Source organism: Nycticebus coucang, chromosome 19 (assembly GCF_027406575.1).
Source record: "Nycticebus coucang isolate mNycCou1 chromosome 19, mNycCou1.pri, whole genome shotgun sequence".
NCBI lineage: Eukaryota > Metazoa > Chordata > Mammalia > Primates > Lorisidae > Nycticebus > Nycticebus coucang.
The window spans coordinates 61,849,048-61,921,136 of record NC_069798.1 but is presented as its reverse complement, the minus strand read 5'-3'; positions in this window follow the sequence as shown (position 1 = coordinate 61,921,136).

Genomic DNA, 72,089 nt, shown 5'->3' with positions numbered 1-72,089 from the left:
TGTGTGTGTATGCCAATGATCCCGAATTCTAGGAGAAAGTATGGTTCATATAGTAAAGTGTTGGATTTTTTTTTTAGCTAAAGGTATTTACTATGTACCACAACATGTAGCTTCAGAGTTGAGCAATGCACATCTCAGCCACATGAACCAAGATCCAGCTGCATTCTGCTCATTTGGGCATCTGCTCTCAGCACATGTGGAAGCCGATGTCACTAGACCGCTGCCAGGACTCAGGCATCGCCAACCATGCACCGACATCCAGACTCAATTCCTTAGACGATTTTGTTATAGGGTTTTGGACCACTTGACACTTATCGTGTGCAACTAAGGAGGGGCCAACCTTCCCCAAGACACAGGAGTCCGTGGACGAGCACGCGGTCATGGCCCTGCTGCCCCTGTGTCGGGGGAAGGAGGATGGCCACAGCTTTCACAAGATGGCTGACAGTGCCTTGGAACAGCTGGAAACAACATCACAGTGTGCTTTGTCCCAGAATGTTATTTTATAATGATTTCCCCAGATAGTTGGTGTGTGTCTATGTTTTAAGAGTTCACTTTCATAACACTTTCTAAGTTTCACTGGACCTAATTAATTATTGGGATTATATGATTTGCACAGTAGAGTGCTTTTCTCAACAAAAAGCTTATTTTGCAAAGGAGCAATATGGAAACTGTGGCATATTGATTTTAGTATTTGTACATTAGGTTTATATTCTTCAAAACAAATGGACTCTGGACTAAACTTTGCAATTACTTGGACACTGGCCTGACTAAGGCTGTATCCTCTCGTATGAATATAGATGTGTGTTCAGTGTATATAAACATCACACACACCCCTAAGTGTATATGTGCACATACATTGCATATATACTTCATGTATACAAACACCGCCGAAGGATTCAGGAACACAAAAACAAAACTTCCAAAGATCCTCACTCAATCATTTCTTACGTAACCTATCCTATCGAATATATTTATAGAAAATTAGCTGTAATACAACTTTCAATACGAGGCCCTGGAAGCACTTTAAAACTGAGCACAGTTATTAGATTACCTATAGTATTAGAGGGTGGAGCAGGCTCAGAATAGACAGGGCAGAATGAACACAGGCCCCCTTCGTGTGAAATTTCTGAAATTTAGGCCTAAAGAAGCGCCCTCACGCAGTCTACCGCTTTTACGTACACTACACTATGGAAGTGGAATCATACATAATCAGAAATATGTTGGTTTAATTAAAAGATATTAAATGTAAACAAAAGTTATGAATTGAAAGTTCATGTTAATTAAATTCTCAAAAAAATGATTTTAATGTAAATAAAGCAGCATGTTGTTGTAAATCTTTTACACATTCTCTCATTTAATTCTCTAGACCATTCTGTGAAGTGTTTACCCTGGAGGAGTCTGAAGTTTTACATAAACTGTCTAAAACCCCCTTTTAGGATTTAAATTTGATGCACATAACATCCCATGAACATCAAAGCCCATTCCCATGAACATCATTTTTTTCCCCGGTTTCCCGGCTTCTCCTCAGAACACCTTTGCCTTCCTATCTGGGATGCTTGAGTCCGCACCTCTGTATGTAAATATAACTCTGAGCTACTACTGCCTTTTGAGAAAAAATAAGCAAATAAATAAAAAGCTGGCAAACTATGTCTTCTACAATGTGGAAGTCATGGGACGGTTTAGGGGAAGGACTGCTGTCAGAAGAATTAACAACAAAAAGTTTAAGGTCAGTGTTTTAAAAGTATGGTTTAGGTAGTGTCTGCTTCAGAATTACCAAGGATACTAACTAAAAACCCTGAACCTACTAAATTTACATTGTAATCTGCGTTTTTCTTTTTCTCATAGATTTTTTAGCAGATTCAAATCCACCCAACATCTGAGAATCACTTCTATATTAACTTCACTGGTTTGCCTATGGCTGGTTCTATGGACACCTTCCACAGAATGTAGGATTCCCACAATTTCACCTGAGAGTTGTATGAATTAAAACAAAATTAATTCCATCAATGTGTGGGAAAAAAGAAATAGTCAATGCCGTTGCTACCCCAAATTTCTACTGTTACTAGTTATTTTTTCCACCCAAAGGTCACTATGCCAATACATGATGCCCATTCTTTTTATAGTCAGAGATGGACACAGACTATTGGAAATAATGAAAGGCTGGGCCATAAGATGAGACCTACAGACAGGCATTACAGTAGGACCTCTGTGATTTAACCATGCAAGGGACTGTAACAGACTGGCCAACATACAGAGGTGGTCAAAATCAGGAAATAGACCCATTATATGGACAATGAGGTGCGTGTCTAGTCTACGAAAATTAGGTCAACGTAAGGAGGTGGGCAGTGTAGGGAGGAGTATTTATTTATACTAGATATATCTTCACATATAGGAGGAGGGATGAAGAAATTTGAGAAACTTAAATAGGACATGCGCTTAGGAAATGCTGAAAAGAATGTAATTTTGAATTACGATCTCTTTTCTTCTAAACAATATGGTTTAATTTTGTTCCATATCCAATATCCATTTACAAGGTAATTAAACATGTTGCAATTTATTTTTTAAATTTTTTTATGGATTTGGTTATAACCTGTACATAGTTAAATGAGGGATTTTGTTTTGCTTTGTTTTTGTTTTCATTTTTTAGGAGATAGTGTCTCACTGGGCTGCCTAGGCTGGAGTCACTGATTTATCTGCCTTCACAGGCATGATTATAGCATGCGACAGCTTGGGATGCCAAGGACTCAGTAATCTTCTCATATCCATCTCCTCAATAGTTGGGACTACAAGAACATGCTACTCTACCTGAATAATTGGGTTTATTTTAGGTATCATTAAAGTACATAGATTGACTTGAGCCTTTCTCTTACATGGACATGCATTAGATCATCTACTGGCTTCACATTAGAATTGAGTACATTGGATTCTTGCTTCTCCATTTTGCAATACCTTTCTAAACAAGGTGTTCCAACTCTATCCAGGTTAGAAAAGCTCAAGTCAATTCAGAATTGGGGTAGAGGCAGATAAAAGAGGAAGCGTGGAGAGTAGAGGAGGGAGGGGAACAGGAGATTACAGTGTATGGCACAACTCTTGGAGGAAGGATACAATTATAAGAGGAACTTTATCTAACAAGTGCAAACAATGTCATTAAATTCTTTCTACCCTCAATGAACCTGAACCAATACATAAATAAATAAATAAATATAGAGAGAGATCATCTATATCCCCAAGAAATTACATTACAAAACATTTCCACAATAATTTATAGGTCAAATACATCAAAATTCAAATATTTGAGTGGTAGTTATTGATTTTCAAGTAGTGATAAGCACCAACACAGAACTACGCTTCCTTCTAAAATATGGAATATCTTTGACTAAAAAAGCATACATTTGAAAAACTTGCCGAGTCTTTTTAATGTGCAAGCTTAACACCATACAAACTTAGGAGTGGAGTTGTTTAATAATCCAATAATCCCTATAATTTCCTGGATACTATATACAACAGCATAATGTAAAAAAAAAAAAAAAAAGGAATTTGTGCACATTTGTTTTGCTTTGTTTTTGTTTTCATTTCTTGGGAGATACTGTCTCACTATTATATTTCACAATTATTATGAAATATAACAGTTTGGCAAAGATGCCCCAGTCAGAAGGTAAGCAACCTCCTGACATTTATAGAAGATAAAAAGAGTTACACCTGGAAAAGGATAAAGACAAAACAATGAAGATACCCAATACTGCTCAACTTCATAGTGTTGATGTGAGTTTATCCTCTGAGGTCTTTATTTTATTCTTGTGTTCAACTACATTAGGTTTAATGCACAATCATCCAGGATTCATGCTCACTGTGCTGAAAAAAGAATAAAAGAAGTTATATAGTAATTTAAGTACACAGAATATATTTATTATTCAATCACTAGATGGCAGTAAATGTGCAACTCTGAGGTGTGTCAACTTCGTTCTGCAAACTCAAGAAGAGGTTGCAAAACGCACGGAGCTATCATGGGCAGCCTCCTCTCAAAGGCTAGCTGGAAGTCGGATATAGCCCATCCTAAGAAGTCACTGCAGAGTGTAAGGGAAATAAGATGTCGTTGCTCAGTATTGGAGCAAGAAATATCTCCAAACAGTAAATTAAAATACTTTATCTGAGGTAAACAGAGTCGGTACCTTTCCATTTATTATTGCAAGGAAGAAATAAATAACACAGATCTGAATTTGTAAAAAGAAATGACAGACATGTATCTTGCTCACTCGCATCATATATTTCTGCCTTCCACGCAGTAACATTTCTTAAGTATGTAGCAGAAACTAGGGATGATGCTAAATCCATTTACCAAGTAAAATTGAATTAACACATAGAGAGTAATGGTACAAGGAATCCCATTTCATTACTTTTAATGTGACTGTGTCTGTATATATTCCATAGCAAGATGCGCTTCAGAAATAGAACAAGCTTCCCATCGTATCTATAGAATGAATGAGAAAAGGAAATGCGAGTCCTGTTAAGTCAATATCTAATCCCATTTCCTATAAATTCAGCTTGTCAGCAGTCACCACTTTACAGAAGCCATGGCAATATAATCATGGTAATTCTGTCCTCTGTCCATCCAAAGTATATCTGGTGGAGATGTGATAATTAGTCATTATTTGCAGATTTCCAAAGTAGAATAAATTTAAAAATCAATTGAAGTATATACACACATATATATATAGATATATACCACCTATATATACCCCAAAATAAATACACATATAGTGTACCATTTATAGATCCAGGGTTCATGAATATGCTGGTTGATTAATTTTGGCGGCGCCTGTGGCTCAGTCGGTAAGGTACCAGCCCCATATACGGAGGGTGGCGGGTTCAAACCTGGCCCTGGCTGAATTGCAACCAAAAAAATAGCCGGGCGTTATGGCAGGCGCCTGTAGTCCCAGCTACTCGGGAGACTGAGGCAAGAGAATCACTTAAACCCAGGAGTTGGAGGTTGCTGTGAGCTGTGTGAGGCCACGGCACTCTACCCAGGGCCATAAAGTGAGACTCTGTCTCTACAAAAAAAAAAAAAAGAATTATTAATTCATTCCTTACAGGAATTGTATATTTTCTGGAATGTATGGCAAGCAAACGTTGGGTAGGGCAGATGTCACAGTAACATAGAGTCCATTAAAGAGATTTGGCTTAAAGGTACTGGTTGGCCATCACTGTGCCATCTTAGTTTTAGCATTACTAGAAGACCAGATTTGCTAATTCTTACTTGACTATTATTGTTTGTGTTATTGATGATTGTTTACATAGGGAGGAGAAAAAATTGAAGGCCTCACTCCTGAAAATTCAAAATGATTATTATTTTTTTCTTTTCCTTTATCTCTTTTTTTTTTTGGTCGGGGCAGGGTTTGAACCTGCCACCTCTGGCATATGGAGCCAGCGCCCTACTCCTTTGAGCCACAGGTGCCGCCCATTTTTTTCTTTTCCAAATCGGAAATGATCTTTCCTTTCACATTGCTTACTGTGGTCTCAGAGGATTAGAAGGACATTTTTCAGGCACTATTTCAACTACTCAGTGAGCTTTTTTTTAAATGTGGTGTTCACGTTCCCTTAAATATTTTCAGAATGTACTGGATAGGAAAATAGGAAATAAAAATGAAGGGAATAATTAAATGTGTGGTGAATATACTGGGGTTTAGCATACAGACTATGTTTAAATAAGTACTCTGTTTATAAAAATCACTTTTCTCTCTGAGCTGGAATTCCTTTTACTTTTTTGTGTATATATACGTATCAAAACGATGATTGTGATAACTGAGTGAATGTTTGTAGAGTGTAAGTGTAGTTCTTTAAATATAGAAATGATAATACCTGAGTCAAGTTATCCAACCGTTTCTAAATGATCATTTTCAGAAGGGACTAATGAAAGAGTTTTTTTTGTTTGTTTGTTTATTTGTTTTGTGTGTGTGTGCGTGCACACACATTACATTGACCGTCACCGGGAAGAGGTAGAGAGATAATTTGGGAATACTGTTTTGAGATTCAGACTGTGCCCAAGAAGAAGCAGATTAATTCAGACCTTGCCCAAGAAGAAGGGCAGAAACTCAGATTTCTTGAGGACCAGGAACGATGTAGGTAAGAATTTAGTCCACTGATGATGAGAGGCCTACCTGACTCACTCAGAATATATTCTTTCTCCCTATATTCATCCTAAAGTATTTATAATGTAGCCTTAATATAAGCCACACTTTTTGGCAAGTTCTACATATATTAGCTCATTTAACCCTCACAATCATCATATCTATTTTTAGTTATTATTCTTAACATGTCCATTTGTAAGAAGTGAATTAGAGACTTACAACATTTAAGTTATTTGAACCAGGCCATTCTAAATTAATTCAGCGACAAGGAAAGTTCTGTCAATTTCTTTTTTTATTATTTTTTCTTTTTTTGCAGTTTTTGGCCTGGGCTGGGTTTGAACCCGCCACCTCTGGCATAAGGGGCTAGCGCCCTACCCCTTTGAGCCACAGGCGCCACCCTGTCAATTTCGATAATAACAGAACAGTGAGGTGAACACAAGGGAAGAGATACACCTAGATACGTGAGGAGAGGAGTGTTGCCCCCCAGGGGTATTGGCAGAGTAAGGCAAAGTTTTCTAGAAGAGGTGATTTATGGTGTAAGACAGGAAAGCTGAGTAGCCGAAATCTAGGTGAGGAAGACACTGGGAACATGAGATAGTGTGAAGGGAGCTTCTGAAAAAAACATCAGGGAAAACCCTGAAAAACAAACAAACACGCAAATCTCAATGATCACTGTTGTTGGCATGCAAAGCAGGAACTCACGAGGGATAAGGAGCTGAGAAATGAAGGGGCCAGAAAAGGGAGTGTCCTTCAATCATTTTCTGCAGCAGTCACGGAGAAGTTAGGCCTGTGGCTCAGTCGGTGGGGCGCCGGCCCCATATACCGAGGGTGGCGGGTTCAAGCCCGGCCTTGGACAAACTGCAGCCAAGAATAGCCAGGCGTTGTGGCGGGCGCCTGTGGTCCCAGCTGCTCGGGAGGCTGAGGCAAGAGAATCGCTTAAGCCCAGGAGTTGGAGGTTGCTGTGAGCTGTGTGAGGCCACGGCACTCTACCAAGGGCCATAAAGTGAGACTCTGTCTCTACAAAAAAATAAAAAGAGTTTTAAGTTATTAAAGAGTTTTACACAGCGGAGTGACAAAGATACAAGTCTTAGAGGATACATTTGAAACGGAAATACTGTTACAGGGAGAAAAAAAAATTTGGAATGTTACTAAAATTAGAATAAGAGATTATAAAGTTATAAACTATGGCAGAAAGTAGAAATGACATAGAAGCTGTGAAATTGGAGGTGTAGGTGTTAAAGAAGATGTAGTACCAGATCTGATGTCGGTAGTTTGAAGCTGTACACAACCATCAAGCAAGACCAGAGGTTAGGTTATATTTCAGACACGATGTATGAAATATATTTAGCTTGTACATTAGAATTTGAATAAATATGTATGAAACCTAAAACCCTAGAAAGAAATCTGAGTTGAAAATACACAATTAGAAATCAACAATCCTCAAATGGTATCAGGAATTTACATTTCTTGAATTACTGACTGAGAAAATAATGGATGTCTGAAGGACAAAAATCATTAGGGTTCAATCTCCTTCAATCTCATTTCAATTTTCCTTTTACCAAAGTAGAGATGAAGGCAGTTTAGGTTTTCACGAGGTGGTTTCTACGGTACAAAAAAGAAAATGTTTTTTAGAATAGCCTAAGAAGAAATAGAGAGAGCAAGAGCTTGCATAGGAGTCTAGAAATATAAATAATGCAAAATAAATAAAAAAACTTTCTTGTCATGAAAGTTCAAATTTTTCTGCCAATTGTAGAAAATAATTGCATGAGTAAGGTGAGGTCTACTCAGCATTATTGAAAATACTATCCATTAAGAATATCTGGAAGATATCCATATAAGAATATCTGGAAAAACCTGAATTAAATGTTTTCCATTAACTTGTAACATGTACAAATTTGAAATATTAATTCTGATCAACACACTCCCCAATATCACATTCCTTTGTGAAACTGCTGCACGACCAGTTTGTAAGGTCAGTGTGAAGTGAGCCTGAAACATCCTTAGCAAAACAAATTTCTCTTCTCTGACTTTACTAGATGCCATATGTGACTTGCTCTTTACCTACCACTATCCGTACATCTAACTATCTTGTCTCAAAACAACATTTCACCTTTCTATTTTCCCCAAAACGACATTCTTCCCTAGTGGTTATGAATAAGTCTTCCTTAACTTGATATATTAACCCTAATTAATATTTTGGGATATCCATTTTATCATAAAAAAAGAAAAAAGTGTTACATTGCAGGTGTTTAATAAATATGGTTGAAGTTTTATTATGTGCCATCAACTATGATATTTATATTAATATCATGTCAATAAGGTACTAATTATTAAGCATTAATATACAAACCACTAATAGTGAATGTCATTTACACAGTACATAGTAGTTGCTTCAAGAATATTATTGTTTAGTCGTTAAAACAATCCAATAAGGGGCATCGCCTGTGGCTCAGTGGGTAGGGTGCTGGCCCCATATACCGAGGGTGGCGGGTTCAAACCTGGCCCTAGCTAAACTGCAACAAAAAAATAGCCGGGCGTTATGGCAGGCACCTATAGTCCCAGCTACTCAGAAGGCTGAGGCAAGAGAATCACCTGTGAGCTGTGATGCCACAGCACTCTACCAGGGGTGATAAAGTGAAACTCTGTCTCTACAAAAAGAAAACAAACAAACAAACAAACAAAACCAATCCAGTAAGGCTAATATTATTTTCATGTTTCCAGTGAAGATACTTAGATCCAGAGATATTAAATTACATGCTCGTGGTTACAGGTTGTGAGGTACAACAGGTGCTGGGATTTGCCAAAGTCTGACTTGCACTCTCCCGAGTCATTGTTACTTCAGGCATGCTACCTTGGATTATCTCCAGCAGAATCCCTGGGATAATTATTATAATAAAGACGTGAGGATTTAGAAGTTTGACAAGCCCAGGTTTTCTTACTTACCAAGTGACAGGCTCATAAAGGAGGGCCAGTCCCATCAATGGACGAGCTAAATCCAAGAACTCCCCAAGCTTTGTCTGCTTTATGATTGTTCCTGAAGAACTTAGTGTCTGTTTTGACGCTTCCTTTATTCAGCAAATCTTACTTGATAGATCTCTATGCACCTGGTAGAATTCCACAAAATCAATGCGATTTTCTGGTCAAAAGGGGTGACTATCTCAAAATGGGGAATATTTTATGGGAATTTTGGTAAATGAAGAGCATACGCTAATTTCACATGATGCTAACCAAACAGAAAATATCCTTTATTGTGTAATGAATAATGATGTGCACGTATTCATTCCTTGTATGACCTTGTTTGAAGTAAAGAAAGGCTTACCACTATATGTTTTCTGTTATTTAATCTATTTGAACTTGTTGCATATTTTAAAATTTTTCTTTTATTTTATAGGAGAAAGGAGGCAAACAACTTTGACAGAGCATTTATATTTTCTTAAAATTTAGATCTTATTTCTTAAAATAAGATTATCCTACTTGTTTCACAAAATTGAGTGGTCATCTCTTTGAATTAGGGCACCCCATATAAAACATTTAGGACAGTCATTTCCTCTAGTTAGAATTTGATAGGGGTATTTCCCCTTGGTTGGCTGTCCATTTTACATCTAATAGTGCTCTACAATAGGCTTATTTTTTGCAACAGTCATTATAAAATCAGTAATCAAAATGGCCTTTTTATTCTGTAGCATTAACCGGGATTGAGGAGATTGGAAAATGCTACGGTCTGTACCTGAACACGATGATGTAGTTATTTATTCTTTCATGAACTCTTCATTTGGTGGACCTTACAAAGGTAAAGCAAATACAGATTATATGAAAACCACATCTCCTGTGTGTTCAATTAGTTGTTATTTTTTCCTGAGTTGATTAGGCTTTTAGATGGGGTGAAAAACCAATTGCTTTACCAAGGCCACACTTTATTAGGACTGTGGTTTCAAAACTGTCATGTTTGTGAAAACATGTAAGCCTGAACGTCACATCCCTGGAGAGAGAGAGAGAGAGTGCACCCCTTACTGGTAATCATGCAATCCTACAGTATTAGGAGCATTGTATCACAGTCTTTTAAAAATCATTTGTGAAGTTACAATCTCCCAATATTAAGAATTTCTGGTACCCTACAATGGGCTTTATACTATACCTTTTTTATTTGTGCCACTCTTATGGGAAGTTCAAGATTAAACACTTCTTTAATGTTGCTATAAATCCTATTTGAAGACTTTTAGATAATGCTATCCAGTTAAACTAAACTTAAATCACATGAAACTTTTAAAAGTCTTAATATATTATCTAAACCTACTTTTGACTCCTGGTTTTCTTTGTGAAAATAAGATGATCTTAGGAAGCATTTCAAAAAGTATTATCATTTTTTCCTGATATTTTGTACTACCTAATTAGGATTTTTTTCTAATTCATTATGAATAATAACTAGAAATAAGCGAGAATAATTGTTTTCTGATGTTTAAACTCTTTTCTTTTTAATTAAAATAATCAAAAAGGCTTGATCTCTCATTCATTAGTAATAAATACCTAGCACCGTTACATACAATTCTTTCCAAAATTTATTACCATACACATTAGTTAATATGGGGTAAGATCACAGCAATCTCGGGATTTTCTGTAGCTGAATCTTAATTTACAATATTAAAGAAGATGATATTAACATTGAATGACTAAATTTTGCTCACACCTTCCTCAAATAGTCTCACCTATATCACTTTTATCTCTCTTAACCTTGTGAATTAAATGACATTGCTTCTAAAGCACAGGATTGGACTAACATCAATATGCAAAATATTGATCTGTAAATCAGAAGTCCTCCCACCTCTGCCTTGTTAGGTCTGGCAGAGGGTCGACAGGTGGCAAGGAAGTGGCTAAGGGACCCCAGGGGGAACCAAGTTGTCACTAGGAACCAAAGGTTACAGCTAACATCTGTTCCCGGGTGGAAACATACACAGGAAGGAGTTCCTAGTGATCTTGAATGAATTAGTATTACCCGGATAGAGCTGCTGGGGAAGAACCAGCCTCTTATGAAATCTGTTCGGCAATCTTTTGTATGACCCCAACCTGTCAGACGCCTCAAAAGGCAGAAACGCTTGACAACCCTTCCCACAGGGGAAGACGGGACAAGTAGTGAGCATGTTAAAGGTTCCGTGTGCTCAGACTTTGGGGTCGTGCTCTACTGGTGAGACCCACCTGTTCTACTCTCTAGGGAACAAGTTTTCACTTTGTGCTGCTTTCTTCTTCACTTTCACTTTGCATGGCTGCTTTCTTATTCCTGTAATAAACTGTTAGTATGGGCTTGCTGTCTATCTGTGATCACCCCAGCACTGCTTCTGCTCCGAGTATCTGTACTCATTCTTTAAAGAGGGACCAGGGGGACTCGGAACACCTAGATGAACCTGGGCTGTCTGATTCCATCTAATCTGATCACACACATCATGCACATTTAAATACACGGATTTGGTCACATAGATAAATCACAATCATCTAGCACTAACAGTCAAGGTATTTTCATAACGTGGACTATGAGAAGGAGCCCTTGTATCTATAAAATCCACGAGTTTGTGTGCAGCTATAACCACCAGTATGTTAACATAAGTATCAAATGAAATGTTTGTTGGTGCCTGTGGCATTCTGAAATCCTCTCTCTGTAGCTAGTGAAATTTGAAGTGAAAACTACAAGGCCTCAGGCTGAACAGAAAAATAGAATTCAGAATTTACACAAAACATAGTGAAGTTTTTGGATTAGCTGAGAACATCTCAAGCAGTAGCAGTGCATTTGTAAGTAGGTAGTCACCTAGAAACCTACGCAGGGAATTTAAATATCCCCTTGTTTGAGTGAATTGAAGAAACACCTAAATCATCAAGAACAGCTTCTGTGCAGATGGTACTTGCACAGCCCTTAAAAGTGCAACAATTAGAATCCTCATAAGCCAGAAAACCTTAAATTCCAAAAATTACCCAAAGCAGGCAAACTTTGATGAATTGAAGGGTAATAATAATTCAAGTCATAGTATGAAGCTCATGAAGAGAGTATTAGTGGAGATCTACCAGCTAACTAACCTGTCGGGCTCATGGATGGCTTGTCTGAGAGTCTGAGGACCCAAGGCAGGGAGGTATCTGCTTCACCATCCTTGCACCTCTTCCTCTCCAGATGACACCACGTGCTTAGATTTGGTGCCTTTGGATTGGCTGTCTCATTTGCCTGGAACCACTTCCGCCAGATGTCAATTTTAGCACATACCTCCTTACGTCTCTGCTCAATTTTTCTTTCTTTTTTTTTTTTTTGAGGCCTTTCAAATTTTTCTCTATGTAAGTTTGCAAAGATTTACATAGAGGAAGTTTGTACGTATGTGTTTATTTATTAATTCCTTTAACCACTTAGTATTTATCAATGGCAGCTCCAGTCAATACTAAATTTATAAATATCTCCTTTGAAGGAATGTTGAGGCAACATAGAAATGAAAAGATTTACCAGGGCATTTCTTTCTCTGTGGCCAGTCTGTCAGTTTTGTGTACCCACAGTGTGTGGAAAATAATTCCTTCCAGGCAGAGGGGGTGTGGAAACTTTAAGTGCAATCTGTGCATGCTTATTAAAATATTGAATTATAATTAAAATTTATTCAGAACTCAATTTTTGACAAGTGCTTAGATATAAACATTTTATTGAATTCCAAATGGAGATGTCGACATTTCACAAGAGACACAATCCACACGTTATTTTTTTTTCATTTAGTCATTCCTAGTACACTAAGGGATTATTGTATGCCAAAAGGTGCATGCAAAGGTGTATATATATATATATATTTAATTTTTTTCTTAATATTTATTTTTCTTAATACATATGTGTTTGCTGATTTTCAATCATATGTAACATATAATTTGAATAACTCTAACAAGTAATTTCTCTACTTTGTTCAGGCTTTAAATATTTCATATTAATTCCTCACTCTAGATGTAAATTCAAAACACCCTCAGATAGCAAAATAAGAAACCAAAGAAATGCCAGGGTGTATGTGACTGATAGAGCCATGGGGGTGATACATCATTTGTCAATTAGGCTTCTACTCTATCCTTGAAAATAAATTTATAAAAGTCTTTTTTCTGGGTAACGTCCAGAACAAACTGCAATGTTTTCTCCAAGGTTTAATTATGTTAATGTCATCATGATGATTTATTTGGTGACAAAGAGGTTTGATAGTGATTCTGTGAACAATGTAAACTTTGGAAGACCTTTTACAAATTGTAACGGTTAACTATGAGGATCAGGCTCACAGATGTGGTTTTGTACTTGGGATTGTTTGAAAGAACAAATCTATTTGACTTGTAAATTAAGCTACAAACATACTCCTGTGACTCTCAAACATTAGGATACAGAGTGATAATTTAAAGAGCTCAAGAAAAGCACAGATTTCTAGGTGCTATTTTCAGTAATAAGAATTTCAGTAGATGAGAAGAATCTTAATGAATCTTAAAGAATGTCTCCTGTAATTTTGATTTGTCTGTGTATCACTCTTTGAGCAATGGTTGACAATCAATTATACAAAATGTAAGAGGGATTCCATAGATACTATTAGAATTCATGTAAATATGGTGTTATTTCCTCAATCAACAGTGGAAAGAATAAAGCTTAGGATTCTGATAATACTTCAAAATTGAATTGCAATTTAATAATGGTATTATATCAAAATAATGATTTAAGACAGAGAATGGAGCATTCTGTGCATGGTTAAAGCATTTCAGGCAAAACCTTATCAGCTTCATTGCTTAGTGGTCAAGATTTATTATATATTTTTTGTATGATGCATAAGAATATCCCTTTACTGGATAACTACTTCAAGACATGACAATGTCGCTAGGACAATCCAATAAATTCTTCCTACTTGGATATTGTTTTCCCCAGACACTACTTTATAATTAACTTCCATGTAAATGTTTCCATAGAGTGGCTATAAACTTCTATTATTGGTATAGTTTCTATAACAAATTGATAATTTGACATTTTGGTTTTCATATCAGCCTCATGTGAATACCATTAGGTTGAGTTAACCTTGTAAACCAGACAATCAACAGATGCCATTAACAGACTTCATTTTCTAGTCTCGCAAATCTCTGAACCATTCTGTGGATTTTTGTGGCCCTGTAAAGAAACAAAAGCTCAGAAGTTTAGTGGCAGCTACATTGTCCAGCTTATGTTGCTTACGCGATTTTTAGGACCTTAAATCTTTTCTTGTATTATGCCCCAAATGCTTATTTACCTACCATTTGACTGATATCTATACTACCTAATCCAAAAGCCGTGTTCTCTTTTTATCTTCAAGTCAGATTGAATGTTTGAAGGCCATTTCTTTTTTTTTTTTTTAAAAGCACAAACAATAAAGACTTTATATTACAGACTCATTTTTTGTTTTGTAAAATTATACATAAATGATATCCTACTCCTTTTTGTAGCTTGCTTCCCCCCCACTAAACATTGTTTTGAGATTTATCCATGTTGATTTCTGTAGCTTTTCCTTGACCCTGCTGAATGGGTTTCCTACACATAAGTTTATTTTTCCACTGTTTGTTTTTCCATCCCCTACTTGAGGGATAGTTAGGTTGTTTTTGCTTTTTCTGTGCTATAAACAATGTTGCTGATGAACATCCTTGCCCAAGTCTATTTGTGGTAACCTCTCTTTAATGTAGACACTTAAAATAGAATTTTGGGTCACACAATATGCACGCATTCAGGGCAATCACTTAATTACTTAAAGTATTCTGTCTCCATTTCAAATAATTCGATTCATTTAGGGATTGTTTTGCTTACCCCAATCCTAGTAACAATGTGAAATTGTTCTGTTTTCTCTAAAATTGCCCAATATTTTTTGTTCAGTGCACTTTCAATTGCTAAATGGACCCCAAGACGTAGTCTTATAGCTTAAACTAATTCTTAAACAAATGGTAGCGCTCATTATCATGGCAAATAGCGGCCTCCAGTACTGAAATGAAAAGTCAGGGACATTACCTGATCCTTGTGAGTCCCAACATCACCGCGACTTGGTTAGCCCGCAATGCAGGGCACTATCAAGAGGGAAGAATCTGTGATTCCAGACCCTCTCAGGTGTCCACTCACTGCGCCTATGACAGGTTCAAAGTGCATTTCCCACACTTGTCTGGATGTCTAGTCTTGATGTCCATTGGTGCAAGGACAGATGATTCCATGAGGGAGTGGGAAAATCCAGCCACTTTATGATGCTGTTTCAGTGACATGTCAAACTTTACCAGCATTCTGATGTAAAATTTTGTCCTTGGCTGAGTGGGCATTATCAAATACAAGGGACAGGGAAAAAATGCAATTCTACCTGCAGGACTAGGAATTTCAGAGTGTGAGGGAAAAGGAGAGAAGAACTTCACATACAGTGGAAGTGCACTGCTAATCTTTGAGCAACTGAGACATTTCTGGATGACATAACTTTTGAAACATTAGATCCTTGAAAGGATCTGTTCCATTAATTCTTAGACAGTTAACATTTCATATAGAATAAAAAGGTAATTAGCACCACAGTTGTCTTCAATCCCATGAGGAGTTTTGACCTTAATACTGCCAAAAGCTGTGCTACACAAAGGTTACTGTTATTTATTGCCGTGCCTTCCATCCTTAATAGGAGTCGATTCAATAAAAATTACCAAGAAGACTTTGCTGCTGCTTTCTTTAACATCCCCAAATCAATGAATTGAAATAAGTCCATCTGTTAAAGGATTAAATGTCTTCATCACAAATCTACCTTTGCCCAAGGAAAAAATCACCTTTTATTTTTTTAAAGAAAGAATAGTGGTGAATAATGGTTTTCAGGGAAAAGAATTGTTTAGGGACTAGAGAGAGGTTAATTATAATGAGTTAAGTCTATTTGGAGTGAGAGTAATAAATATTAAACAGGAGAAATAGAATCAAAATTCTTAATATGCTGTGGATGTGTGACCAAAAATAATTTAAAAAATTCAATTTTCATTCCTATGTCTAAAGACCATATAACTAGAAGTAAATATTCAAATGTGAAGGATAAAAAGGGTATAAATGACTTCTCTCACTTATGTTGAAATACTTTAAGGTAAAAGCTCATTGGCCATTAAATCATCAGCTCTATTATGGAATGGTTTATTAATTCTAAAATTTATTTGTGCATACCTACATTTGCTACCGTAAGCATATGATGTAGTAAGAAAGTGATAGGTTTTAAATACATATAAGTTTTTAGCAGCAAAAATAGACAAAAGTAAAACAAAAAATAAATGAGAAATAGGTAATACTTCCTGTCGTAACAGAATTTTGGTGGACATTTTAGAAAGCAAGTATATCTAATATTTCCTTAAAAAAATGCCATAATTGGGTGGCGCTTGTGGCTCAGTGAGTAGGGTGCTGGTCCCATATGCCGGAGGTGGCGGGTTCAAACCCAGCCCCGGCCAAAAACCACAAAAAAAAAAAAAAAAAAAAAGCCATAATTTTTACTCAAATATTTTTAAAAGAACACACTGCAAAAGTAATGAGCAAGTTTATTACAAATATTAACTTTTGAATTTTTCATCAATGACTTTATATAATTTTTAGATTTTTTTCTATTGTAATATTTTGATTTTATTTTTGTTCTTTTTTGTTTGTTGGTTTCTGGATAAAACAGAAGCAACAGTAGTTATATTTCTGAAAAATTATTTATTTCTTTTTGTTTAAATTCAAATTATTGGAAACTTTGTATATTTCACTTTTCAGAATCTCCATATTATATCCATTTCTTAAATAAAAAGATAAAGTATATTAAAATAAAAAAGTTGTAAAAGATGCTTTTAATGTATAAAAGGTGATTTTTGTTGTTTCTTAGCATATTTAAGTCGGTTTTTATATTACATAAAAATCTCGTTCATATGCCTCTATTAAATCAGATTTACAATCGTAATGCCCTGCTTTTCAGTTTTGTTTTTTTTTTGTCAGCTATATTGTGGAATACATAGATAATTGTTTAATTCTCGTTATTAATGATATTCATTAAGCTTTTTTCTACAATTATAAGAGAAATCATCACACTATAATGACATGCATAAGCCCTAAATATTAGTTTCCACTTTTATCTTCTGAAGACATTCAACTTGTCTGTGTTCTCATTTTTTTCTAACCCAAAAGAAACTCAGCTGTTACATGTTTCTTCTTTATAAAAACCCCTTTTCTGAAATAAAGTTATCTAGAAGCTGCACAGATCTTTCCTCAGACAGATTGTAACTTCTCGCCAATCCCCACTAGCATAGAAAATAGTAACATCTGCATTTAAATGACTTATTTATTCAACTCGTTTATATAAAAGTGCACTAAACCTAAAATTCAGTTCTGGAAGACTGCTTTGAACCTAGAGGACATCCCATTTCATATAGTTTCTCCAACAACCCGTCCCCCGTAACTGTCAAACTAATAATCTATGCAGTGTTGAACTGCAACATCCTTCACACGTGGGATCTTGGAAATCCTAGGGAAATAGGCCATAAAGTAGGCCTTTCCAAAATGGAAAAAAAAAATCCTATTACTATTTGAGTCTGTCTGCCATCCTTTCAAAACGACTTAGCTAAACTAGTTCCCTCTGGCTCCAATGATTGTTTTATACCATCTGTTTATTAAAAAATTACTATTCATTTACATTTACTAACCGCTTTGAAACAGTTTCAAAATTCTGTATATTTCCTACATTTTCAAGTGCATCCTATCACTTATCAATTCAGCTGGGCAGCCTCTGTAATAAACATACCTTTATTTATGAAAATTACATTGCTGATTACCAATTTAGTTATAGTAAGCAAATACCGATAAGCTACTATTTGCACGCAACTCTCTGACAGGAGAGATATTAAAATAAGATTGATATCTTCTGTGAAACAAATCTGTAAGGAATAGATTGTGAATAGAACAGAATTATAATCTGTTCTAGAGAAAAGGTGGCATTGTTACTCAGGGAAGCAAAGAAAACTATATAGCAGAAAGCATCTCAATTAACATGAAATCAGAAGCATTTTAATAGTTGATTATAGGAAATAGATGATTTAAGTTTCAAAATAGCAATGGTGTGAAAATGGGTAAAATTTGTTTAAAATGATATATATATACATATATATTTATATATATACACAGAATATTTTGGAGAACAATGTTCTGAAAAAGCCTAACCTATTTACCTGTATGCCCTTTAACAGATAAAAGTCAGTATTTTCACAATTGTATTCTCTCTCTTTTATTTCAATTATACCGAGAGCTTTGACTCTCTTAATCATCATTTGCTCGTTCTTTCCCACTCATTTACTTTTTTCTAATTTATTGGAAAATGTGTTAGTTTTTTCTCTTTTGTTATTGTGGTTTAGGGGTTTTGTTGTAAAGATGCATGATTTTTATTTGACTGTCAGTCATAGCAGATTTTATGGCAAAAAATACCTCTGATTTTCAACTGTAAATCAACAAAAATTTGTGCTTTATATTAAGAAAACTATTTCATTTCTGTGATTTAAGAAGTGTTGTGGGGCAAGGACTCCTGTTTAGAGCCTTCTGGGCACCACTCCCCTCACCCCAGCATGGAATGCACAGCCAACTGACCTCAGCAGGGCCAAACACGCACAGTGCAGAAAGAATATTCCCTTCAGCAAATGGAGTTGCAAAAACCAGTTATCTACATGCAAAAGAACGAAATGGGACACTTACCTTCCAAAAAACAGAGTTATTCTTCAAAATTTTTTTTCAAATATGGATTTCTTCTCTTACTTGTGTTATTCATTCTAGAGAAAGCATCCTAATTCCTATCCTCCATAATTTTATATTTTTCTATCTTTTTTTTTACATCTACATCTACTTATATTGTAACTCTGAGTAAAATATGACAGAGAGATAAAGAGAGTCTTCAAAAGGGGAAAGTGTGTGCTGTTGGAGAGAGCAACCTAGCTCCAAGTTCAACTTCTGCAGGACTGATTTAGTTAATTGATCCCTCTTACCTTAGTTTCCTCTTTGTAAGCAGGGAGATGATCATTTACCTTTGCATCAGTCGCCTGTGCCATTAAGACGATGAGGATACATTAAAAATGATACTAGCAGTTACATACCTCGTAGTGTTACACACATGCCTTCAGTATAACATTTCAGCTATGCCGGACAAGTAGTGCCTGAAAACTGCACCTTCCCTCCAGGCCTGCACACGTGTCCTTTTTGTATTAGTTTTCTATTGCAGGCATAACAAACACAGTGGCTTAAAACATGAAAATATCTTACACCATTCCCTAAGTTAGAAGCCTTGTAACTCATCTTCCTGGATCAAAATCAAGATGTTGGTAAACTGCATGTTCTCTTTAGGGGGAAATATGTTTTCTGATCATTCAGATGGTTGGCAGAATTCTTTGAAGTTATAGGAAATTTGATTTTCTTCCTGGTTATCAACCATCGGCTATATCAGATCTAACAGCAATAAAGAGAAATAATACCATCCCCATGGAGGTACAAAGCAACAGAGGAGGTACCTTCTAATCAGAGGCACCTTCTATATATATATAATTTTTTTGAATTTTCAGTATGTTAATCAATATTTGGGACTTGATATTTTAACTGTATCATAGTTGGCACTTGATTAGTTACATGAGGTATTACTTAGGGATCCCCCAGAGATACACAACCAGTAGGATATGTAATATATATGTGAAATATATGTGTTTATGTATGTATGTATAAAATATGCACATGTATATACGTATGTGTGTGTGGAGAAAGAGAGGGAGAGAAAGCGAGAGAAAGACAGAGAGAGAAAAGCAGAGAGACTTGTGAGAAAAGTCTCACAAGAGACTTGTGAGAAATTTTAAGGAATTGGCTTCTGTGATCATGGTTGCTGGTAAGTTTAACATCTGCAGATTTGGCAGGCAGACTGGGAATCCAGAGAAAAGTTGGTATCGCAGCTGAGTCTGAAGACCCCATGGAAGCAGAATTCTCTCCGTCTCAGAATGCAATCTTTTTTTTTTTCCCCTCGTAAGGCCTTCAATTAATTAGATGAGGCCCACAAACTTTAAGAAAGGCAGGCTCGTTTCCTGAAATCTACCACCTCAAATGTTAATCCTATGTAAAAAAGTACTTTCACCACATTTTATACCAATATTTGACCAAAAGTGTGGAAACCACGGCCTAGCCAACATGACATATAAAATTAACCGCCACATTTGCCTCTTTATATTTTTTAATTAAACTTTCAAGAGGAGTTATAACAAATAATATGCAGAAATTCTGTGCAGCCTAAACCTAGTTTCTCCCCATGGTACCGTCTTACAAAACTACTGTACCATGTGATCACTGAGATATTGACATGATACAAGTCCAGTCCGTGATTCAGTCTGAATTAAATTTTGTATGAGACTTGAGTGAATTTTTTAGTTATTTGCCTTTATTTTTTTCCTATGCAAAACAAGTTGCTCATCAAAAAGGCTATCATTTCCTTACTGAATTGATTTGTGTCTTTGTCAAAAATCATCTGGACGTATTTCTTGGATGTATTTTTGTTTTCCACTTATCTATGTTTCTATCTCCCTTCTCATATCACTTGAAACCTTAATTAATGCAACTATATCATGCAATAATATAATACAGAAGATTATATATGAAATTAGGTGAACTAATTTCTTTCAGTTTCCTCTTTTTTTATGATGGCTTTAGCTATTCTAGTTCCTTTGCCATTTTGTATACATTTAAAACAACCCTTTCTATTATCTATAACAAATGTTGGTAGAACCAGTGATAGAAACTTCATGAAACCCACACGTTGATTCTCAAATAGAATGGAAATCTATTCGTAGGGCTTGTCATTGTAGAAATATGTATCACTTCCTAGTAGAGTCTGTTTTCCTCCTCTTCCCATCCATATGCTCTTTTCTTTTCTTTTCTTGCCCTATTGAACTTGTTAAACATCCAGAAAAAATTTTGAATAGCGGCATGAGAGCACATGCCCTTGCTTTTTGGTCACAGTGTTAGCAGGAAAGGATTCAGTCTCTGACCTAAAGTATAATGACAGCTGAACTGTTTTCTCTGATGGTGTTTTTTCAGAGATTTTCTTCATCATGTGGAGGCATGCCTTACATTAAAATTTTTCTTTGAGTTTTATTTTGACAAATGCTTTACCTGCCTCCCTTGACTTTTATTTTTTATCTTTAATATAGCATATCATATCACTTGGTTTTTAAATATTGAACTAGTTTTGCACCCTTGGAATAAACCCCAATTTAATTTAAATTTCACAAGATCAGAAACATTATTTGATATATTCCTGTATTATAAGAATTAAACTTTTGTTTAATATAAAATTGGCTCAATAAGTATTTGTCAAATAAATTAATAGTTTAACATTAAAATAAGCCTTCTTCAATGAAGCTTCTCCTTGCCATCCTCTTCAAACAGACACTTTCTTTTTTTTTTTTTTTTTTTTTTTTTTTTTGTGGCAGTTTTTGGCCAGGGCTGGGTTTGAACCCACCACCTCCAGCATATGGGGCCAGGGTCCTACTCTGTTGAGCCACAGGCGCTGCCCCAAACAGACACTTTCACACTATTCACTCTTTATAGTTTTAATTGCTTGAACACGAGGTTACCATTTTACATCCTTATTTGTAGTTTTTTTTTTTTTTTCCAGCTCCATGAGAGCTTGAGATATACAAATTTTCTATACTGAGTTACTAAAAAAAAAAAAAAAAAATTGATTTGAATTACCTTAATTTGAAGCCACATGCATATTTTGGAAGCACTTGAAGAAAGAAAGACATTAAAATTTGCTGAAAGGCAGTAATATGTCAAACACTGTTTAAAGAAATACCGTCTCTGTCATCTGGTGTAATTTGCATAAACATCCTTCGAAGTCAGTACAATATTTCTCAGCTCTTAGTCCTTAAGAAGTGTCATTTCTTATACCCTCTGTTTATTCCAAAAGCTGGCATATCCTAATGATCATGAAATTTATAGTAAAATTTTCTTATTAGGAAAATAGTCAAAACCCCCAATGAGCTGGGGGGTTTTCTGAGAGATTTTTAAAAATGGTGTGATGATAGAAAAATTTTAGTTATTAAACAAAACTAATTGTGGAATAATTAAAACACGGTACATAAAAGAAGATAAAATTGCCTCCCTATTTTTTCTCTAAGTCCATGCATGCTCATGGAGTGCCAGGTACGATTAGTGCCAGGTGGACTAAATTTAGTGCCAGGTGGACTAAATTCAGGACTCAGAGTCAAACCAAGAAGTAATTTCTCCTCTCAGGGAACTTAAAATCTTTGTAGAGAGATTAGTATCATTAAATGTTATAATAATGGAGATGAAGAAATAGCAATACTAGATATAATATTTCTGGAAATTTGAAAGTTGAATCGATGATATTTAAAAAATAGACATAAAGAGAATCTGTTTGAAGAAAGTAAGCTTCAAAAATTAAGAATTTGATTTTTGACTGATAATAATTTGATAATAATTTTAAACATCTGCCATACCTGATAATGATCAGATTTATGAAGAACCACTTACGCAATATTCAAAATGACATTTTAAGATAAAATACTCTCATCATTAATAAGAATATATAAGTATAAAGTGTAAATTACTTTGTATCTGTAAATGCCATTAAAAAAGCAGAAATTGGACAAATGGCTTAATGAAGTTCTTTTTCAATAAATCTAAAGACACGGTTGTGTATATAGTTGGTATTGTGACATAACATTTATTTCTATGCTGAGACGGTATTTCTTTGTACAGTGTTTAACATATTATTGGCTTTCAGTAAATTTTAATGTCTGTCTTTCTTCAAGTGCTTCCAACATATGTAAGTGGCTTTGAATTTTTTAGGCTTAACCTTGTAGTTTTTGCTTTAAAGTGTTAAGTTTATGTTCTCATTTTGCGTGAACAGCTTTTTCAAAATTAATTTGCATTTCAAGAACTCATTTTTTTCTACTACCTTGTTCCATGATAAAAGTGAAAGAGCCTTGTATTACCACACTCTGCGCTATTTGAAATAGCTCTCCATGAAGAGAGGAGTCAGTGAAGATTCCCTTACCCTCAGATGTACCTAAAAATAAGTGGTAGATGTGGTCATATAATTTAATGTTTGGAAAAATGATACTTCCCACAAAATTTACTTAGAAGATCACCTAATACTTAGAAGATATGTGTGATAACTCTTCGTTATTGATCATTATAAATTCTAACAATTTTATAACAGATATATAAAACTTTGACTTCATAATGCTTTTTCCATCAGTTAACAATGTGTTTGTTATAAAAGAAGCTATAACGCTTTGATGAAAATACTGAAGTGTTCATAAAATCTATGCAGCTTGAATTAGTCTCATAATCTCCTTGAGCTTAGGGAACAAAGTGGTTTATGTTATTGCATGTACTATTACTGATTTTGATCATTTAATTATCAGTTAAGCTTAATCCAAATATTAATTTTGAAAGCTCATACATATTTTAGAACAAATATAAACAAAAATACACCTTGGGGAATGGTTTATTATATTGATATAATTAAAATGCAGCCTGCCAATTAAGAAAACATGCATTATTGTGAATTCCTAAGCATAAAGACAGACAAAAAAATTACATAAATTCAAAGAAAACTGCCTAACTGAAAATTGGGGAAAAAAGTCTTTAGAACAGTGGATTAGAAGCAAATAGAATGATTGAACTGTTTTTTTTTTGTTTGTTTGTTTGTTTTTTTCTGTAGAAGAAATGTGGTCTTAGATCACCACAGGATAAACAATTCAATGGAATCATTAATTATTATGTAGCAAACTGCTCTGTTTTTAAAATTTGACCTGCAATTTTATGTGATGATGTGATGTAAATTTGAGGACACTAAAAATGAAGCCATCAAGTTTTGATTCTTGTTTTATAAACTGGAGGCATATTTCTTTTTTTTTTTTTTTTTTGCCCGGGGCTAAGTTTGAACCCGCCACCTCTGGCATATGGGACCGGCGCCCTACTCCTTGAGCCACAGGCGCCGCCCCTGGAGGCATATTTCATATGTTCATTTCCTCTTCCAGCTAGCTGGTTTCATGGAAGTTATGGCTAAGCATAATAGCAGAATTCAAGGCACACAGGAAACGACAAATACTTTTCTTTCTTTTACTTTTTTGGCAGTTTTTTGCCGGGGCCAGGTTTGAACCCACCACCTCCAGTATATGGGGCCCACGCCCTACTCCTTTGAGTCCCAGGTGCTGCCATACTTTTCTTTCTTTTTGACGATCTTACAGTCTTTAAGCTCCTAGAAAGAATCCCAAAACTCAGCATGAAGAATTTATTAATGAAATAGTTCTATCGAGTTTATCTATTTTTAATATTATCTAAATTATATTATTAAATGTGTTAATTCCTAGCTTAACACTTAACTTTGTATTTAATTTTATTTGCATCTTGTTAAAAAGTTCAGTTGTCTCATAAATTTTTCTTTCTAGGTTATTTTTACATTTAAACTTATATTTTATTTTTATTCTTCTTATTATTTTACTGTCATATCATGTTTGTGGAGATCATTACTATAAAGACCTGGATTAGAATACTTGGTTGGCTGTTTACTGACCATATCATATTTACAAGATGCCCACGTTCATTAACATATAGATTCCTGGTGGAGTCATTCACAAGACCGTATGGTTGCATTCAATTATTATGCGAGTTATTTGGTCTAGTGAATGACTCAATGACAAGGTTTCAAACAAAATCACTTTTTGTACATCTGCATGTTTGGTTCTTTCAGTTTTTCCTCAAACCTTTCTAACACCTGACAAAGATGAGGCGTTTTCCTTAACAATGAGTTTATACCAGTTTCCCGAAGTCTTGTCGATTTGCTGTAACAAACAGAGCCCATTTAGAAGAGCATCTGTGATGGTGAACCATCGCCATATGCTCCTAATGTTGCCCAAATTTCTTCCTGCAGTAGGTCTTTGGTGTCCTCAGAGAATGAACCCATGGACCACAGAGATCAGTGATAAGATACGGTTTATTAGATACAAATAAACCGGAGCCTCTGGCACAGGGGGGATTCCCATGTGGGAAATACTCACCTGAGTCTTTTTTCCAGGGGGTTTTATGTTGTTTTTTGGGAGTTACACTGGGCCAGTACTCAGCAGACTTCCATGTTGATTAGTGACTGAATGAGGGGATTTAACAAATCCTTGCTGTTCTTCCTACTCTGGGAAAGGCAGCAGGGTATTCAGAGAGTGCAGTTTGAAGAGGAAAAAAATCTGTTTAGACCTAGAAAATGGGAGTTATTTGTCATTCCTGAGTGGGAGAAATCCTGTATCACTAACACGTAGACAAATCTTTGTTATTCACTGGTTAACTGTCCACTTTTATGGTGATATTTTAGTAATCCCAACCCCTAAACTTTATCTACAAACACACATATACACACACAGAGGGTGGCAAAAAATGTATACACATTTTAAGAAAGAAAAATATTGTATTAAAATGGCAACACTCAAGTCATGTTTGACTTTTGCAATTATAAGAGATTCAAGATACAATATACAAGGTGACAAGCATTTGAGACCATAATAAATCAATTGCTTTCAGACTCATGTCAAAACTATCCTTTTGTATTTTACACTGAGTATTACAATTTTATATACCTTTTCCTTTTTGAAATCTGTTCACATTTTTTGGCAGTCTCTGTAAGTGGAAAAACAAACACCCTGTATTCTCACTAAAAATGATGTGGGTATGCAGTAATACCATACTGTAAAGCTGTGGTCCCCAACCACCAGAACGGGGACCCATACTGGTTTGTAACCTATTAGGAACTGGTCACACAGCAGGAGGTGAGTGGTGGACAAGCCAGTGGAGCTTCCCCTGTGTTTGCAACCACTCTCCATCACTCACGTCTCCACCTGAGCTCCGCCACCTGTCGGATCAGAGGCCATGTTGGACTCTCATAGCATCTCGGCCCTACTGTAAACGGCACATGTGAGTAATCTTGGTTGTGTGCTCCTTACAAGAATCTAATGCCTGATGATCTAAAGTGGAGCTGAGGTGGTGATGCCAGCACTAGGGAGAGGCTGTAAACGCAGATTGTCATTAGCAGAGAGGTTGATTGCATAGAGACCATAATAAATCAATTGCTTTCAGACTCACGTCAAAACTATCTCCCCTTCTAGTGTATGGGACAATTGTCTCCCATGAAACCAGGGCCTGGTACCAAAAAGGTCAGGGACTGCTGGTATGAAGGGCATTGACAATGAGGAAGGCAGGGAGGGTGGGAAGAGACGAAAGAAAAAAACGTACCAGCTGAGCCCGAAATGCTCTCCTCTGGTGACAGGCCCACTAGAATCTCTGACTCCAGCATCATATAATTCATTCATGTAACAAAACCCTAGTACCCCCTTAATATTTTGAGATTAAAAGAAGAATGTATACCTCTGTCTGTCTGTACCCACTAACTAACCTCGCAGCGTCTATCCCCACACACCACTTCCCAGCCTCTGGTGTCTCCCATCTGCTCTCCACCTCCAGGAGGGCAAAATATTTATTTTTTAATGTCTTTCTTGTGGAATGATGAAAGTCCTGGCCACTAGGAGACTGGATGCTAATAGTGCCATCCGAAGCTCCATCTTCTCATTTATACAGCTTGTTCACGACCAGAGCTCAAGAAGAGATGGGTCTTTTGTAACACCAGGCCATGTGTGTGTGTGTGTGTGTGTGTGTGTGTGTGTGATGTGCAGATTTCTAAACATTCTAACTCTCCTCTGCTTCCTCTTTATCAAATTCTCCCCCCTTTGCCCACTCTAAGTGTTTCACCTAGCATAAAGTAACAGTGGTATTGAGAGGAAGACGGACTCTCCATTTTTCCTCAGCTCATTTCCTTCCTGACTGCAGGATGGCGATGGTTCAACATGGAATTAAAATGAGACTTCTTTCTTGTCTCATGCGGACCCCACCAGCTTTGTCCTTCCTTGCAGCAGTTAATGGAGGGTTGTTCACATGGAGAGCAGGAAGTAATACATTAATTCCTGTTTTGAAGTGTAATGCTGTCAAAAATCAAGATTTTACATATCTTCCTTCTATAGGCATTATGTTGATTTTTAAACTTTATTTTCCTGATGTTGGAATATATGACTACAGCTTCATCAGGTAGGGTTAACACTCAAGTTCCTCTTGGCTATCACTTCATTTATGACTGTTTACTTTACTAGCTGGAAGTTCTCTAGAGCAGGACTCCCCAACCTTTCTGGCACCAGGATCCCACTTCAATATTGTGAAGGAGGGAGGGTGGGGATTTGGGGTTGGGTGAGGCTATGGGGCAGGCAGCGATGCTGTGCGGTGGAGGTTCCGAACAGGCCCCGGACTGGTACAGTTCCGAGGCCTGGAAGGTCGGGTCAGCCCCTGCAGAGGACACTTTTGTGTATTCCCTGCAAACTTGCTAATGCGCACTTTGGAGCAGATGTTAACACAAAACCATGATGAAAAAAATCTCTTTCAGCTAAGCATTGCTTACATTTTTCCAAGTGAAAATGCATTTTTGATCTTATTAAATAATACCTAATTTATTCCTAAGGATGGATTTAATAGGTCTGATGCTATAGATGCCCATGTGTTCGGGTTCTCTGCCTCTTTCTCTCTAATATTTAGTTTTCGCTCCATTTTTATGACTCTGTCTTTGACTGTGGCTTTGGGATGAAACTCCTGTTTATTGAATAAAATAAAATCATGCAGTGAAGAAAGTACCAATGTCTAATAAAAAAACAGTGTGTTAATACCTGTTCTACTGTAAGTAACTACCACATGATAACGGTGTCTGTCATATTATGCCTTTGTTAAATATCAAGGGACATTAATATAGACCCTGATACACAGTCATGTACAAAGTAGAATATATACACACACACCTGCGTATAACATATAACCATACCTACATTCAGATATGCATGTCAAATACATAGGTATGAAAATCATAATGCTTTAAAAACATCTGTGGTAGAATTATAAGGGATTCCTAATAATGGATATACCTTATTTTTACAATATGAAAAATGTTTCACTATAATTTTTAAAAAGAGAACATTAAGAGTAAGGCAAAGTGTACAAATGAATGTTTGAACACTGTTACGTTTCCACAATTATGTGGAATTATAGATAGAAAATAGTGAATAGTCATTTTAGTACCTTCGAAATTATAATGTATGGTTAAAAGCAGGAGATTTAAATTGAGTAAAAATACTAAAGTATATTTAGGTGAGGATTAGTGTTTTCACATTATTCCATTTATTTGCATTTATATGTTATAAAAATACTACACAGGTATCGACATCCAGTTTAAAGAGATATATTATTCTTGATATATTTACCTCTTTCATAGAAGAATTGAATGTAAGTATTTAAAATAATCACAGAGGACCTGAGAATAAGTCACGACCTTATGGCAAGGAACGTGGATGAAAGTCCAGCTGCAGGAGGAGACGGCAGGGAAGAAGCCCGGAACAGGTGGGTTGCCAGGCTGATAAAAGCGGAATGAAATGGAGCCAGTGTCGGAAGAAAACAGCCTCCTTTTTAATCATTGGCATGCCTGTGAGAATGTCACTGTCTTCAATAGTTTGTTAATACATCAGGATATTATTTACAAAAAAATTACAAATTTTACATTATTTGTCCTGTTAGATTATGTAAATTTATTAGCATAGGATACCGATTAAAACTATCTCCCTATTGGGTGGCACCTGTGGCTCAAGGAGTAGGGCGCCAGTCCCATATGCTGGAGGTGGCCGGTTCAAACCTAGCCCTGGCAAAAAAAAAAAAAAAAAAAAAAACTATCTCTCTACTATTCACCTCCATTTTGACTTCTATAAAGACTTTTAGCAGCAACTAAACTATAAGGAAAACAGTAAATTAAATATCTTGGAGATTATTAAGAAAAGGATGTTTTTAATGATACAAATAAGAGAAAAACGCTATAAGCCACCAATCCCCTTAAAATTGGGATCCTAGTATATTTTTTATTATTTGAACATTAGCTTAAAGTAAAATAAAATACCATAGTAAATTGCTCTCAATTTATTTTTTAAAGAAAAGTTGGTTTTATGTGGATTTAATCAAATACATTATTAAGAATGTTGACAGTTTGTTAGCTAAATTAATTGCTCGTTTATATATAAATAATCATTTAATTTCTTCCAGTAACATTATTAACTGAGACGTTTATGTTTTATTACTTCCCTTTTATTTTTAATTTATATTGAATATAGTCATGTAAATACTACAGAAGCACAAAGTTTCAGGTTCATAATTGCCACTAATCAAAAAAATAATTTACCCTCCTAAATATTGGGATTGAATTAATTTTTTTTTTTTTCAGTTTTTGGCCAGGGCTGCGTTTGAACCCGCCACCTCCTACATATGGGGCCAGCGCCCTACTCCTTTGAGCCACAGGCACCACTCAAATTAATTCTTAATTAATCATGGAATCTTTGTGAAATGTAATTAGCACAATGAAATTCTATAAATAAAAATATGTAAAAGTAGTAAATCTCCCATTGAGTTTCTAAGTCACTGAAAACAGTGTTGGTTTGGAATTAATTTGAAACAGACCAGACCTTCTAAGGTTGATGTCCTGTAGCTTGCACCTTCTCTCAAATTGGTCTCAAAATTGAAGCCGATACTTTAACATTTTAAGTTAACTCATGGTATTTTTGAAACAATAATGTTTGTACCTAACTATCAACATTTCAAACTTGACCTTAGAAAAATATTTTCAGATAATCTGAGGCATAGAGAATGGGAAAAGCCATTTTTGAGAAGTTGCAATGTACAAAGTTCTATGCTGGATATCTACCTTTCAAAATCCATGTAGAGTAGATATTGTCACACCTGTAGGACAGGCAAAAACAGTTTCAGGGAGGATGCTCACCTTCCGTGTGGTACAGCTGCTTTCCTGTTCTCCATGCTTTTTTCATGAAACTCACTGCCTCATAGCATTTATTGTAATTTATGCCTTTAATGAATCATTATATAGGTTTACATGTCATGACTACATATTAAAACACAAATCCTTCAGAAATATATACTTATTTTTTTAAGGATTATCAGTTATATAATGTACCCACAACACATTTACAAAAAGGGAATCATGGAAATAGCCACAACCTAGCAAAAGCAATTCAGATATAAGCTCTTCATAAAGATTATTGTATTAAAAAGAAAAACAAAACAGTTTCCTTATGGAGGCATGGGATTGTGATGCAAACATATCAGATCCTGGGGAAAAGTACCACATTCCATCATGTATTATGTTCAGACAACATTAACTTCCAGAATTGTATCAGAAGGAAATAAGGATAAATTTAAACGGCTGATGAATTTAGAAGTTGTCAAATAAATATTATTTGTGTTTATAGATTCATGCCTTTTTTAAATAAATACTATCTAAAAGTTTTAAAATATTTGAATTTAGAAAATGTCAGTATCACAATAAGAATTGACTGCAACCTGGTAAATGTTTTTAAATTTATTTTTAAAGTATAAACTTTTAAAGTTCTATGTATTATTTCCCAAATATTAGATCTTTATGAACTGTGAATGGTTTCCTTGAAATAACTTAATTGTATACAAATTTGAACAAAGCCAGGTAAACCTCAGGTTTGATTTGCATATGCTCAAGTAAGCCTTCCAAATTCTGCAGTCTTTATACAGTGATAAGCTACATAGGAATGTAACCAATTTGTAGAAATTTCTTAATTAAGAGAAGATTTACTTCAAATAGCTACAAATCCAAAGGTCAGTGTGTCCAACTGGGTGAGGATTTTAATCCATGATTTTGGCAAATGCAAAGTGCAAGAGGATTAAAGGCCAAAAGACAGATGTGTGGGAGGAGAAGAAAGGCAGAGGCTAAAAACCTGACTGAGAAGTGTGCTCAAGTGTGTCCTAGCAACTGATTTCCATGACAATACAAGAATGCAAATAGCATGCTCTAGAAAAGTGACAATAAAATGTCATGAAAACTAGATCAGTTTTGTTGATGTCAACATTGGTACTTATTAATGAGATCTAAATATTTATGACAAAGACATTTCTTAGGCTTAGAAAACTTTATAATTGCATATGTTTGCAATGCTTAAATGAATAATCACATCAGGTCCAAAGGGGAACATACTTACACATACGTGTGTGCGTCCACACACACACACACACACACAGAGGACGTGCAGAAACCCTCCTCTCCATACATACCTCACTCACACACCACACACTCATATTGCAGAAAACGTGTGTGGTATTTAAAGAAGAGTCTTTATATGGAGATAATAGAATGGAGACCCCTTAAATGCATGCTGCATTATTAGAACCTAGTTTAATCATTTCATTTTATAGATTCTAATTCTCAAACATATTCATCTGTATTGATGCATATCACTAAACACACTGAGGGAGTGCACGTGGTACTTAGATACATGATACAACGTGTAATGATCAAATCATGGTTATTGATATAACCACCTCTTCATATATTTACCAGGTGTTTTTTTTTTTCCTTTTGGCAACTTTGCAAATATTCTCCTCTATCTACTTTGAAAATGCAATAAATTCTCATAACTGCACTCACCTACCATGCTCTCAGACGTTAGAACTTATTCTTTCTATCCCTCATTTCTGTACCCATTTGGGCCCATTCACCAACCTTTCTTTGTCTCCCAAACTACACTGCCCTTCACAGCTTCCGATAACTACCAGTGTACTCACTACCTCCACACAGTCGATTATTTAAGCTCCCACATCTAAGTGAGAATGCACAATATTTATATGTCTGTACATGGTTTATTTCACTGCATATAATGTTCCCCATTTCCATTTATGTTGCTTTGAAGACAAGACTTCATTCTTTTTATGGCTGAAAATATTTCACTGGGTATAAATTTCAAATTTTTTATCCTTTTATCCCTTGATGAAAGCTTAGATTTATTTCTTATTGTGACTATTGTAGATGGTGCTGCAATAAGCTTGAGTGAAGATGTGTTTTTGATAGACTGATCTCTTTGGGCAGGTACACAATGTGTATGGTGGTACTATTTTTTGAGGAACCTCCACACTGTTTTTCATGTTGTCATTTTCCTCACTGGCATTCCCCCCAACAGCCCAGCCTTATTCCCTGGTCTTTGCATCCTCTCCAGCATCTGTAATGTCATTTTGAGAGTAGCCATTTAACTGAAGGGAGATGATACGTTATCATGGTTTGGATTTGTATTTCCCTGACAATTAGTGAGACTGAACATTTCTTCATATACTTAAATGTCTATTCACACTTCTTGCTCATTTTAAGACTGATTTTTTTATTTTTGTTATTGAATTGTTTATGTTTCTTATATGAGTATTAATGCCTTGTCAGATGGGTAGTTTGAAAATACTTTCTCCCATTCTATAGATTGTCTTTACACTTTTTTTGATTGTATCTTCTGCTATCTACAAAAGCCTTTCAAAATAATGTAAACCTGTTTGTCAATTTTTGTTTTTATCATCTAAGCCTTTTATGTCTTACTCAAAAATTCTTTGCCTAGACCAATGTTTTGAAGCGTTTTCCAATATTTTCTTCTAGTAGTTTCAAAGTTTCAGTTCTCACAGTTAAGTTTTTAACATATTTTGGTTTTATTTTTGTATATGGTAAAAGATGGGGGTCTGGTTTCATTCTTCTGTGTAAATATACAGATTTCCCAACACCATATACTGGAGAAAGCAGCATTATCCTGATATCGAAATCAAAGACACACAAGAAAAAGGAAGTTACAGGCCAATGTCTTTGGTTAGCATAGATTAAAAAAAAAAAATCCTCTACAAAATACTAGCAGACTGAATTTGACAAATTTCTAAAATATCATGCATCATTATTAAATGTGATTCAACCCAGATATTCAAGGATGGTTCAATGCATACAAGACAGTAAAGATGATACATCACATTTAACAGAATCAAAGGCAAAAGCCATGTGATCATTATATTAGATGCTGAAAAGCATTCAATAAAATTTTATATCCTTTCATGATAAAACTCTGAATAAGCTGTATATAGAAGGAACATTCTTCAAAATAATAAGATCATACATGACAAACCTAAAGTTAACATCATGCTAAATGACGTAGAATTGAAAACCTTTAGTCTAAGATCTGGAAAACACAAAGATGCAACTTCTACCAGTTTTATTTCGCATAGTACTAGCAGTCCTGGCCAGAACAACTAAACAAGAGACGGAAACTAAGAACATCCAAATTGGAAAAGAGGACATCAAATAGTTCTTGTTTTCAGACAACATAATCTTATACTTAGAAATTTCTTTAAAAATATCAAAAATTGTTAAGGCTGATAAGCAAATTCTGTAGCATTATAGATGCAAAATGAAAATGAAAAGCATTTCTATATGCCAAGAGTGAACAATATGAAAAATGAATCAAGAATGCAATGCCGTTTAAAATAGCTGCAGAATAAATAAAATACTTAGGAATAAATTTAGACAAAGAAGTTAAAGATCTCTACCAGCAAAGTTATAAAACTCTCATGAAAGAAATTGAAGTGAACACAAATATAAAAATAGAACAATATCTCATATTCATGGGTTGGAAATATTAATGTTCTTAAATTTTCCATATTACACAAAGCTATCTACAGATTCAATGGAAGTCCCATCAAAATATCAATGGGATTCTTCATCGAAATAGAAAACAAAAATCCTAAAATTTATACAGAACCACAAAAGACTAAACATAGCCAGAACTATTGAGGAAAAAGGGCAGAGCTCGAGGCATCATCCTACCTGACTTCAAAATATGGTAATAAAACAACATAGGTCAGAACTAACATTGCCCTGTAATAAAAAAGAAAACAACAACATAGGATTAGCATAAAAAACGGACACATACACCAATGAAATGGAGTAGAAAATCCAGAAATATATTAACACACTTATAGCCAACTAGTTTTTTACAAAGGTGCCAAAAACATACATTGAAGAAAGGGATAGTCTCTTCGATAAATAAGTTCCCATCTGTAAGAGGGACTTTGCTTGACAAATGCAATGAGTGTGACCTCGATCTTTGTACCCTCAATGAATCCCAAACAATAAAAATAAATAAATGAATAAGACATTTTTTTTCTAAACCTTACCATATTCAAATATTTAAACTCCAAAAAAGTGCATGTTAACAATTGGAAGTTTACAATTTAGAATCTTTTAAAGTAAAACTTATTTTTGATTTAACATAAATTTAAAATATTAAAGAATCATAACTGTGAAGCATCATGTTATCTTCAACCTAAAAAGATGCTGGGCTTCATACCAAAGCAATATAATAGGAATCTTTTGCAAGTCTTTTAAGAGGATGCATGTATTTTGCATGTGGAAAGAATATAATTAATATATGGCCAGAGTGAGAATTGTGATTAACTGTTATTAAAGAGGACCATAAAGTTTTTGCAAATCTTCACATACAATGTTTGAATCAAACTCTACTCCCCTTTGACCTGGCTGGTCTTAAACGACTTGCTTGACCAATAGAATAGGGTAAAAGTGACAGGTGGAATTTCTAAACTGCATCAAAAAAAGAGTTTTTGTTTCATCAAGCTTCTTGGAATGCTTCTCCTTAGAACATATCTATCGTTCTGCTGGAGGAAGAGCAAGCCCAAATATCTAGGTGGAAAATTACAGAAGGAAAGGAAATCAAAGCTTCAGCTAATAGCCTTGGGGTAGAACTATCAGTCAGCAGCCAACATCAATGTACTTGTTCTACGTTTGAGTGGCATTGACCCCAAATCCTACAGCTTGACTCTAGCCACCATCTCTGCTATTGTCCTGTGGAGTACAGACAAGTTGCCATTTGAATCCTTCCTAAATTGCAGATAATGAGCTGTCCCAAACCTTCACTTACTTTCTTACTTTTTTCTTCATCTTTTCCTGTGGATGTTATCCAATCACACGAGTCCATTGCAGATATTTTCATATCCGTATTTAGAATCCAGAAAATTCCAAGAGCCTCTCAGGCCTGTGTATCCCAGCTCACAGCTGCATCACTGCTGCTGCAAGGCAGACATATCTCTTTATGACTCTGGCAATCTTCCTTGGGGACATCGTGGGAAGCTGGTCTATAATTCCTCTCTACTGGGATTCCCAAACATAAATGTGTAGTTCATCATGTTTTTCTTTTCTCCTTCCCTCTAGACTTAGGAGCCAAATACTTCTTACCCACATTTAAATTCAGCTTATCTACCATATGAAATTTTATCTTCTTTTCAGATGTTCTTTCCTTACATCATTCTGAATTATTACTATTTCTGTTTTGAATTTCTTTGTGTGATTTTTCAAAATTCTCAAGCATATAATTAAAAACTAGTTTTTGTGCACTTAGATTTTGGAATTAAAACTCCTCTTTAAGTACAGTTATTTTTGTTGTTGTTTGTTTGTTTTTTTCTTTGAAGAGCCCCTTTTAGAACTCAGCATTAATAAACGTAGGGTATCTCAAAAGTTACCAGCAAAGTCACCATACATAGGGAAATTGAACCTAAATGCACCTTTATATACAAAATATTCCTTAGGAATTTTTACAAAGAGATGCCCAACTTGTAGGGAATATTTTGTAAACTTACAAATTTATGTGTTGTCTACCTCTTTGATACATTTTATAAGAAATATTTTGTAAATCAAAGTGCATTTAGCTAAAATTTCCCATTTTCCCCATGTATGGAGACAGGGTGACTTTTTGAAACCCTGTAGATTCTTTGGTTGCAAACATGTCATTTTTCTCTCGGCAATATATGCAGAAAGTCTCAACTGCAGAATCTATAGTGGGAGTAATATCATGAGTTTTAAGGTCAAAGTAGATCAAACTTGTTTTTCAATACAAAATAGTTTTATTAATAGGAATGAAAATAATACAGACAGTAACACTGTCTCGTCTGCCTCCATAGACAAATGTAAGGCAGAAAGGCTTATTATATACTTCAACCATGAAACAATATTTTCCTTTAATGATATCCTAATTCTCAAACTACTAGGACTACTTTGAGCCTCAAAAAAATGTTTATCTATTTAATTCTTGCCTTAATCCCAAACGTCACTGGCTTTGTTGTACAAGTACAATTACAGGAAATTGCTCTAGCAGAAAGATTTTTGGCAACCACAGTAGAAACTAATCAATAGTACATCAGGCTCATGGCTGTATAAACACTAATGCAAAGAGTGAACGCGTTTGTTATAAATGCTTCTCCCCAGAAATCTTGGCAATTATACAAAATATTTAAACCTCAGTTGTCAGTTGGGTGACAATGGAGGAAGTTCAAGAAATATAAAGGAAATACATTTAAGTCCCAGAACATAAATGTAGCAAATTTCCAAAGGGATAAAATAAATAATTTCTGTAGTTAATAGGTATTCATGATCATCTCCCCGCTCTGTGTTTGTAAAGACTCTTTGCTTTAGTAAGTAAGAACATTGAAACCTAAACTTCCTTCCATAATTTAGAAGGCATTTGGCAAGTAGGGGCTGTACTTCTGGAGTTCTTCCAGAGATAATTATTAACCAAGAAAAGTAAGTTGAAAGGCTTTGAGGAGATGAAAGTGCACCTACATAGAAATAAGTTTTGTTTTGTTTTTTTTTTTTTTTAATTTCCAGGAGTTTCATTTTTCTGTCTCTATCTGAACTTAGCCCTAATATTTATATATTTTTTTAACCTCCATTGAGATATCTTATCTTTGTTACTGATATAACTATTTTTTAAAAATTGACATTGTGGTGTGTATTATCAGTTGGCTACTATCCTAAAGTAAATTTCTTTCTAGAAAAGAAAACTTTAATCTATATGATTCTTTGAATACTACAGTTGGGTGCATTATCTGCTTCTCCTTGATAATTAGTGATTACTATCAGAGAAAAAATGTAATACTATGATTTCTTATGTTTTACTATTTCCTGATAATCAGCTGTCAGAAATTTAGAACACATTACCTTTCAAAAATTGTCTTATCTATGGGGTGGTGCCTGTGGCTTAAAGGAGTAGGGCACCAGCCGCATATACCAGAGGTGGCAGGTTCAAACCCAGCTCCAGCAAAAACCTGCAAAAAAAAAAAAAAAAGTCTTATCTATGGATTTTGGAAACTATATGTTCATAGTGTTTCATGTATAGTGTTTAAAGTCTCTATACTTTAAGAGGAATGAATTACAAACACCAAATGACAGCATGTCCTTAACCCAAGGTACAGGCACTTGATTATACCAGATTAACGTTCTTGATTTACTAGAAATTAGAGCATTTTTACAAAAGTTTTCTTAATAATACTTACTTGCAAATCAAAAGCCAAGATGATGCTCACTGATGAAGTCTTTCTATTAAAATAAAATGTATGAAATTTATTTCCATTATTATTTTGAAATCCTGACAATTTCAATAATTAGAAAAGATATACAATATTCTTTCATTCACGAATATTTACTACTTACCTGCCATATATCAGAATTTATTCTAGGAACTACACATGCAACTGTGAATTCTAGAGACAAGTAATCTCCCCTCATGATAGTTACATTTTAATTTTGGAGGCAGCAGTAAGGACAGACAATTTCAGATTTGAACAATAAATATCTCCCTGCAAGGGTGATATTCAAGATCAGCGTTTAATGTTGAGAAGCCAGAACCCATGTGATCATGTCAAAAATTACATTCCAAAGGGATGAAGATCTTGTTTGTACAAAGATCCTAATTTGAAAATATGGTTCATATGTTGAAAAACATAAAAAAAGACAAAGATAGAATTACCAGAAGGTGATGAAAAGGAGTATATAGGAGTATACAGTGGACACTTTTTTGCTTCTTTTGTTTTTTTTAATCTAAATGTAGGGGATGTTTAGCTAAAAAATGTTAAATGTGCCCAAACATTTATGTGAGCATTCATTGTTAAGATAGTGATTCTCAGAAAATACAAGCATAAAAGGCAATTTTCCCACAATCTTTAATGTATCTCTTAAAATGATTAAAAGGAAAATAATAATAATTTCAAAATGTACCAGATTTATTATAATATGGAAAACAAAAGATAGAATCATTTTACAAGGGTATAGAGCATAAAATATTTACTATATTGCAACTTAGCTATGTGCTCCAACATGGTGAAAGAAATTAACAGCAAAGAAGTGAAAACATCACGAAGGACATAGTAATCATGAAGGTCTGAATATCTCCTACCTCCGATTAGGAGAGGAATTTAAACAATTGTCTTATATAATAGGATGCATTACAGTAGACTGCTTTACAATATAAGATGTCATGATTCTAGGAATGGTAGATGCTTTTTTTGCTTCTTTTGTTTTTCAGTTGATAAAAATAAAAAAAAAACTATTTGTTTCAAGAAAAAAATTTTAACTCAGTTGACCAGCAAAAAATTATTGAAATTAGAGCACATGTAAATTGTTTGAATATTTTCATGTAGAATAAAATATTTATTCATACTTGTCAAACAGGCCTTAGGAACCTCATTTTTTTTTTTCTATTGAGACAAAGTCTTGGGCTGTCACCCAGGCTGGAGTGCAGTGTCATCATCATGCTCCAACTCCTGGGCCCAGGTGATCCTCTGGCCTCAGCCTATGTTTATTGGTGTCATTTGTCTACGTTTAAATGTCTTACCAGACATGAAATTGACAGCCTGATGCTCATTCTCAAAAAGTATAGACTAGAATGCTAAAATAATTAATGACTAGATGCTAAAATAATTCACGTAATTTCAACTTTTATGACCTAACATTTTCCAGGTTATTTTTCTTAATTATTATGGAATATGAAGAAAAACTACTAGTAGAAACTATTAAAATTTGGTACAAAAGGATATTTAAAGTTAAGGGAAGATTTCTGTTTCAACTGAGAGAGAAATGGAAAGACTTCAGTGCCCCCCACCAAGAAAAACATCTGGACAGATTGCAAATTATGGATTTGTCATGAACCCCTAAGAAAACAGATTAAATTGCAAATGGTCATGCCAAAACCGGAGGCTAGATCTGAGACTTCAGCAAAACACAAACCTTGAACATATGCTTACCTAACGCATCTCATAGAACAAGAAAGTAATCAAGTGACCAAAAATAAAGGAAGAGAAGGAGGTTAAAGGGACATGGAAGCCGAGTGAAATGGCAAAATCTGGAAAAATTTTAGCATCAAAATATAATACCAGATTGTAACCCAAAGAATAAAATGAACACACTATATTATAAATATACTTCCTACTCTACTGATATACATAAATTATGGTGGAGAAGAGACAAATTTTCTGGAAGAACCCCAGCGAACACATATACACACTTTCATTTCAGCCCCCACTCATCACATGAATTATATGTATGAGAACACAGAAGGGGAAAAGTAGTACCTTTCCAGCAAGAAACGTGTGCCCCACTATCATAACCAAGTTTCTAAGGTTGAAGTTGCCCGCGCGCTCACATGGCTACCACATAGGTCCTAATATGATGTGACAAGAAGGTACATCATTTCTATTTACGCTTTCCAGAGACTCATAACTCAGCCTGATAATCAGCTACAGACTCCACACACATTGAATGATATTGAGAGATAGTCTACAAAAAACTCATGAAGTCCTTTTCACAAATGTCAAAATAGTGCCAGACAGAAAAAGATGGAGGATCCTGAGTAAGCTAATTAGACACATAGACGTACATGATGACTAAATGCAACGTGGTATCCCGGACGGGATCCTCCCTCAGGAAGATTATATCCAAAACCTATGAAATACAAAGCACAAAGTGAGCAGCGTCTGTTTCTTAGATTTAGCAAATAGATCATGATGAAGTCAGCTGATAAATTTCAGGGAAACTGAAGTTTTGTGAGAGGTATCCTGAAATTCTCTGCACCTCCTTTCCAAGATATCTGTAAATCTAAAATTATTCCAGAATAAAAGTTTGCTAGAAAACAACTAATAACAAATATTTAAACACTTTAATATCCATGAATGGTAAATATTTCCTATTGATATTGGCATTGCAAAATCGATTGTAGTATATGAATTTTAAAAACCTAAATTCTATAATGGACAATGCGACATTAGATATAAGAACTAAGACTCCGTGTTTTCCAATAGTAGGAGGGTGCTGCATTTTTACAAAGCATAGAAGTTAAATATATATTGACATAGAGTTTATTTTATTAAAAAACTTGAATTTTGAAGCAAAAAACATTATTGCCAAAAAAAGAAAGCTTATTTGCATTATTGCACATCTTAATATGTTGGTATAATTATTATCACATTTTGGTAAAAATGAATTATCACAATGCTTATATGGTCCCACTTTACCTACTGAAATGGTTGCCTGGTTATTGTAGGACTAACTTAGGCTCACTTGGAATGGTACTGGTGTTTTTTGCTTTGTTTAAGGGACAGGTGGCAGAGGAGATAGTGTAGGGAATCTTGGAGGACATTTGGAGCACTTCTACCATAGGGGGCAAGTCACTGGGTTTTGTATATTGAGCAGACAATGAAAGCAGGAGGCTTAGCTGCCCAGAGCCTCAACTCAGGGGAGAATAGGAAGCACCTGATTAGACTTTTCAACGTCTTTTCATGTCTGGGTTTTCCAATGTGGGTAAATGTCTTTATATCTAACCTTGTATCAAAAAAAAAAAAAAAAAAAAAACATTAGAGCTTCTTCCACGAAGATAAAGGTGAGAAAGATGATCATTGTGCCTGAGATGGCCAGAAAAGGTAAGAAGAAGAAGAATATCTATTCTCTTTAGAGAAGAAAAGAAAGGAAGACAACCTTGGTATTCTGGTGCACAAGTTCAAGACCTTTTGTTTCTATAATTTTTCTTAATCACTATAAAGTAAGAAATGAGACCGTTCACTGAGAAACAAGTGAGTGGTAAGGAGATTAGAAGCTTGAGAAGAAGGTAAAGCTATGAGGAAATAACTTTTGTGCCATTTAGAAAGGAAAACAATTTTTAACTTAGCAAAACGGTCACAGAAGAACAGACAATTCTCCTTCCTTGTTTTAAGTGCGAGATGCAGGCTGTGAGTACAATTTCTCCCAGGCCTGGAGATATCGCACGCTAGGAATCTCAATTATGCTTTTTTTGTGTGGCAAAGCCTCTGTTTTCTGTCATTTCAAGTTCCTAAAGTAACAACCAAAGATTTTATCTGCAGGGTTCTCATGCAAGTAATCACCAGTAGACTGGAAACTGCCACTACATGATCATTTGGGTTTTCAAAGTCTTGACCAAGCGCTCCTGCACTACCAATCAGCAGCACAAACAAGATTGATGGCCTTAATTACAAAAGCAGTAGAAAGGTCCTTGGAGCAATGAAGAATGCCAGAGTGTTTTTCAGGTAAAGCAAAAGGATATCAAATCAAATTTCACTTAACTTACCATTTAAGAAGTCTTCCTCATATGAACACCTTCAGAAATAAAAATAACTATAAATTTTCAGACAGTTATTGTAAATTTTATAGATAATTTACATACATAGAGAGAGAGGAAGGAAGAGAGAATGAAAAATAGAAAGACATACAAATATATATACACAATGGGATAATCTTGATATTTATTGCAGTACCAAAATGCATAGTAGTATCTGAGTTTGAATACCTCAAATTACGGTAATGTTAATCAATGTTCTCCAAAGGGTTGCACATGCGCTCCTGTACCCATATGATCATTTTTTTGTTGAACTGTTTTTTTCTGTACAGCTCCACGATAACTGCTTTGGGGTTACCATGTATCTTTGAAAGAAACCCTTCTTTTCTTGATTACTTATTAATGGAGAGTTAGGAAAATGGCAGAAAGTTGGAAAAGTGAACTGGAGTTCTCGAACTGTTCTCCATCATCTGTCCTTAGACCATCACTCTGCTCTGTAGGTTGGGCTCTCCAAGGCACTAGCAGGAGAGCTCAGAGGATAGCAGTGAGTTAGGAAAATGGCAGAAAGTTGGAAAAGTGAACTGGAGTTCTCGAACTGTTCTCCATCATCTGTCCTTAGACCATCACTCTGCTCTGTAGGTTGGGCTCTCCAAGGCACTAGCAGGAGAGCTCAGAGGATAGCAGTGAACTTGTACATGGCCCACAGAGCTGATCAATGGGAGCGGTAGCAAAGCAGATTGCTACACCGCTTTTTTACTCCATTCTGTTGCAGGTACCTTTAATGTCTTTAATGCACTTCTCCCAGAGCAGATCCTGGGAACACACATACGGTTGCAATTGATTTATTTGGCAGATTATTTCTGGAATCACTTAGGGAAGCAAGTTTGTGAGATGAAAGGAAACGGAGACCAGTGTGGAACCTGTGCTCAGAGCTCACTGCTGCAGCTAATTCGGAGAAACCATGTAAAAAATTCCTCAGGGTTGTCCCCAAAGAGGGACAAGGCAGCTGAGATTACACACCAAATTCTTCCTCTCACTGCTACTCCTAGATGGTGCTAATCCTTGGGAACTTCTTACTAACCCATGAATGCTGGGCGAAGACTCTCTTGCACTCACAGTTTACCATTAGTGGATCCAGAAATGCCAAATACTTAAGGCAAAATGGCCAGATTAGCACCTGTTACAAGGAAATATCCACCACCTTGACAATACTTTTTCCTGTAGGGTGTCTTGTGGGAACCCTTATCTCGAGCATTTTACATCAGGATAGAGCTGTCAATCATCACTCTGCTATTGCACTTCCAGAACTTGTAGCTGTAGTTGAGACACTGCTGGGTTGATCTGAAAGGATAGACACCTATTCTAATCAGCAGTGTTTGAGAATTTAATATACTTTCCAAGAAATTAAGGTGACTTTGCTTTTTTTGTTCTATAAAAGATGGCAAGTTTATCCCATTAAAATTGCATTTAGTGTTCATCAATAATATTGGAATATATACATCTAATTTACCATCATTAACATCATGCTCTTTCTCTTAAAATTCAAAAGTACATCCTTCCTTTCAAGGATTGTTTTCAATGCTTTGGAAATGAAATACTTTGAAACACTAAAGACATTTATTGCTGATAAAAGAAATTTATAAAAAATATTTGGATATGCTATTCACCAGTCTTTTTAATCCAGTTGAATGGATAATTCAGATCATCAGCTAATGTAATGTTTTCTAAATGCATGTGTGTCACGATGAGCTTTTTTCTTTTTTTTTGTTTTTTGGCCGGGGCTAGGTTTGAACCCGCCACCTCTGGCATATGGGACGGGCGCCCTACTCCTTGAGCCACAGGCACCACCCACGATGAGCTTTATATATGGTGATACATGATAGGGGTCAGAAATCAGTGTTTTAATAGTAAATTTTATAGTTATTGACTTATAGATCTTTTCAAGAAATCCCAGAGGAATAAGATTTCTTCCAACAACATTTCTGGATGTTTAGGATATTAAATTCTTAAAACAATCGTATACCAAGTGAAAGTGTAAAAACAGATGCCCTTATGTGCCTTTGAACATTTGAAGTCTCTTAAAAGATTTATTCTTCTGAAGCTGAGTATAGTAGTGTAGTTGATAAAATATAGCAACTACCCATATTCTATTTCTGAGTAATTTATCTTTTTTTAAACTGCTATGTCTCACAAAACATAAATGACATGGACAATTATGATCCTTCAGGAAATTGCAGGAAAGAGAATGTTTACAGTCATGACTAACATTCACTGAACAGTTTATGTTTTTCAAGTTCTAGAACATGTTAGACACACACTTGCAGACACAGATACACACACTTATGTTACCTTATTCTAGTCCTGTTAAAAAAAAAAAAAGCCTACAAATTAGGGAGTAATATGTCGTTCCCTCCTCCTAAACAAAGAAACTGAAGCAAAGAAATTTTACACACCAATAGGTGCCGTTCATCCCCGAGGATGCTCGTGGGCCCCATCGTGCCCCGTCCCAATGGTATTAAAACAACAGTGAAAAGTACAGTTCTGTATTTAAGCCCTAAAGGCAAGTAGTCTGCTTTTGAGAACCAATAGACTTTCCATTTTTCTCTCTTTATTTGTTTGATTAGTAACCTTGAAAATAGTTTTCAAAGATTTAATGAGAAGTCTGGGGATTTATCATCTAATTTTAAAAAGCTTATTAAATTTATCTATCAATTTTTTGAATGAGGAAAGACACTTCAGCCCCTAGTACGAGGAGAGTCAGAAGTTACTTCTCATTGATGGAATGTTCATTGTAGCAATAGTTCACGATTGCCGTGTAACACATCATAACAAACCTCACAGCTGGCTGTTACCTGGGGTCTGTCCTCCTCTCCAAGGGGCATTTATTTCACACTACGCTGGTTTATTTCTTAGAAGCCAGCAGAAAAGCACTTCTCTGACTGCTCCCATTCTCAGCCCAAGGCAGGGTGGCTGTGATGGTTTAGGAGCCCTACAGCCATCTCTAATGTGGACCTAGTGCTTGACATGGGCCTCAAGGTTTTCTTAATGGAGACGAGGCTGACCACCATGACCTTTGCAAACAAAAGTTAGAGTGAAACTGACCAATGGTGCCTGACTGCCTTCTCCCGCTGCACCTACGTCATGACCTTGTCTCCCCCCCACCCATCCCTGCCTCACCTACCTTATTAACAAAATACCAAGCTCATTATTAGTGGGATTTTGATCTCCTGTCCCAAAGCAGAACCAAGGGCCATGCGCACCCACCAATGTACTTTGAGGATTTTTGATGGGGTGGGGGGAATTGTCCTAGCCTTGTTGGGTATGGTGCCCAAGTCACCACCCTACCCAGTCTCATGTAAATAAATCCGTGAAAGAAAAATTACTCTTAAAATTACATTTACCTTTTCACATATTTATCTGTCTTCTGCATAAGCTCTAAGTGATACAAATCTAGACAGTCACTCTTTCTAGATTTTATTATAATCTACCTGATTTCACAAGAATAAACTGAGATTGGTAACAGAATTTCTAACTTGATTTTTTAATATTAATGTTTGGGGTCATCAATTTTTGCTGGTACACTTAATGTACAAGAGGCAGTTGTACAAAACCAATAAATTTAATTCTTATATAGTCTGTAATATCAAATCTCTATATCTTTGTCCAATGCAAAATAAATTAGCCACATATGTTGTAAAAGCATGTTCTCTACAGAACTCCAGTTGAAGTCTTACATTTTCATTTTGAACTGGTATACAAAGAGAGCATAAATCTAGACTAAAGTTTCTCTAATGCTAGTCATGTTTATTTACCAAAACAATTCAAATAATAAAGTAAGGAAATGAACAGAAAGATTTCATTTTATTTTAACACAACTATATGGAAAATTGGGCATTACAACTTCTACTCACTGAAACGTTTCTCATTCGAATTGCAGCTCTTCAATTGATAATAATTAAAACTTTTCTCTATGCAAATTGGTAAACACAATTTTATGATCATTCTAATACCGGTTTAAAAGAATCATTTGCTTTCTGGCAGTGACAATGGTGTAGCATTTTCAGAGCATGAAGTACTTTCCATAATGATCTTGTAGGAATAAAGGAAACAACTTTGCGTTTTTGTTATACATAATCAAAATCCTCACATTTTACGTCTACATTACTCTGCCATAATTATCTTTCTGGGTATAGCAACTCTCTAATTGAAAGAGGAATTCTTTAGAGTGAAAGAGAAGCACTAAAAATTGTCCTATTTTAATACGTTATTAAACATCCAGAAAAATGTTCAATTATTTGAAGTATTTAGGGGGTTTCAGCTATATAGTTCTTGGCTCAGGTCTTTATAGCTTTTTTTTTTTTTTAAACTTAAAAAATTTGATGAAGTTTTTAAATGGTTAGGGAAATTTCAAATTACTTTACATAGCTATTTATGCGACTAGATAAAGCCATTGCATTCTGTTGTTTCAGGGGAGACCAAGCTCTCGTAAGCACCTTAGGTCATACTCACTGCCATCTCACAAGCAGCTGTGGGACTGGAATCTCATCTTCCTGATCCATTGCAGCTACAAATATTTTTTAAACCACTTATTTTGTGTCAATTTCAGATGTATAGGAAAGCTGCAAAACTAGCATAAAAAATGTACAAGCATTCTTCATCTATATTCTACAAATATTTGCCACTTACTCATGTGTGTTTTTATCACTATCTACTTTTCTAACTTACCATATATTCATCTAACAGCTCCATCATCTATTTTATATACACACACACACACACATATATTTACATTTATATGTATATTTTATTACTCAGCACTTTATAGGCCTATAAGAATTTTTTTAAAAACCTTTGAGAGGTAGTTTCCACTATAATATCCCTTTTGTTCTCAACTCTTTAGTGTCTGTATCTCTTAAACAAGAAAATGTTCTCACCTAACTACAGTGCAATGATCAGCATAAAGAAATTCATACTGATACAACATGATTACCTCATCTGGAGTCTATTTTGCCTATTGAACCTCTGATGTACTTTGTATCCAGAAACAGATCCAAGATTCCCAGAGGCTGTCTGCCATGTCTATTTAGTTGTCTCTGATCTGAAATAGAACACCCATTTGTCTTTGTCTTTCGTGACTTGGGTATTTTTAACAGTCTGAGCTGTTTTCTTTGTAGAACAAACCTCAATTTAAGACTGTCTTATTAAAGGTGTGAATCTGGGGCAGGAACAGAAGTGATAGTGGTCTTCTGCGCACATCAAAGGCATGTTACCTCTGTCCATTACATGTGGTTCTAATATCCTTGTGTCTGTCAAGTTTCCAGGGGTTCACTCTGATTCTTACCAGTCTAACAACACGGGGTTCTTTCTAGCCTTTTCTGTTTCAACATAAGTAACTCCCTTACCTGGAATTAAGAACACAGGCACTTATTATTAAAAAAAAAAAGAAAATATGTGGTTATTTGCTCCAGCTTGGCACATAAAGACAGGCAAACTAATATAAGCCCATTGGCTATAATACATTATTTTTTACAGTTCTTTTCTGCCTTTGCCCTAGATTATATGGTGAAAATAGTTTTCAAAATTACTTAAATTAGTTCTTTCTCATGATCTTTATCAGTATTGTTATATTTCTCTTTTGTAATTCAGTTATTATTTTCCCAACATTAGTCCTTTTGTGGCACTCCACATCCTTACTAATTTTCACTTATTTATTGAATATATGAAAATGTGTGATATTAAAATTTGAAAGTACACAAAATTACACTCAGAGTTCTGGTTTTCTTTCCATCTTTTCTTTTTCTTCATTTAGTTTTTGTGCCTCTATTTCCTCCACAGTAAAATGAGAATTAAAGTAAATAATCTGTGATCTTCTTCCCTTGTTATTTGTTCAATCTTCCAAATTTATATTTATCTCAATAAAATTATTATCAATAAAACTATTCTCAATAAAATTAATTCATTGCAAGAATGGTGGTTTTCATGTTTCTTTTGTATAAAAACTTTTCAAAAATTTGTTTTTTTGATCCATTTATTCAACAAACACAATTTGGTGCAGATTTTTGTAATAAACCGTGTTCATGGATGTGGATACAGAAATAAAAGACTACCTTTCTTAAAGACCTAATAAAAGAAATAGAAAATTGCATCTGGAAAACAGGCTTACGCACTCAAGTATGAGTCAGCTTGTAGTCAGATGGAACAACTCAGAAAATCCCGTTAACCAGGGTAGAGTTATGGAAGGCTTCCTGGAGGCGTTCTTTCCTGAACTGAAATTTGAAGAACAGGTGGATAAGAGAGTTGGTGTTCCTTATGGTTGCTTTGTTTTATTTTTTCCTGAGAAATAGGGCCACCTATACAGCTCATGTTTGTAATTGCAGCACTTAGTGAAGCCAAAGCAGAAGAATTTGCTTGACCAGGCTGAACAACAACAGTATCTCTTGCTATACACAAAATTTAAAAAGGAGAGACAGAGGCAGGAGGGCGCGTTGAGCCAAGGAGTTTGAGGTTTAAAATGAGATACGATCGTGTCACTGCACTCCAGCCTGAGAAACAAAATGAGCTTTTGTCTCTTAAAAGGGGGGCAGAGAGACAGAGAAGGTGAAGATATATGTGCATATTACTTATTTCTTTATTGCATATTATAAAATATGGAAATCTATGATTAACCCACAACTCTTCTGAATGAGACTTTAAGTAGTTAGCAGTCTTAGACTAAAAAAGTAAAATGCTTCAATATTGTGTGTAGACACTTGTGAAAATAAAATGCTTACCCTCAAATTAAAAACAAACTCCATTTTTCTAATCTTTTAAACGAACATTTGTGTAATTTCCAATTCATTTAAAAGTCACTTTATCCTGTGTTACATACAGTTCATACTCTAAGAATAAAATATATTTACTATTTGACCTTCTTTAATAAAGTACATATTCAATAAGCTTCAAATACTAATACATCACAAGTAACATTATTTAACTTTATTTTTGTGCCATCTTATACATTAACTATCTTGTCTTGCTCATATGAAATGATTAAATACACTACTTTCTGGTCTGCTAATGATTGATATACAAAATGTTAAGAGTGTCTCAAACATTTAAAAGGAGGAAATTGAACCTCGTATGATAGCCAAGTTCACTCTCAGACATGAGGATGAGGAGATTGCTCCTGTTTCCCCACATTCTTCCAGGATGATATATGACTGGAAATTGGCACTTACCCATGTTTTAAATCTTTTTAATTTCTTTTCTTTGGGGCTGAATATATTTGATGGCATAAATATAATTCCTGGGGAACTGCAATGATTCTATTTCAACTATGCTGAGTCATTTATATCTGCATCTTACTATAGCCACATGGTCTTTGTGGCTAATAAATACTTAAAGAACAGAAAGTGTGAACACTTTACCTCTTTCATGTTTACATGGATGGAGCTGGAACATATTCTTCTTAGTAAAGTATCTCAAGAATGGAAGAAAAAGTATCCAATGTACTCAGCCCTACTATGAAACTAATTTATGGCTTTCACATGAAAGCTATAACCCAGTTATAACCTAAGAATAGGGGGAAGGGGGAGAGGGAGAGGTGGGAGGGGGGAGGATGGCCAGAGGGAGGGTGATAGGTGGGATTACACCTGCAGTGCATCTTACAAGGGTACATGTGAAACTTAGTAAATGTAGAATGTAAATGTCTTAACACAATAACTAAGAAAATGCCAGGAAGGCTATGTTAACCAGTGTGATGAAAATGTGTCAAACGGTATATAAAACCAGTGTATGGTGCCCCATGATCACGTTAATGTACATAGCTATGATTTAATAATAATAATAATAAAAAGAAAGTATGAACAACCAATCTTTCGCTATAATAGAGAACTGAATTCCTGAGTAATATCCTCAAATCAGCTTTTGGCTTCTGTTTTATTTGCACACTTATTCACTTAATAAATATTTATTTAAAAGTTTGCATATATTATGTTCTGGAGTCATTTTATGAAAATAGTAAGAATCAGGCCACCTGACTGATTGCAGCAAGTGATTTAACCTTCATAATCTTTTGTTTAATGACATATGGAAGGTCCGGAGGTGGCAGCTCCTTCCCTCAACTCAGCTGAGAAGTTGAGAAGCTGGGGCACCACTGGCCCTGTATCAAAATCTTCTAACTTTGGTCACCAGATACTCCAAAAGGTAAACTCAATAAAAACAAACAAACAAACAAAAAACAATGTTGTTGGGTGGTGCCTGTGGCTCATAGGAGCAGGGCACTAGCCCCATATACTGGAGGGCGTGGGTTCAAACCCGGCCCTGCCCTCAAAAAAATATGTTGTTTACATGATTACTAAAGATTATAAATAAGAATAGAATAACATCAAAATAAGCCTTGGGGTTTTAAGTAGTGTCATGTCACCAAGTGTGTTGACAGTCTTAGGTCTTCTTCCCCCTTTCCCTTCGTCTTGTTTTTAGTTGACAATATAACTGTGCATTTTGGGGGGGGTGCAGACTGACCATTATCAGATTGGCTTCTTAGCCTCTGACTCTGCTCAGCTAAGGACTGGACAATGTCTTGAGGGGAAAGACATTTTCAGGGTATGTTTGAGGATTCTTATGTCTCTGAATTTGTCCTTCCAGCCCTTGTGACTATGAGACACTCTACTAATTTCTCTCTTATAGAGCTTTTACCCATTTTTCCGAGATTTGGCAAAGCCCCCCACAATAGCTAAAGGTCCTTAATTCACTCTAAGAGATTCTTCTCATTTTGGAATTTTATGTTCTCTGGTTCTTATTGGTTTTACATCTTTCATATAACTTAAAAATACACTATCTCAGGACTCGGTAAAAATAATTAATAATCAGTTGTGTCCAAAGTATAGCTTGATATATGTGTGTGTGTTTAACCTCGTGGCATATTTGTGTAGCTGTATTGGCATTTTTTCAAATTAACTTGTTCTCATTTTTTACTTGCATTTCATTCTCCCCTCCTTGAAAAACTTTTCCTCTTTTCTTGAAAATTTTCTTTACAATGAGGCACTGAGGCCAGGTGCCGTGGCTCATGCCTACAAGCCTAGCTCTCTGGAAGGAACGTTTGAGCTACGAGTTCCAGAACAGCCTGAACAAGAGAAAGACTGTCTCTACCAAAAAAAAAAAAAAAAAAAAAAAAAAAAACAGAAAAAAAATTAGGTGGAACATGATGGTGCACACCTATACTCTCAGCCACTCTGGAGGCTGCGGCGGGAGGATGGTTGAGTCCAGGAATTTGAGCTCATAATGAGCTATGACAGTGCCACTGCACTCCAGCCTGCGTAACACAGTGAGACTCTGTCCACAAAACAAATTTTAAAAAATATGTATATATAAAGCATTGGTAGCAAGTTCAAAGTTTTTAGTTGCACAATACTAGTTAGTAGAATTGAGTAGCATCAATACAGCCCATAAAATCTTAAAATCATGAAACCTAAAATGTTTCCTTTCTGGTTGTGTTAGTTTACTACGGCTAGTATAACAAAGCACTACAGACTGACTGAGCACCTTTAAACAATGCAAATTTATTTCTTAAATTGTGGAGTCTGGTAGCCTAAGAGCAAGGTATCTGCAGAGTTATTTTCTTCGGAGGTCTTTCTCTGGCTTGTACATGACCATCTTCTCTCTGTGGCTTCAAATGGGTTTTCCTCTGTGCCTGTCTGTATCCTAATTTTTATGAGGACATCAGTCATATCAGATTAGGGCCTACCCTAAAGATATTACTTTAACTTAATCACCACTTAAAACTCTAAGTCCAAAGTCCATCGTATTATGCCGGAGTGGGAGCCAAGGCTCCCATATGTGAATTATATGGACACTGATCCTTCACAGAAAACAGTTTGCTGTCCGATGCTCTACATTACAATAGGATCAGCCAGGACAGTGTTCATAAATGTTCTATAAATAAAATTTACAAAATAACAGTTTTATAAATATGATATGAAATGAATATAGTCTTCAGGATTAGGATGTAGAAGGAAATATTCATTTGGAGATTTCAGTTCTTTTTTTTTTTTTTTTTTTTGAGACAGAGTCTGATTCTGTTGCCCTCAGTAGAGTGCCATGACGGCATAGCAACCTCCAAATCTCAGGCCTAGGCAATTCTCTTGCCTTAGCCTCCCAGGTAGCTGGGACTACAGGTGCCCACTACAATGCCCAGCTATTTTTGTTCCAATGTCACTGCTGTTTTAGCTGGTCAGGGACAGGTCGAACCCACCACTCTCGGTATATGAGGCCAGTGCCCTACCCACGCATTATTTTTAACAATAACGATTGAGCTATATCCCTTACATAAGACTTATTTCTAGAAATGGGGATACCCAAGTAAATAAAATAAAAGTTAAATTTGTATCAATAATTAATGAAAGCTAGCAAGGGAAAACAAAAAGTCCATCTATTTTGTACTTTTTTAATATTAAAAAGTTAAAATTTAATATTTTGTAAACAAATCAATTGTATGTGATTATCATAATATTTCAAATTGTTTCATAACTAAGAAACCTTTCAATTGTATTATAAACATTAGCTAGTAAATATAATGCTATAATAACATTCATAAAATAATGGCAGCAATTTAAATAATTATTTGGTAATGGAAATAAACATGAAAGTAAACAAGAAATTATATTCTAAATAAATACTTATGAATGTATATATACTAATTAGAAGTAAAGCATCTTCCATTTGTTAATTATGTAGTATACTAATGGAAAAAAACTTTTTTTAACCTAAGGGACTAAAAACAACATAAAAAATGTCTTTAGATGTTAACAGCTCACATTTAGATCACAAGATGACTTTATAAAAATGTAAATTTTGCCTTAAGTCACTTAATACCTATATTTCCACAAAGTACATCATTGAACTAGAAATAACTTTCTACTTACAACTGTTTTAAATAACATAAAAATAGAATTGTTAAATAGTTTGTTCTTATGTAATTATTACTTTTTTGAGACTGAAATTGCATACGTTTTTACTTACATAATTATTAATTTTTTGAAAACTTTATATTAAGTCAATGGAATATTTCTACTTATAAGGAAATATAGGAAAATTTAAGCCACAATTTTACATAAATAGTTGAATAAATTTTTCGATCATACATTGGTATCTGATGACTCAATCAATGATTTATGAAATTCATCTTGAATGATGAATGGAAATATTAATAAAAATATAATATTTAGTAGGTTGACAGAAATAAATTTTGTCTCTTTTCCTCCTGATACACATTTCTCCTCTAGGATCCCATTTTTTTTCTTTTCTTTTCTTTTCTTTTTTTATCTTTTGGAGCATTCTGTACCATTAAAACACAGAAAAGACTTTGTTATCAAGTTAAAGAATGGATTATAGTGTCATAGCATAAATCTTTTTTTTTTTTTTTTTAAAGATAAAGTCCTGCTTAGTTGCCCAGGACAGAGCAGAGTGGTGTTATCCATCATGGTTTACTGCAAACTAAAACTCCTGAGCTCGAGATCCTTCCATCACTCACTCCTCAGGCGCTGAAATGGACAGTATGCTACCCTGACCGGCTAATGTTTTTTTTTGTTGTTGTTCTTGTTTCTTTGTTTATTTGTTTTATATAGATGAAGGTCTCACTATTGCCCAGACATATAAATATTTTACTTTGTATTTTAAAAAGTGTTCAGGGAAAGTTGTCTCAATTTGTTTTTAAAAAATGAAAAGATCCACTACGATATAGTTCATATAATTTTCCAAAGCACTAAGCTATAATTATGTCTAAGAGACCCATTTGACTTTTTTAATTTCTCAGTTATGTGTCAGAGCACACCATGCTGATTATGTTTTGACATAAATAAAACAAAATAGGGAATAAATAACTCCAGGAATTGACGGTCCCTTTATTCCTTTTTCATATTTATTATTTTTAATTTCCTCTAATCATAGCATATTTATAACATGAACGTTGATAACAGTACTAACCAGATCCAGGTTTGTCATAAGAATCATACATATTATATTGTATTGCATGCTTTTAAAATGTGTTCTTAATCGTAAATAATAACAGGAATAGATTAATGAGTATTGATTGACCACTCTCAACACTAAATATTAAACTATTTAGATTATTTTTGATAACCAATATTGTATCCTCATCTTAATATTCTATCAATGACGTCTTTTCATTATTTGTCTCTAATAAAATTTTATGCTATATGGACCTTAATGCTTCAGAAGCACATTCTTTCTGTATGACAGAGTGTCAGGGAAGGAATGCTTAGAGATTCACAGGTTTCCTACACTAGGAAAACTTACTGATGTTGAGTGAGACTTCAAAAAAGGTTGACTAAAAAGTAGAAATTATTTCCTCAAAAAAATAATGACAATACTGCATAAAATTGTCTGAAACAACCACTTCAGGACTCAGAGAGTAAATTAGAAGCATACTTCACATTGAGATGTCTTTATTTTAAAGACTGTGAACCCTAATAAGAACCCGTAGAAGTCTGTGACCTTTGACTTGGAGAGGCTCTCATTTAGACTCCACTTCGCAGCTCTCCTGCAGTAATTCTGACAGAGCAGAACAGCCTCTTTTGATGTAGGCCCAAAGGGCAGCAACCCAGGAGCATGTAGAAAATGAAACAGGGGAATCCAGAGATAGTACCTACCTGTAAGTTGACCACCCAAGGGACTGTAACTGGTCAACATAAGCAACTTGGCCTGCTGTGCTGATAGACAAGTGTGGTGCATGTCTGTTCTAAGAAAATTAGGTCAACCTAAGGAGATGGTCAATGCAGGGAGGTCCTAGGGAGGCTCTACCTCGTTTGAGAAGGTTATCAAACAACTAACCCGAGGTGGTGATACCGGCTGGGCAAGCAAAACACTAGAAGAAAATACAGAAATGTAATAAAGACACCTGGCAATGAAATGGCCATCCTGAATCTTTATGAGATTTCAAATATCCTTGATGGTTTAGAAGACAGCTTGTGTATGAAATTTCTGAGCAGGCTCAGGAGAAAACACAAAGTTCCCTAGCTCTCCCCTCCTTCTGGCGGAACTTAAGGCCTCAGTCAGGCAGAAAGTAAAAGTTGCAGCTCACTTGGAAACTTTCTGGTCTTTGAATACAGCCTCTGGATAGCATAAAGATCCAAGAGCAATAAAGAATTCCTACTGGATGGAGGTGGCTGAGCATCAACTGTGCACCCATTCCCACTGGAAGGCACATCGAGTCTGAGCAAAAGTGTACGGTCTCAAAAAACTTTAAGGAAAATGGACATTTCATGATAAAAGTATACCTCACTTTTTTAATGTACAGAATAAGTTTATAGGTTACAAATTACTTCTATAAAATCTACAACCCCCAAAATTAATCACAGAGAAATACACGCAAGAAGTTAGAAGTATGAGTGACATGGATTGAGAGAGTATTGGCAGATATGTCTGTATCATCTACTTATCTTATTTCCTAGAGTTGCTAAAATCAGTTATCAGATACAAGAAGAATACCAGATATAAGATATAAGAAAAGATATATCAGTTATCAGATATAAGAGAAGTTCTGGACCACAACCAATTACCTTGACAATAGGTTTTAATCACTCATCATCCACTAAATTCAGTTCACTATCCTCATCAGAGTAAAAATCAAGGTGGGAAGATAATTGAGAGACTGACTCCATCCTCAGCACGGACCCTTTGACACAGATACTAACCCTTCCACATTCCTGCCAAGGGAAAAAGGCTTGTCAGGCTGTCAGTTGGCATCCGGTATGAAGATTTTTCTCAAAATTAATGAAATTCATAGCAAAGTCAAACTTACGTTACACTAATAAAGTAAGAAATACAAATAGGAATAAAAATCAAACATATAGTTGTTGGGGAAACAGAAAATTCCCTGGAGTTATCACTGTGCTTTGTCTGTGTTTAACTTCAACTTTCCCTCTGCCCCCTAAAGCATAATGAATAAAATATAACTTGACATATGTGCTCATGATATTATGATTTGCAGCCTATCCTTTTGTTTGCCTTCCCTCGCCTGCCAATAAGCTATCCTATTTCCCTGAAAAAACAGCAGGAGTTCTATTAAGTTTCATAGGGTAAGAAACTATGGAATGTGGGAATAAAATAAAGAATTAATCAGAGTGCTTGTAAGATTATTTAAAAGGTAGCTTATAATGGAATTCAAGTTTCTGAACTTATTAATAATCATATTGTTCTTAAAATTTCACTAGGAAACTGGGTGAGAAAATATATCTGCTACTGTAAGATGTCTCCTAGCCTTGGACCTCATTAACTAACAAAATACATGCTAGTTAAATCTTTATTCATATTCTTTTAAAATAATGTTTCTCTAGGGCGCCGGCCCCATATGCTGGAGGTGGTGGGTTCAAACCCAGCCCCAGCCAAAAACTGCAAAAATAATAATAATAATAAAATAATAATAATAATGTTTCTCTCCCATGATTTTTCATATAAAAATTTATCTTGTTTAGGCTTTGATATTTGGGAACATATCAAGCCTGGTTTATAGTTCAATAAATTTAACCAAGTAAAATAAAAATAACTTGCATTCATTATATGAAGTTCCACCAGTATCACTCTGAATATAAATTTTTAATGTTTCAGAAAATTTAACTTTATACAAAAATTAGGCAAAATAATATTGCCCATGGTTTTTTAAAATGTACTGTATTAATTTCCTAAGAAATGGATAATAGTGTCACTTTAAAATTTTAGAATGTTAGAAAATATAGGATACTTTAATTTTATAGAAATTAAGTTTATATCAATTGTTTTCTGTTAGAATAAGTATTATACCTCAGATTGATTGAATGATCATTCTCTGAGAAGACTAAGAAAATATTTTCTGTAATTTCTCTTATTTAATCCAATCCCCCAAATAATATGTACTGATGTCACTCACATTTGCCCGCAGAATTACCAAAGATAGAAAAAGTTACTCTGCTAAACATCACACAACTAAGTGACCAATTCTGGGAACCTGATTCCACAGACTTTAAATGCTTGAGTTATTTCTACCTGACACATAAGTTCAGAAATAAAAATATCAAGGCAGACTAAGTAATATGTAATTGTTTTTATCAAGAGATTAATTTTAAGTCTGTATGCTGATCTTCAGCAAGGTAGCTGAAACAAAATTTTAACTGTCTCCTTTTTGTGTATGAAATATCTGTTAATCTTCATGCAACCACTTCTGCACAAATATTCATAGCACCTTTGCTATCAAAATGAAAAAACTGGAAATCATAACTTAAATGTCCTACATTTAATGCATTGTTAAACAAACAGTAGCAGATCTCTTTCATAAAATTCTATTCAACCATGACAAGGTGCAAAGTATTAATTACTACACATGCAAGCGTCGTAGGTCTCCAGAGAACTATACTGCATAAAAAAGCAAATTTCAGTTGCATACTCTCTGATTCAATTTATATAATATTTTTGTTTTATTTATTTTTAATTAATTAAAAGACAAACAATGCCAGATTGCAGAAGAATAATAAGACCCAAATATGTACAGCCTACAAAAAACCTACTTTAAGTGTAAAATTAATCATAAATTAACATTAAAATACATAGGATGAGATATGACATATATAAAAATTAAAATGTGTAAATATACACTCACATCTCACATACTTGAGATAAATATAATAGTTTATTCCAGGTTCTTCAAAAGGCCATGATGTATTTTCAACATTTGGCTTCCCAGCAGAGAAGTAGTCTAGACTTCGCTTAAAACACATAACTTCAAATGCCTGAAGAACCATTAAGCTGGAGAAATAAAAGCTTCTAAATATCTTAAAGACATTCCTCTGAGATCCAGCTGTTAAAGCATAAGACTTCCTATACGTTTTCACTTACTGACCTTCAATAATTTTACAGGCATCTGTAGGTAGAATAGGTCTTATCTCATTGAAATATTTGGCTGTGGCCTCATAAATTGATACACAAGAAATTCGCACATTTGTTAAAGAGAATTACACCAAGCTGAATGAACAGGAGCAATAAAAGACTACAAAAATAAAAAACAGTCCACACTTCTACAGGCAGGAACAATAGGCTGAGGATGATCATCCGTTGGAAACATGATGCATTTCTTAGGAAGAAAAATGATGACTCAGAGGGAAGTACCAAAAGCACAGAAGACAGAGCCATGAGACACAGTTCTGTTCTAGGGACTAGAACTCAGGACTATTTTGAAAATTGGCGACAGGTACAGAAGTATACTTTTGAATAGCTCTGAACCAGTGACCCCGTTTTACACATTTGTGAACAGGAGTTCTATGGCAATCACCCTAAGTCTGATCTACCATTGTATATTGAGTATGGGGGCCAATCACCTAATCTCTTTCATTACAGTCTCATCCTCACTTGGACATTTTTAACATGGTGTGTTCCTGAGGGAGGATACTGGGAAAAGTAAAGTCTAAAAAGACCAAAGGCTTCTCAGAGATGCCCAAGACACTCCTGCGAGGTCCTCCACATGGTAACCCAGCCCTTAAGAATTTGTAAAGCTTAGCCTCCTAGGTCCTTGAAATGAACACTTGCTCTTTGCCTCTGCTTCTGTAAACCCTGCACATGATTTGGCACCTCCATTGAGAAATAATATGGTAATTCCTTTGTCTGTCTACTTGTGAGTCCAATAAATGACAGGGACAGAGCTGATTGGGGGTGGGGGGTGCTCGTTACTTTAAGGCTGATGGCCTGCTGTGTTTCCCCTCTGGCAAATAAAATTCTTTCCCTCTAATCTTTGGTGAGAGTCTGTTGGTTTCAATTCAATGGTCCTACCACAATCCCAGAACACAAGACTGAGCCTGATTCCATGACAGATTACATTTCATTCATGTCTTGATCTCATGAATATATTTGGGAAGAATGAAAGCAAAATAGCCATTAATGAGAACACAAAGTAATAATGGGCAGCTTGAGAGAAGCTTGTGGAGGAATTTTATAAAGGCCGATGCATTCAAAACAGTGATCTCGTCATGGGAAAGGAATAAATTATACAGAGCAAATTTGCTGAGGAGAAAGCTCCTGAGGAACTACAAACTCTTTGCATTCTCTGCAGACATGTCAATAATTTAATAAACTACCTTTTTCACTCTTTAGCACGCCTGCTTCAAAGGAACAACAGGACAGTGTAATGGGATTCGCTTAGCTTGAGATCAAGAAAATTATTTTAGTAATGTTCCAAAAGACAAAGATCTCTCAGGATCTGAGAGATCTGTGGCCAGGAATATACCCAAGTATATTAGAAGTGGGCTAGAGAATCCACACGCTAAACGTGTCAGCATCTGGGCAATAACGGTTTTTAGACAAGTTACTCTTGCAGAGTTGGCTAGTTGAATTCAATAGCAAATGTGGTGTTTAAGCTCTTAGATGTTGTAATCCAAATGACTACATTCAAACCACATAATTAGAAGTACATCTTCAAGGGTAGATTCATTATTGATAGCCACTGTTCCCTCATCAACAAAGTGGAGCTAAAAATAAACTTATATCATAGGACCATTATACACAGTACTTTGAAAATTGATTTAAAGTGGTTAGTACATTGTCTGACACATAGTAAGTGAAGCTGCTATTAAAACCAGGGAGGAAAATGCATACCTTGTAGTAGAAACTCAATGACCTTTTAATTTTTATAACAATTTCTATATTATGGGAACACCAAAAATAAAAACAGCAATTCAATGTTATAAAGAAAATATACATCAAGTACACGTCATCAGTGACATAGTACCCCCTTGTCGTTGATGACTCTCTTACTATACTGTGATAGAATCAATGTTTTTCAGCCAAAAACATTACTGAGGAATTAAAATTAAAGAAAAGTTTAAGTAAAGGTAAATAAAGAGATTATGAAGAATTGTGAAAAAAATTGGCTTTGTATAGTTCCACCTCTGTATAAATTAATTTATATTGTAGCAATTTTTCTATTTTACTTTCATACAACATTTAGTGTTTACAGACATATTAAATTTATTTGTGTAAATAAATCTACCACGCACTGCTTATGCTTGATATAACACTTTAGTAGTTAGATAGGAAGAGACAATTTGGCAGCCAGTGATGCTTTATATTTTAGAAATGTTAGCTAAATTCTTGGTCCCCAGAAGCATCGTGAGATATGCCAGAGGTAATGATCTAGGCAAATTGAAAAGTATGATACTGATTAGGCAAATAAGGCAAGATATCACTGCTCTGCATGAGTCATTACCAAACCATTTGATAATGTTCTCAGGCATTATCTACCGACAGACTTTTATCAATGGGTAATTAGAGGAATACAAATAAAGGAATAAGCAGAGCTCATAATTGGACCAACACAGTAATTTCCTTTTGGTAGAAATCTAAATGTAAAAATATTTTATAAAATTCGAAATATGTGTGTATATATTTTAAAAAATAAAGATTTTTTGTGAAAACATCACAAGGACTTAGAAATGTCTATAAAACTTCTGTTACTGAAATGAGAACTATCGTTGTCCACTAATACTCTTAAGTATGCCCTTGCTCTATTTTATTCTTCATTAATGTTGTACCATAACCTGGAAGTATCATTACACCTACAACCCAAATTAAATAATAGCCATAGGCTCTTCTCTAAGCCCTTCAGTCAATAATGGGAAAAATAGAAAAAATAGCATGGGAACATATACTGTATAGGAAGAATTAATAATTGGAGATTCTAAAAAAAAAATAAATGATTTGACATGTGTAGAATTAATAACTGTCTCATTTTGTAGTGGAAGAAAAAAGGGTATCATGTAAGGTGACTAATCAGGAAATACAAAGACATGAATAAAACAAAGGTAACACTAAGATAATTCTGTTCACCAAAGTCGGTTGATGGAGGTTGTGAAAGAAATATATCAATTTTGTCATTGCATTACTAGTTGTTATTAAAATAAGAGAAGTTATAGACATTTTTTAATAGAGAGAGGAAGCCATGGCTACTCTGGCTTTGTATAATCATAAAAGTATATAGTGGGTAAACTTGAAGATATTAAATAACACAGAGATTATGAAAAAAAAAGCAAGGAAAACAGATAACATAGGACAGAGTATGGCAGATAATTTATTTCAAAGATAGATGCAATAGCACCTTCCATCTGATGTCTCATCTGCAATATAATAGTTTACTGTAGAAAATGAAATTAGCCATGTCTACCTTTAATAACATTGAACATGACTTATTTGGGACAGGAAGCTTCGATATTATAAACATCATTTTTTTCTAGCTTCATAATCCAAAGTCAGATCAATAAAAATACCATTAGCATAGATAAACTACGGTTCATCCATACAATGAAACATTATTGATCTTCAAAAAGAAATGAGCTATCAAACTATGAAAAGAGATGAAAAAAATCTTAAATGTCCACCGCTAAGTGAGAGATTTGAAAAGGCTGTGACATTCCAGTTCCAAATATATAATACTTGGGAAAGGACAAAACTGTAGAAAATGTGAAAAGATCAGTTGTTATCAGGAGTTCAGGGGGAAAGGATGAAAAATGAATGAGTGAGCAGGTAATATTTAGGGCAGGGAAACTATTCAACAAGATACTCTAACGGCAAACGCGTGACATGCAGGTTTATCAAAACCCATGAATTGTACACATGAACGATGAACCCTGCAGTAAATTATGTACCTTAGGCATTAATAATCTATTGTCATTGTTTCATCATTTGTAGCAAATGTACCACACTAAGGCAAAATGTCAACAATGGAAAAAATTGTTTTGAGAATGGTGGGGGAGGGATGTGTACAGGACTCCTTCTACTTTCAAGTTTTCTGTAAACTCCTATTTAAAAAGTCCATTAATTATGTATGTATATGTAATTAATATATAATATTTTCATATATGTTTTCCCGGAACCAAACACATTAATACCAAGTTCTTTGATAGAAGAAATCCATAACCATTACAACAATGAAACAGAAAAACAATGACGAGAAACTCACCCAATTGGACAACAAAACATTCTTTGAAGGCCAGATGATTTTAGAAGTTTTTAGCAGCACATAAAAAAGCAGAGCATCAATATGGAAGAGAAAGCAATAAAAAATTCCCACATGTGTGCAAAATTGGATCACTTGAGTGGAAATCAATTTTAAAAACTGGTGTTTAGAAACTTGGATAGTGATCTTGATGGTGGTGGGGACAGTAGATTTGAACCTATATTCAATAGTATATGAGGCCAGCATAATCTATCAAATTTTAAAATAATAATAATACCCTAAAAATATTTGAAGGGAATATGGAGGAATGCATTTCTAACCTTGATGTGAATGACATGTCCTTAGTACTACAACATCCATAAGCCACAGAGAATTCAGACATAGAAGTCAGTGATGTCTACAAAACAGAGACTACCATAGTGATAATCTACGGCAGTGGTTCTCAACCTTCCTAATGTCGTGATGTATTTCCATTTTTACAAAGGGGTCACGGGCCACAGGTTGAGAACTGCTGATATATAGGAACATCTATAAATTATATCCTACAAGGAATAGTTATTTAATCTATAAAATACTTAGAAATAAAAAAGAAAAGGTCTAAGAAATGGTAGGGGATAACGGAGGGAAATAGCAAATAACAATTCATGGAAAAAAAGCATGCAAATTTCCCCAATATACATAAAAAGATTTTCAAACTCCTTCCTATTCAAAATAAACAATAATGTTGTAACAATAAATGTACATTACAGATACACTGACATGCCCTTTGTCACATATTACATTGGCAAAGATCTCAAATCGTGCACAGCCCATCATATTGTTGGAATATAGGGAAATAAAGAAGTGAAAAAAGGTATACTAATTACAAAAGTCAACTTGGCATTATTAATAAAAATTAGAAATGCTTTCCCTCTATCCTGATGAGTCTACTTCTAGGATATCCTGCAGACATATGTATGCACATGTAAAATATAATGCCTGTGTAAAGCCTTTCATTGTCTTTTTATAAAAGCAGAATAAAAATACCATCATGTGTCTATATATTGTATCAGGATATGATCAATAGAAGATGGTATGTCAACATAATGGATATCATAACATTAAATCATAATTTTATCATCTTACAAGGGTACATGTGAAAGTTAGTAAATGTAGAATGTAAATGTCTTAACACAATAACTAAGAAAATGCCAGGAAGGCTATGTTAACCAGTGTGATGAAAATGTGTCAAACGGTCTATAAAACCAGTGTATGGTGCCCTATGATCGCATTAATGTACACAGCTATGATTTCATAATAAAAATAAATAAATAAATAAAAAGAAAAAAAGCAATGATAAAACTACGGTGAAAACCTTTCCATGTTATAAATGTCTTTATGTAATAAAATAAAAACCTACAAATAAACATTCTATTTTTCTTGGTTCAGATTGCCTTTAAAAAAAAAAAACCACACTGGAACAAGTTACAAAAAACTAATAATTGGAGTCTTCATGAGATGTTAGGACAATGTTGTACTGTTCACACAAACTTCCCATTTCAAACTTCCCAGTTCACATTCAAAGTAGGATGTAAAAGCCTTCCTGCATTTGCAAGAAGGTATGAAACAGTGAGCGTGGTACAGAAAAGAACCCGATATGGCAGATACTTAGAGATGCAGAGGTGAAGTGCCTTAGTATTAGACCTCTGTAAAACTATGAAATACATAGTCGTCCCAATTTATCCATAACTGCCTTGTAGGGTGACATAATTCTTTATAAAAATATAAAGTCTTGTTAATGTAATTAATTTCTTAATGGTTGTACTATGCCTTGATGACTTTTTAAAAATATATTTAAGGCCTACAGCAGTCTGTTTTGATACATATATCCATAGAAGGACAATTACTAAAGTTAAACAAATTAACCTACCCATCACCTTCTACAGTTGCTTTCATACATTTATAATTATTACCAGGCTTTAAATAAAAATATTAAATTGCAAGTAGAAGGCATTGAAAGTTTCTAAAATCAGGTAGGACACTTTGGTCTCTATGGATACAACTAAAATATCTTATCAACTTTATAAGAAGAGGAAAAACGTTCTTTGTTTTTATAGAAAGCTCAAACTGTCAGGGACACGTGAGTCCATCTGGCTCTGAGATCTCATTTCACAAGTAAAGAGATTGAAAGAGAGGAAATGATTTGTTCAGAGTCCCAGATTTAGAACTGAAACTTTAGAACTGAAAAAAAAAAAATATAGCATTTCCAATATTACCCCATTGTTCTTTGCTTTAGAACTCTCCTAATTTCAATAAAATGGTTGGAAATTTTATCAATTAAATGGTCAAAAAGCAGACAGACACTATGCAAAGTATAAATGAAAATACTTTTCAAAAATGTCAGCTTTTTAAAATAAAATGGAAATCAAACTTGTCTGTATTTAGATATAGCTTTATTCTCAAGCATATGTAATTGCCTCACCAAAGAACGCAGGCCAGACAGCCTTATTCTTCCTCAGGCATTGAAAAATAAGGAGTCATCATTTTTGTGACATAAATAGATTTTATAAAAATTTCAGAAATGGAAAACAGCCACATGTTGTGTACTTGTATAAATAATGTGAAATATGCAAAAACACAGAACAAAGCAAAAGACTAGAATTCATCAGGCTTTTAGAAAATATTAGATTTTTTTAATGTGAAATGAATAGTTTGATATTTAAAATGTAACTTGATGCACTATAATTTATTTATTTATATGGCTAGTCAAGAAAAAAAATAATGAGACAAGAGAAAACTGTATCCAGACTTGATTGAAAAACTTGTTTTTAAAGAAAAAGTTCTAAAACACTTAGTATATATTTCCAAAGTTCTTAAAAATATCTATAGTTTAGAAGTTATACTAAAGTAATAGGCAATTGTAATCCCATACGTATTTAGTGTTTGAACATAATAATGCAAATCTCACTAATTATTTGAGATACAAAGAAAATTTTATTGTTAATTGTAATGCTCTCTAGAAGTTGTGTCACTTTGAGGGAAAGATTCTAAATATATCCAATGTTCCAGATAATGCATAATAATTTGAAGTGTAAAAGCTTTATCTTCATAATCTTTTCAGTCAATTTGTTCTATTTTCCCCTCACATTTTCTAAGTAAATGAGCATAAGAACACATTCATGATTTCTCTCCATTCACTTTTTACACAAATAAGATGACTTTATGAAGTTTAAAATTATACTCTTTAATATCAAGTAGAAAACTCTTAATTGCATTTATTATGACATGAAATCATTATATAACAATCTGAAAAATGAAAGGTAACTTGTTCAATAAAATATGTCTGCAAAATATAATGTACCCAAAATATGTTTCACATATATAGCCCAATTTACAGAGTTAAATATCACTAATTGAGATTAATTTCAAAAACACCCCAGATGTATCGCAAAATCTAAGTTATAATACATCTGTGTTTTTATCAAAATTGCACTTTTTCTTTTCCTTTTTGAGAAAGTCTTGCTCTGTTGCCCGGGCTAGAGTGCAGGGGTATCATCAAACTCACTGCAACCTTAAACTTCTGTGCTCACATGATTCTTCAGCTTCAGCCTCTGGAGTACGGAGACATACAAACAGGTGCCTACAAGTACATCTGGCCAATTTTTTTGTAATATGTGTAGAGACAGGATGTTGCTGTTGCTTAGGCTGGCGTCAAACTCCTGGCTTCCAGCAATCCTCCCACCTCAGCCTACCAGAGTGTTAGAATTACAGGTGTGAGCCCCTGTGCCTGGCCCAACATTGAACTCTTAGTAGGATTAATTGTAGCTATTGGAATAACTCTGGCTTTATGTCCTAGTTCAGGGGCAGGAAAACATTTTTTATATCATATGTAAGCATAAGTCTAAATCACAGAAAAGTTATTTATGATAATTTGGATTTCGTTTGAAAGTGTGTGTTTGTGGGTGAGTGGCAATGTGTGGGTGTAACAGAGTTTGTTTTTGATTCATAAGCTGTGCAGGAGTCAAGAGAAGAGACATCTGAATTTTATATTACTTAAGTAATTAATATTGTCATAGAGGATGGAAAATTGGCTGTAAATAAGAAAGAAATCAAGATTATCAGTACTTTCCAAATGTTCAGGTTAATTGAGTTTTCATGATAACTTTTTATCACTTTTTATTTACAAAGGAAACTTTTTTTTCCTGCCTGTACATTTGACTTGTGTATCTGCTCTACCTTGGACAATGCAAATTACCCAACAGTAAACCACCTGATCCAATGAATATAATTCATACTTGTGCCGTAAGATAAACACAGCCAGATGATAGTTAGAGGAGTGAAAACAGGTTTTATTCAGTTACTACTGATGGAAGAACAAAGAACTAAGCTGCCAGCCAGTGTTTCAGAGGAAACTTGGCATTCAAAGTGGGAACAAGGAAAGGGGGTGTGAGGGCTCAGTAGAGTCAGAGAGCTGAGCAATTACCAAGTGTTGGTCAGTGGAAATGCGATCAGGTCCGCTGGGTTTGCCAGCTGCCGGTTACCTAAGCTGGGATTCTATTTTCCTACAGAGACTGGGAGACAGAGGTCCTAATGACACTATTTCAGAGGAATACCTTTCAGGTCCTTGAAAGACTCTGAGTTATAGGAGATACACACACACATATAGTTATTTATTTATTTATTTATTTATATATTTTCTTGAGACCAAGTCTCACTATGTCACCCAGGGTAGAGTGCTGTGGCATCACAGCTGACAGCAACCTTAAACTCCTAGGCTGAAGTGATTCTCTAGCCTCAGCTGGGACTATAGCCGCCCACCACAACGCCCGGCTATTTTTTGGTTACGTTTGTCCTTGTTGTTTAACAGGCCCAGGCCAGGTTCAAACCCTCCAGCCTCGGTGCGTGTGGCCGGCACTATAACCACTGTGTTATGGGCATCAAGCCAAGAGATAGATATTTAAAAGTGTACTCCCTTTTCAGAACACCCTAAAATGGGGAGGTCAGGGGCCTATACTCAGGTGTTGTCTAGAACAAAGAGTAAATTCCCCGGGCAGCCTTGAGCATTCTCAGGCAGGCATTTTGGTAGGGGATCTGGGGTCTTCCTAAGGACACGACCCTGTGTTGCTATTCATAGAAACCATGTTTGGTTGAGTCTCTTAGAGTGGTGTCTGGGATGAGATTGTTACATGCTGAGAGTTCTGCAGTTCTTGAAGAGAATACCTTGAGAGAACTTTAAGTAGAGATTTATCTACTGTATTGGAAAACATTCAAAGTCCTGGAAAAGCAATTCTAAGGAAAACTGATTTATGTTTTAAATTGATTGCAATAACATAGTTATTATAATACATTTGCATCATCAAAAATAAAATGTAGACAAAAATCAGAACAACTGTCAAAGATAACGTACTGAGGTCATGTTTTTCTTGGAATGACCTGGGCAGACAATCTAGTAAGAACACAATCTCTGCTAGTTTTCTATGCAATCTGACCTGGAAATAATTATTATCTGTAACATATAACCTTACTTTAAAATGACCTAGGGCAGTGCCTGTGGCTCAGTGAGTAAGGCGCTGGCCCCATATACTGAGGGTGGTGGGTTCAAGCCCAGCCCCAGCCAAACTGCAACAAAAAAATAGCCGGGCGTTGTGGCGGGCGCCTGTAGTCCCAGCTGCTCAGGAGGCTGAGGCAAGAGAATCGCGTAAGCCCAAGAGTTAGAGGTTGCTGTGAGCCGTGTGACGCCATGGCACTCTACCAAGGGCGGTATAGTGAGACTCTGTCTCTACAAAAAAAAAAAAAATTACCTAATATGTTTACAGTCCTTTAAAAAGGACTCAAATCTACCTTCATAATAAATCCATAAAAAGGATTTATTATGAAGAATGTATGACACAATGCATTCGGGTGGTTCTCACAGTGCTGGGAAAATAGTAAATCCTCATTTAGCAGTTACTAAGTACCAGGAAAGAGTCATTGAACAAAAAGTAATTTGCAAAATATAAAATACTGTAGTTCATATTTAATAGCACAAGAACATAAATAAAATACATTCAGATGTCTTGCCTAGTTATGATTATGTCTATCTAGGAGATAAATATGAGGATTATAAAATATAATCACAATAGCCAAGCAATTTTTTTATTTATTCTTTTCTCTTGAGTCTAGGAAAAAAAAATAAGAAGCGATCCTTAAAGCAAAACGAGTAAATGTTTTGTGGGAAATAAATGTGAGAGAGATAAAAAATCATAGCCAAAAGAATTACAATTGCATTTGACCCAAACAAATGACAACTCAAAAGAAAAAAAAAAGAGAGAGATAAAAGAAAAATATTACTGATTTATATTACACAAACATAAGGAAAAAAAGAGGGAAAGAATACAGTCAAGAGGAGGTATGGTGTAATAAAGACACTATTAATGAAAGATCAGGCTATTATGAAAGCAAAATTTACTTGACATGATATAAGATGTGCGAATTTGAATTAAAATGTTTAGCATCTTTCACTATACAAAATCGATTGTATTTTTTATTACGTGTATTTTCATAAAAATAAAACTCATCATGAAAGTATTAGCTGATATAATTACCCATATAACAGTATGACACAAGATGCGGCTTCTATGCTTTTGATTAAGAGCATACTGTTATCTCTCTTATAAGCTTTATTTTGCTTTTTTGCTGAACAAAAGATGAATGTTGCTTTTGGCAAGAAATATTCACAGTATCTGCCAAAATTACTCTTGGTAGACAGCAATTGAAGTAGTAAATATCTTCTTTATGGATAATTAGTTGATTGAATGTCTGAATGAATTAAAGGCTTTTTAATATTCATGGCTAATTTATATCTATGAATATTTTATTAATTTCTATGGTTCTGAAGTGATGTTACAATAACTCAGAACCCAAATACTCAACATTAATAAGCTCTAAATAATAAGGGAGTGACAATTCTGTGATTAAGTATTACCAAAAACACTCCTTGAAAGAGCGTTACGATGTACAAAGTACTAACTCCACAACTGAGGTTTAAAGATTTAGAATTCATTATTTTCCAAACAAATGACAAAATCTAACAGTAGAGCCACCTTCATTATTTCCAACACTGTAAAATCACTTACCTACAGGAAATCATGTCACCTTCTAGGTAGACTTTATCCACAGAATGGGCCTTATCCCTGCTTGAGACTGATACGTATTGTACATTTGTGGAGCAGACTTTTATGTATTGGATCGTCATATTTCCCCATAGATTTGTTTTATAGTACTTAGGCCAGTGTATTGTTTATTTACTTGTGTTTTCTTTTTCACTGATCGCTAAGCTTTTAAGGGCAGAGACAATATGTGATACTTTCAATTTTCTTATTTTCTGGTCCTAACACAATAAAGTATTATATGAATAAAGAAATAATTTGCCCTGAGACTTCTAAAGATGATAAAATTATTTTTCATAGAAAGAAGAATTAACTGTCTATGTATGGGATGATGACCCATTATCATAATTGCCTGATTCTGTTCTACAGGACAGAATGTTTGAGACGAGGGGCCTTATCTGTTAGATTCCTGCCTCTTTTACATCTAAGTACAGCCATGGCTTCTCTGCATGCAATTACTATCATGTTTTCACTACTGCCCAAATCTGAAACAACCACAGCAGAAATCCATGCAGGAGCATGCAGTCTTCCCCCGTAGAGGCAGAACCTTGAGTCACTCCAACTGAAACAACTGAAAACCTGTTTAGGAAAGAAAACAGCAGAAAATGACAGTTCCACAAGCAAAATGCCTCTGTTAATGTCAGCGTTCTGACATTCATGGGTGTCTACAGCAGGAATGCTTTTGTAACCAAAAGCCTGGATTGTAAAACCAAAAACAGACTAACCATTCAAATGAATGCACTTTCAGTGGCTGCACCAATTTCTGGATCTCACTGAAGCTCTAAAAGTTACAAGTCCGCAATACTTCTCACATTTCTCCATTTGGGCTTCTCTTATGGGTTGCACAGAACAGTGATCTACTCTCCACAGAGTCCACCCAAATTAGAAATTGGGCATGGTAGATGAAGCCGAATGTTAATCCGAGTCTTTGGGTCTTACATTTTGTAAAGAAGAATTAGGCCCTTTTTTGAGATATGTAAATATTTATTATTCATATCCTGGCTATTACAAATGTGTTGATCAACAGTAGACAGAAGGGTATAATATGAATATTATAGTTTTAGAAATGGAAATCTAAAATAATTCAGTTTGAGCTCTGGTTCATCCGTATGTTTGTATGTATACAAATGCAACTCCAAATATAATACATTTTAACATCAACATCCTTCTTTTAGCCTATTGACCAAAGTGACTGTAACATAAATAATACTTGAAAAATAACCCAGAAAGGATGCTACTTCCAACTACCTTGTTTATTTTAGGATTACTTTAGGACCAAGACATATCTAATTCATCATTCTACATTCTCAATATTTATACCTGTTTTCCTTTGGTCATTGATTGTAAATACCTAGAAAAAAGGAGGATCCTGTACTTGAATTTGTTTTCTTCCTATAGCTCTGTCAATTACTGTTAACAACATTTTTATTTTCTTAAATTTTAGAATATTACAGGGGCACAATTATTTTTGTTATATGGATTGTTTTCTTACTGTTTGAGAAAGAAGTTCTGTGTGTGTCCATCACTCAGGGAGTGCACATTGTAGCTGTTCAGAATGGTGGCATCCCATCCAGTTTCTGTGGAGCTTTACTTCCATTTATGCACAAGAGTGTTGTTGGGTTATTTCTAATTTGAGAATGTGTAGAGTAGATGTGGTGTTTGCTTCTGCATACTTATGGCACTTCACTAAAGAGAAAAGTCCCAGAACATTCTTTCTTGTATCATAATAATAGTTTGCTATATGCCAAAGTCAATTCCCTTGACTATTTTAGCAATCATTGAGTGCTTTGTTTAGTTCAAATTGATTTAATAGTACTGAAAAAAATAATGCATCTATTAAAAAAAATTAGCTACTTTATTGAACGTAAACTACATGGTAATAAATTTATTTCAATTTCAAGGGAACGAAAGTATCAGACAGACGCAGAGAATGAGTAAAAGAAAATTAAATGAAAAGTTCATTCTGAAGACAAAGCTTAAGTCTCTGGATTCCTATTCATAATCCATTATTTTCATAACATTTCACCTCTTCGATGATTCTAAGTAACAGGCTATGAATTATTTCTGAAATCTGGCTCAAGTGCTTTTTTATTTGAAACATATTTTACAACGAAAAAACTCAGTTAAACAGATTTAACCAATAATCTGTATGACAATATACATTGACCATTAAAAGCATTGTAGATAAAATCTGAAGCTGATTTTATATTAGTCAGAAATCCAATCAAGCCACGATTTAAAGAAAATTGGATTAAATATAACTAGTTATCAATAAAGAGTAAAAACAACTAAAAATAAAATATAAAGGGAGGCAGAGAGAAAGAGGTTCATTTTGCATTCCAAAGAAAGAGTCTGAATTTCAATAAAAGGTGAATAAAGTATAATGTAGCAAGAATTCTTCACAAACCTTTTAGCATTCAAATTATGGCAAGCATGCTGCATGGTGCAATTTTACAAGCCTGCAAAATAGTAACATTAATGACCCAGCATCTTTAAAAATCAAAAGTCTGCAAAATGATTCAGTTACCATGCATATTGAATATTAATAGCATCAAGTAGTTGCGTTTATTAACCTTTTACGTTAATGGTCAGAAATGAAACACGCTGAGAACAATTGCATGACAGAAGGGCAAAGTGTGTCTGATGACTATCAGGTTTCATCTGACAGTTAATAAAATCCACCGAGTACATATTATGTTAGATTATTTGAGATCTGGATTTCATATGACAAGTCATTATTATTAAAGGCAAATGGAGGGTATTTTCAAATACACCCTGGAGTGAGGTAGACTAAAATATGATGGTGCACTCTTGAATGTCAAGGACATTTTGTGCAGTGTGTAATGGAAATCTACATGTAATGTGCAGTTTGGGAACTGTTTCATGTTCCTCTGAAGACCTCAAAGCATCACACTGAGCATTTTATTGGAAGATGTCACACTCTGCTATAGGTTCGAGCGCCTAACAAATATTTATAGATAATCATGATTTCAATGCCAGAAAGAACACATCAAACTAACTGAGCCTTTATAGTTAGCATGTGAGTAAGTGTGCATGTGTTACCCTTTCTATTTCCCTTCATATTCTATTATTTAAAAATAATCAGTCAAGTTTTGCATAGGACATTACTCATAACTCATTCCTGTTAGAGAATTAGAGTCACAAATGACTGAGTGTTTTTTCTCGGTACGTGTTAAGTGGTAAGCTATGATTCTGACTAAGTATGCCTTCCTAAATGTCAGCTGTACACATTAGGAATTATGAAGACCATTGGGAGGGAGGAAAATTTGTTTTAAGAATATTCAACTTTTGGTAAAATGATTTTTTATTTTTTCTGTGTAGATACCTAGCAATGAAATTGTGGGGTCAAGCTCCTGAGTGAAGGGTTGAACTACAACTTGGGTTTTACCCAACAAATGCAAACAGAGTAAACTAATCTTTATACCCATATGTTAATCTGAAAATTTTAAAAAAATAGTATTAAACTTT